General features: G+C 36.5%; 4 protein-coding genes, 1 long non-coding RNA gene and 1 pseudogene across 16 annotated transcripts; 3 read left to right on the top strand and 3 right to left on the bottom strand.

Moving 5' to 3' along the window:
• The first annotated feature begins 14060 nt into the window (after positions 1-14060).
• On the top strand, positions 14061-14606 carry LOC110886365. The gene has a single exon (XM_022134153.1). The coding sequence runs from the start codon at positions 14061-14063 to the stop codon at positions 14604-14606; it is 546 nt and encodes a 181-aa protein (XP_021989845.1).
• An 8400-nt stretch (positions 14607-23006) lies between these two features.
• LOC118484179 lies at positions 23007-25558 on the bottom strand (annotated as a pseudogene).
• An 888-nt stretch (positions 25559-26446) lies between these two features.
• LOC110911205 (probable F-box protein At2g36090) lies at positions 26447-27692 on the bottom strand. Its single transcript, XM_022155810.2, has one exon. The coding sequence runs from the start codon at positions 27640-27642 to the stop codon at positions 26521-26523; it is 1122 nt and encodes a 373-aa protein (XP_022011502.1). The 5' UTR covers positions 27643-27692; the 3' UTR covers positions 26447-26520.
• Positions 27693-36431: 8739 nt separating this feature from the next.
• Positions 36432-42528, bottom strand: LOC110911199. The gene is made up of 3 exons (XR_002576894.2): positions 41777-42528; positions 40791-40875; positions 36432-36582 (listed from the first exon to the last, which is right to left on the bottom strand). It is a non-coding gene; the product is annotated as an uncharacterized LOC110911199 (long non-coding RNA).
• Positions 37155-40380, top strand: LOC110911164. Of its 12 annotated transcripts, none has more exons than XR_002576891.2 (8): positions 37155-37482; positions 38115-38258; positions 38343-38425; positions 38515-38574; positions 38659-38718; positions 39341-39413; positions 40000-40081; positions 40161-40380. XR_002576891.2 is itself a non-coding variant. In XM_035980071.1 (7 exons), the coding sequence occupies exons 3-7, from the start codon at positions 38138-38140 to the stop codon at positions 40050-40052; spliced, it is 390 nt and encodes a 129-aa protein (XP_035835964.1). In that variant the 5' UTR covers positions 37155-37482; positions 37734-37839; positions 38115-38137; the 3' UTR covers positions 40053-40380. The 12 variants fall into 12 exon arrangements, 5 of the variants coding, with proteins under 5 accessions (XP_035835964.1, XP_022011452.1, XP_022011460.1 ...); XR_002576893.2 differs by having other exon boundaries at positions 40000-40073; XR_004872860.1 differs by having other exon boundaries at positions 39341-39409; positions 40000-40098.
• Positions 42529-69162: 26634 nt separating the features above from the next.
• LOC110886357 (secoisolariciresinol dehydrogenase) lies at positions 69163-70218 on the top strand. The gene is made up of 2 exons (XM_035980072.1): positions 69163-69182; positions 69426-70218. The coding sequence occupies exons 1-2, from the start codon at positions 69163-69165 to the stop codon at positions 70216-70218; spliced, it is 813 nt and encodes a 270-aa protein (XP_035835965.1).
• The last annotated feature ends 1871 nt before the right edge of the window (positions 70219-72089 follow it).

The raw sequence follows: 72089 nt of genomic DNA on the forward strand, positions 1-72089 counted from the left end.
GAGACACCTGAGATGATCTTGTAACCACTCTAGACTATCTTGGCATCATCTTGGACCTCAAGGTTCACTATATAAGAGCTTGAAGTTGTGAACACTTTACATGCTCACTTGCAACTTTGGTTCAAGACTTCTCTGGGGCTTTTCTGGACAACATCAAGTTCTCATTGAATCCCTAATCCTTCTTAGGACTCTTGTAAGTGTCCTTAACCCTCTCTAATTACTTTTAGCTTAGTTATTTAGCTAAAAGTCAAACCATCGTAATTAAGGTTTGACTTTGGGATTAGTCTATAATTACTCACTAATATCCCGAATTAAAAATACCTATAAGTAGGTAATTATGTGGATAACAAACCCTCAAAAGGATATTTCCAGAATCCCACTCTAACTATGCTAATTGTCGAGTCAAAGCTTATTATAAAAAGTCAACAGAAAGGTTAATTGCGAATTAATGCATAATTAGCAATGTAGGTTACATGCAACCTGTTTGATCAGTAAAGTAACTTGGTAATTAATATAAGAACATGTTCCAACATGTTCAACTCGACAACTTTCAGTTTAGGCTCGGTTTGGAACCGAATGTCGCAAAGTTTGACTTCTGCTTTGACTTTCAGTTCTGACCCGTTTAAGCCAAGATTAGGATTGCCTTAGAGCTTCTTTTGAACCTATTTAAATGTTAGTATAACTCTCTGAGATTATACAACTTGGTTCATTGGATATCCTATTCACATGCATGTTTCCGTTAATCGCTTATATGTTGACCATTATGCCCATTTGACCTTAAAACGTGATTTTTGAAAATGTAAAAGGTTAAGCACCTTAGCTACTGATTTATAAACTTGCACCCAAAATTTGAAGTCAGTTTGAGGTCTAGATTAAGAGTTATGCTCAATAGCGTAATTAAGGGCTTCTTTGATAATTAAATAGCGTAAATTATGTATAGCCTATCAAAACCCAAATTTTTATACCAAAATTTTTACCCACTGTTATAAAATAATATTTTGGGATTTTTGGTGATTTTTATTTATTTTTAGGCTGAGCATAACTTAGTGTTCTAAGATTAATTCGGTTTATGCCGGTTTTGCCCTTTTTAGCCATAAAATGAGTTTTACAAACCCTTTTGACCTCAAACCAATTTCTACTGATTTCTTATGATAAATAAATTATTTTGGGCCTTCTGGAATATTAAAAATATCAGCTTTTTACAGAAAACCCGGAAATGACTCCAAATCGCCTTTTTAGGCATTTTTTAACGCATAGGTGTGCACTAGAACCTTATTAAGCTTAAGGGGTTGAACCTACTGATGTAATTAGTGAAATTTTATATTTTAAACAGTAGGCAAATGTTTTGAACTCAGAATTCCAGAATTGATCTTTTAGGCACATGTGAAATTACCAAAATGCCCCTACGGTGCATAGTAAGGTTAAAGATAATAAATTTCACATAAATTTGATACCCTACTGTTATAACTTAGTGAATTAAATATATTTACTAATTAAATCAGACCTGTAACTCAGGTTATCATTTTAACCCTTTTACACCTTATAAAATGACCAAAACGCCCTTTTGAGGCATAGTTTTGGTTTATAATCATTTGGGGCATAATGGAAGGTATCATTCTGATATCACAACATATTTTAAGCATATTGACTTCAGAAACTTGTATTTGACTCTTATGGTTACTCGTTACGCATTATACGCGTTCGGATCGGCTTATGTTACTAGTTTGGCCATTTTAGCCGAAACGGGTAAAACCATATCTTTTTGGTCTCAAAATTCAGAATGTGATTATATTACCCATATAAAACAAGTGTGCAAGCTTGTTGGGTCAAAACCACATTCTAAAACGGTCTTCGCCTTATTGTGCGTTTAAAACCGTAATCTTTATATAAAAGTAACCGGTCTAAGCTTAAGACCCGTTAGGATTCTAATAGGTTATTAAAACCTTAATTTCCAGATCTAGGAGCCCAGTAAAAGCTACGTGCACTCGTTATATTGGTTTATACTTTGCTCAGGTAAATACGTTTAACTTATTTTCCCTATACGGGCTTGGGGTACGGTATATAAAATACCGCTTGGTCGGGGAATTGACCTTAACCGGTCTTGGTTATGTGCAGTCAAATTAACCCGTTTGAAAATGCTGTTTTGTTTGTTTAACGCCTTTGGGGGCTTAATGACCATGTCCCGGATATCCTTGGCATCATTCGAAGAATGGCCACGACCTTAGCACTCGGGTGTAGGCGTACACCCGTAGTGTTGTACAACATGTATAATCGTCGGTACGAGAGAATTCTCGCGGAGGAATTATATTAAGTGGTGTGTCTATTAATCTTTAACCCGGCACGACCCGGGCTACCGAACGCAGAACGAACATGTAATTCTTTTACAAGCTTATTAAGCAAATAATTATCCCAAGTTATAAAAAGTTTTATGCCATGAGCATTTAAATCAATTTTAAACATTTTCAAAATGAGTCAGTTAAATTGTATTTACCAGTGTAAACTGACGTATTTTCCAAAAAGACTAAGTGCAGGTACTACGCGTAATAGGCTGGTCACTCCTTAAGCATCCATAGAAGTCTCGCAAGCTTAGGATGCATGAAGTCTGTTGAAATGAAGTTTCCTGTTTATTTGATTCTGCCTGTGGATTCTATTTCGACATTTTGTGATACTCCAATATTACAATAATTTAAGTTGAAATGAATCTATCTTTGCTTCCGCTGTGCATTATAATTTGTGTTGTTTGACTATGATGATATCAACTACGTCACGTTAATCCCCCACCGGGCCCACCGGTGACACGTGGAAATTAGGGGTGTGACAGGTTGGTATCAGAGCCAACACTGAGTGAATTAAACACTAGCCTTTTGTGTTTAGTCTCAGTGCACGAATTGCACATTCTTCGAGTTCTGAGTCTAGACAAAGAACATAGGACAAACTCTGTTTTGTTTTATTTTTGGGACTTATTATTATGTTGTTGTTGTTATCTAAAACTTGTATGCAGGTCAACATGCCACCAAGATTTGTTCGCGGTCGAGGCAAAGCACCAGTCACGGGTCACGATCACGAAGCCGGGCCTTCGCACCGGCGTACCCCGTCCATCACCATGAGCACTAGTCCACAAGAGCCGTGGAGGCTCTATGTTGAACCCGGGAGACGGTCAGTTTCCCTAAGCTCTTCACCTTCTTACCAGCACTCCTTTGGGCCCCAATCGGAAAACGAGCCCAACGAACAACCACCCTCTTTCATACCGTTACAGAGATCTAACTCGCACCATTCCTTTGGTGACCCAACCCCAGTTTTTCAAAGCCGATTCAACCCGGCCAACATTTTTCCAGAACCCGGGGGTTTTAAACCACTCGGATCGGAAGACCACTTCTCTGGGGATAATGACATGGACGAGGATACTGATCCAATGGAGCCTGCTACAGGAACGCCGAACCACCCCATAGAAATCTCGGATGGGTCATCTTTCCACGGATCACCATACCGCGGTCCGGATAGTTATCAAGAGAGGTTCAAGCAGTGGGACTGGTACTCCACGCCTTCTGAACATTCGTCCCCGTATCAGCAACAGCAGCAGCAAGATCCTTCTGAGGATCAACGATTCGTGGCAGTCACCCCGCCACCACCACCACCAGTGGAACAGTAGCCGCCTCCGGAGCCTCCGAGGCGGAGGAGGTCGAACGCATGGATGTCCGTGCGAGGGGGTGTCCGTATCAGCACACCCCAACCATCAAGTGGCAGCCATTATCCGCCACTTCAGGAGGAAGAGGAAGAACCACAAATGGGGGGTCCATCAAACCCCATACCAGAAGTCAACTCAGTGCCTGTGGCACCTCCGCCGGGTTTTGACAACCCAATTCCTACTTTTTCTGCGGCATACAACCCGTTTGAAATGTCGGGCCACAACAGCTTTAACTATGCCAACGTGGACCCATATCAGGAGGCTTGGGATTACAATGCTCGACACCCTGAAGGGCCTTATGGTGGTCCTTGGACTACCGGGTACCCTCCGTATGTGTTCCAGCAGCCACCACCTCCTCAGGCGTTGTACCAGCCACCGCAGCCACAGCTTATTCCCCCGGAGCGTCAGCAGGAGGTTCTTGATAGGTTGAACCAGGTCGAACAAGAAGTTCGAGAAGACCGCAGAGAGCGGCAAGGCTTCTTCAAGGGTCTGTCAGACTTGCTAAAGGGGAAGTCCAAGAGGAGGGGTCACTGAAGACCTTGTTGTTTGTTGCTTAGTTGTAATCAGTCCCTGCGTGGACTTGTTGTTTCTGTATTCAGCTCCTGCACGAGCTTGTCTCTTTGTATTCTGCCCCTGTGTGGGCATGTCTTTCAGTTAACCCCTGCGTGGGTTTGTTTTGTTATTTTGTTTATTGTTAGTTGTATTTCGCCCCTGCGTGGGCATGTTATTTGTAGAAGTCCCGTTTAGGGCAAGTATGGTACTATTGAGTCTTTATTTAATGAAATGTTGCATTTAAATTTTCATGATTATTGCTATAAATCAGTATATGAATAAACTTAAAATAAAAAGGTAAAAATGAACATAACATTTCATAAATTAAAGAAGACCTACCATTAATATAAATGGCAAAATCTAAAAAGGGACAAGACCTAGCCACATGTCATTTTAAGACAAGGCCAAGATGGTATCTCCATAATTAGATTCAGGTCCATAATTAACGTCTCAACTTAGGATTGATCTGCGTTATAAAGAAATCTAAGGGGTAAGACCTAGCCACGTGTCGTCGCAGACATGACCAAGATGGTAGAATCTGTCTAGAAGATTCCAAATTCTGTTAACATCTGTAAGTATGTTAACATACTGGGCAAATTGTGACACAGTAAAAGTCACATGAGCCATCATTGAAAATTGGGTTAATTTAAAATTCCCTGTAAGTAAATGTCCATTCCTTGAGAATGAAGTGCCTACGGGTAATAATTAATGTCCTAGGGACTAAGAGACAGTTTGAGTCTGCAACTCACTATCTAGAATAGGGTAGTGAACTATGATTCAGACCCTAATACCTTGATTCTATAAGAATCCGGGTTATAAACTAACACTGTCCTCGTGACTAAGTTATATGTTAATTCTTAACTATAATATAGGATTATAATACAAATCCTGAATTAATATTTGATTAATAAATTAACCTGCAATGGCTATTTAAAACCATGGTTAATAAGATACATAAAATACTGTATTAGCTATTAAATAAAACCTTGCCCATTATTGTTTATATGTAGCAATTGAAGCTACACGGCGGGGTCGGATGAAGTGAATAGTCGTCCGGTGGAGAACCACGATAATGCAAAGATACAGTTAACTGGCGCGGAGTTGAAAGCACTGGTGGATGATGCGGTTACAAAGGCATTAGAAAGACAGTACAGTGAGTACAGTGGGACCCACAGTAGAACCCTGTCTACACCGCATAATAAGTCTAAGACTCATTCCGAGGCTCACAGCAAGCCACCTTCTGTCCAACCCAAGTCTAAAAAGGAGGAATCCAAGAAGGAGGAATCCAAGAAGGAGGATGATAGACACTCTTCGAATGAAAATGATAATCATTCCAAGAAGATTGTGCTTTATGATGCCCCACGTGCCAAGGGTTGCACGTATAAATACTTTGTGTCTTGTAAACCCTGGGATTTCACTGGGGAGAAGGGGGCAGTGGATTGTATGACTTGGCTTGATGAGATGGAGACAGTAGTGGATATAAGTGGCTGTGCTGAAAGAGATATTGTGAAGTTTGTGACACAATCCTTCAAAGGTGATGCACTTCAATGGTGGAAATCACTGATTCAAGCCACCGGGAAGATACCGCTATACAACATGTCTTGGGAACAATTTGTTGCCCTAATCAAGGAGAATTACTGTCCCCAGCACGAGGTGGAAGGAATAGAGTCTGATTTCCTGTCTCTGGTAATGAAGAACCTGGACTGCCAGGCTTACCTCACAACCTTCAATACCTTGTCAAGGCTAGTTCCCTGCCTTGTAACACCTAAACCAAAAAGGATAGCCCGTTTCATTGGGGGTCTGGCCCCAGAAATTAAAGCAAGCGTCAAGGCCTCTCGGCCCACTACTTTTCGATCAGTGGCTGACATATCTCTGTCCCTTACAAAAGACGCAGTTAGACAGAGATCACTGAGGGCCGCAGATGCCGAGAAACGAAAACGCGAAGATGATGGTTCGCGACGCTCAGATAAAAAGCGAAAGGGCAATAACGACCACAAGAAAGGGTCGGGATCCAAGAAGGGAGATCATCAGTCGGGTGAAAAGCCTAGGTGCAAAGTTTGTAAAAAGCACCATTTCGGGAAATGCAGGCAGGAGTCTAGATCCCAATCTCAGCAGAAACTATGTGGGATTTGCAAGTCCCCGGATCATAAGGCATTAGACTGCAAGAAGCTTAAGGATGCCACCTGCTACAATTGTAATGAGAAGGGACATATTAGACCCAACTGCCCGAAGCTTGCCAAGAAAACAGAAGAAGGAAAGAAGACTAATGCAAGGGTCTTCCGCATGGATGCAAAGGAAGCCATTCAGGACGATAATGTCATAACATGTACTTTTCTCATTAATGATGTCTACGCAAGGGTATTATTTGACTCTGGGGCGGATAGGTCCTTTGTAGATAATAAGTTCTATGAACTGTTGAAATTACCTGTTAAAGTTTTAAGTATGAAGTATGAAGTGGAATTAGCTGATGGAACAATAGAAACAGTTTCGACTGTGTTAGATGGATGTGTCCTATCCATTAGGAACCACTCTTTTCCTTTGTCCTTGTTACCTTTTAAGCTAGCAGGCTTTGATGTTGTAATAGGAATGGATTGGTTATCGCGTAACCAAGCCCAGATAGTGTGCAACATGAAGCAAGTAGTAATCAAGACCCCATCTGGTGAGCCGCTCACTATTCAGGGAGATACTCAACACGGAATGCCAGAGCGTGTGGCCATGCTTAAGGCGTCCGGATGCACGAGTAGGGGTTGTGTCATTTATGTGGCAAGAGTAACCATTGACGAGAAGAAGCCCAGGATCGAAGACATACCAGTCATTTCTGACTATCCCGAGGTTTTTCCGGAGGAACTACCTGGGTTGCCACCAGATAGGCAGGTGGAATTTAGGATTGACATCATCCCCGGAGCTGCACCAGTAGCCAGAGCACCATATAGATTAGCACCAACAGAGATGAAGGAATTAAGGACACAGCTAGATGATTTACTAGCTAAAGGTTTTATTAGACCTAGTTCATCTCCATGGGGAGCGCCAATTCTGTTCGTTAAAAAGAAGGACGGATCAATGCGTCTATGCATTGATTACCGAGAGCTAAACAAGGTTACTATCAAGAACAGATATCCTTTGCCTAGAATCGATGATCTATTCGACCAGCTACAGGGAGCGAGTTACCTTTCTAAGATAGATCTCAGGTCAGGCTATCATCAATTGAAGGTTAAGGAGGAGGATGTACATAAGACCGCGTTTAGGACTCGTTATGGTCACTATGAGTTCCTAGTGATGCCTTTTGGGCTCACTAACGCACCTGCCGCATTCATGGATCTCATGAATCGCGTATGCAAGCCTTATTTAGATAAATTTGTCATCGTCTTCATTGACGACATCCTCATCTATTCAAAGAACCAAGCTGACCATGAGAGGCATCTTCGGTGCATTCTTAAGCTGCTCCATCAAGAAAAGCTCTATGCCAAGTTTTCAAAGTGTGAATTTTGGCTTCGCGAAGTCCAGTTCCTTGGACACGTTGTGAGTGAACGTGGACTTCAAGTGGATCCCGCAAAGATAGAAGCTATCATGAACTGGCAGGAGCCAAAGACACCTTCAGAGATTCGTAGCTTCCTAGGTTTGGCTGGATACTATAGGCGTTTTATTGAAAACTTCTCAAGAATTGCTGCACCCTTAACTTCGTTAACGCGTAAGAACATTAAGTTCAATTGGGGGCCTAAGCAGCAAGAATCTTTTGATATCTTGAAGCAGAAGTTAAGTAACGCACCAGTGCTAACTCTACCTGAAGGCATTGAAGAATTTGTAGTATATTGTGATGCATCACACACCGGAATGGGTTGTGTGTTAATGCAAAAGGGCAAGGTCATAGCCTACGCTTCACGTCAACTAAAGGTGCACGAGAAGAATTACACCACCCATGACTTGGAGTTGGGTGCCGTTGTATTTGCACTAAAGCTTTGGAGGCATTATTTGTATGGGACGAAGTGTGTAATCTATTCCGACCATAAGAGCCTTCAACACCTGTTCAATCAGAAGGATTTGAACATGAGGCAGCGACGATGGATGGAAACCTTGAACGATTATGATTGTGAAATAAGGTACCATCCAGGCAAGGCCAATGTAGTCGCAGATGCTTTGAGCAGGAAGGAAAGAGTGAAGCCGATAAGGATCAATGCCAAGAGCATTGAAATTAAGAGTAGTTTGAACGAAAGGTTGTTAGCTGCACAAAAGGAAGCTGTGTTGGAAGCTAACTATCCTGAGGAGAAATTAGGAGTAACTGAAGAACAGTAGTCCTACGACAAAGACGGAATGTTGAGATTAAATGGACGAATATGGGTTCCTGTATATGGAGGACTTCGTGATGTTATCCTCAAGGAAGCCCACAGTTCCAAGTATTCCGTCCATCCTGGAGCTGATAAGATGTACCAGGATTTAAAGGCGAATTATTGGTGGATAGGCTTGAAAAAGTCTATAGCTGCTTATGTAGCTAAATGCTTGACGTGTGCTAAAGTCAAAGCTGAACATCAGAAGCCGTCAGGTTTACTGCAACAGCCTGAAATTCCCACTTGGAAATGGGAAATGGTGACGATGGACTTCATCACCAAATTGCCTAAGACACCGAAGGGAAATGATACTATATGGGTCATAGTTGATAGACTGACTAAGTCAGCACACTTCCTGCCCATTAGAGAGACCTTCAGCTCTGACATGCTAGCCCAATTGTACGTAGATAAGATTGTGGCCTTGCATGGTGTACCAGTATCTATTATCTCAGATCGAGATACTAGATACACATCTCATTTCTGGAAGAGTTTCCAACAGTCTCTGGGCACTCAATTGAATTTCAGTACGGCTTACCATCCTCAGACGGACGGGCAGAGTGAGCGTACTATTCAGACGTTGGAAGACATGCTGCGTGCATGTGTAATCGATCTAGGATGTAGTTGGGACAGGCATTTACCGTTGGTTGAGTTCTCCTACAATAATAGCTACCATACTAGCATTAAGGCTGCGCCTTTTGAGGCACTATATGGTAGAAAGTGCAGAACGCCCATTTGCTGGGCAGAAGTGGGAGATACGCAATTATCAGGTCCTGACTTAGTCTTCGAGACAACGGACAAGATTGTCCAAATTCGCGACCGCCTGAAAGCTGCTCGAGATAGGCAGAAGAGCTATGCGGATGAAAGGCGAAAGCCTCTCAAGTTTGAGGTTGGCGATAAGGTTTTGCTCAAAGTATCACCTTGGAAGGGGGTGATGCGATTTGGCAAGAAAGGTAAGTTAAGCCCAAGGTATATAGGACCATTCGAGATCATCGAATGTGTAGGATCAGTGGCTTATAAGTTAAACTTACCTGAGGAGCTCGATGGTATTCATAATGTATTCCACGTCTGCTATCTGAAGAAATGTCTAGCTGACGAGTCGCTAGTCATACCACACACGGATGTGCATATAGACGAGAGCTTAAAATTTGTGGAAAAACCTGTCTCGATTGAAGATCGACAGGTGAAAAAGCTTCGAAGAAAGCTTGTACCTATTGTCAAGGTAAAGTGGGACGCCCGCAGAGGTCCTGAATATACATGGGAGTTAGAGTCCAAAATGCAGGAAAAATACCCTCATTTGTTTCCTTAAATCTCGAGGTCGAGATTTCTTTTAAGGGGGTGAGGATGTAACACCTCGGAAATTCCTGTCCAATAAAATAAAGACACGTGTCATGAGGGACAAAACGTGTCAGGGAAACCGGATTAAAAATAAAGATGTATGGTAGGATTTTAAATGCAAGGGCGTCATGTTATTTTAAAATACCTCTGAACGACCCAAGGGCGACATGTTATTAAAATACCTTTGAGCGACCCAAATTTATAAATCCCAAGATCCTTAAATCGTTGATAAACATCTTATATATATATATATATATGTATTAACCGGTCGTTTCTAAAGTTCCATCTTTTATATGGAATTTGGATTATTGGGAATGTTGTTACTAAAATGCTGAGTAAAATTCTTGTGTAAAAGAAATTAATAATAGTTAACTAACATGACCAACTCTTGTGAGAATCCAAGACTTAGAAATATCCGTCACTTTAAAAGATTACAAGATGCCAAGGTTGTAGAAACATGTAAGGGACATACAAGCATGCAATGGCTGAGCCACTAGGTCCCACAACTGAGAAAGTTAGCATGTAATTCGGAATCCACGAGGTTGCATTGTCAAGACTTGAAGTTTGTGAAATTTTTGTTTTCTGACCACCGGTTATGGACCGCAAGGCCCTAGTCTTACGGTCCGTAAGGAGGGTACCTGGGCGATTTCAGCAAGGGTCGGTTACGGACCGTAACTGTTTCATCATACGGTCCGCAAGAGGAGCTTACGGACCGCAAGGCCTTAAGCTTACGGTCCGTAAGGCAGTCGCTGGCAGCAGAAAATGGACAGCTGCCTGTTCAGCCTGTTACACCGACTTAAATGAGTGGTTTTCGAAACCAAGGACTTGCTAGGCAGTATATAGCATCATAGAGACACCTGGGATGATCTTGTAACCACTCTAGACTATCTTGGCATCATCTTGGACCTCAAGGTTCACTATATAAGAGCTTGAAGTTGTGAACACTTTACATGCTCACTTGCAACTTTGGTTCAAGACTTCTCTGGGGCTTTTCTGGACAACATCAAGTTCTCATTGAATCCCTAATCCTTCTTAGGACTCTTGTAAGTGTCCTTAACCCTCTCTAGTTACTTTTAGCTTAGTTATTTAGCTAAAAGTCAAACCATCGTAATTAAGGTTTGACTTTGGGATTAGTCTATAATTACTCACTAATATCCCAAATTAAAAATACCTATAAGTAGGTAATTATGTGGGTAACAAACCCTCAAAAGGGTATTTCCAGAATCCCACTCTAACTATGCTAATTGTCGAGTCAAAGCTTATTATAAAAAGTCAACAGAAAGGTTAATTGCGAATTAATGCATAATTAGCAATGTAGGTTACATGCAACCTGTTTGATCAGTAAAGTAACTTGGTAATTAATATAAGAACATGTTCCAACATGTTCTACTCAACAATTTTCAGTTTAGGCTCGGTTTGGAACCGAAAGTCGCAAAGTTTGACTTCTGCTTTGACTTTCAGTTCTGACCCGTTTAAGCCAAGATTAGGATTGCCTTAGAGATTCTTTTGAACCTATTTACATGTTAGTATAACTCTCTGAGATTATACAACTTGGTTCATTGGATATCCTATTCACATGCATGTTTCCGTTAATCGCTTATATGTTGACCATTATGCCCATTTGACCTTAAAACGTGATTTTTGAAAATGTAAAAGGGTAAGCACCTTAGCTACTGATTTATAAACTTGCACCCAAAATTTGAAGTCAGTTTGAGGTCTAGATTAAGAGTTATGCTCAATAGCGTAATTAAGGGCTTCTTTGATAATTAAATAGCGTAAATTATGTATAGCCTATCAAAACCCAAATTTTTATACCAACTTTTTACCCACTGTTATAAAATAATATTTTGGGATTTTTGGTGATTTTTATTTATGTTTAGGCTGAGCATAACTTAGTGTTCTAAGATTAATTCGGTTTATGCCGGTTTTGCCCTTTTTAGCCATAAAATGAGTTTTACAAATCCTTTTGACCTCAAACCAATTTCTACAGATTTGTTATGATAAATAAATTATTTTGGGCCTTCTGGAATATTAAAAATATCAGCTTTTTACAGAAAACCCGGAAATGACTCCAAATCGCCTTTTTAGGCATTTTTAACGCATAGGTGTGCACTAGAACCTTATTAAGCTTAAGGGGTTGAACCTACTGATGTAATTAGTGAAATTTTATATTTTAAACAGTAGGCAAATGTTTTGAACTCAGAATTCCAGAATTGATCTTTTAGGCACATGTGAAATTACCAAAATGCCCCTACGGTGCATAGTAAGGTTAAAGATAATAAATTTCACATAAATTTGATACCCTACTGTTATAACTTAGTAAATTAAATATATTTACTAATTAAATCAGACCTGTAACTCAGGTTATCATTTTAACCCTTTTACACCTTATAAAATGACCAAAACGCCCTTTTGAGGCATAGTTTTGGTTTATAATTATTTGGGGCATAATGGAAGGTATCATTCTGATATCACAACATATTTTAAGCATATTGACTTCAGAAACTTGTATTTGACTCTTATGGTTACTCGTTACGCATTATACGCGTTCGGATCGGCTTATGTGACTAGTTTGGCCATTTTAGCCGAAACGGGTAAAACCATATCTTTTTGATCTCAAAATTCAGAATGTGATTATATTACCCATATAAAACAACTGTGCAAGCTTGTTGGGTCAAAACCACATTCTAAAACGGTCTTCGCCTTATTGTGCGTTTAAAACCGTAATCTTTATATAAAACTAACCGGTCTAAGCTTAAGACCCGTTAGGATTCTAATAGGTTATTAAAACCTTAATTTCCAGATCTAGGAGCCCAGTAAAAGCTATGTGCACTCGTTATATTGGTTTATACTTTGCTCAGGTAAATACGTTTAACTTATTTTCCCTATACAGGCTTGGGGTACGGTATATAAAATACCGCTTGGTCGGAGAATTGACCTTAACCGGTCTTGGTTATGTGCAGTCAAATTAACCCGTTTGAAAATGCTGTTTTGTTTGTTTAACGCCTTTGGGGGCTTAATGACCATGTCCCGATATCCTTGGCATCATTCAAAGAATGGCCACGACCTTAGCACTCGGGTGTAGGCGTACACCCGTAGTGTTGTACAACATGTATAATCGTCGGTACGAGAGAAGTCTCGCGGCGGAATTATATTAAGTGGTGTGTCTATTAATCTTTAACCCGGCACGACCCGGGCTACCGAACGCAGAACGAACATGTAATTCTTTTACAAGATTATTAAGCAAATAATTATCCCAAGTTATATAAAGTTTTATGCCATGAGCATTTAAATCAATTTTAAACATTTTCAAAATGAGTCAGTTAAATTGTATTTACCAGTGTAAACTGATGTATTTTCCAAAAAGACTAAGTGCAGGTACTACGCGTAATAGGCTGGTCACTCCTTAATCATCCATAGAAGTCTCGCAAGCTTAGGATGCATGAAGTCTGTTGAAATGAAGTTTCCTGTTTATTTGATTCTGCCTGTGGATTCTATTTCGACATTTTGTGATACTCGAGTATTACAATAATTTAAGTTGAAATGAATCTATCTTTGCTTCCGCTGTGCATTATAATTTGTGTTGTTTGACTATGATGATATCAACTACGTCACGTTAATCCCCCACCGGGCCCACCGGTGACACGTGGAAATTAGGGGTGTGACAGTTTTGGAGGTGTCTAGGATCACTCCAGCTGTCCTAGTGGTATAGAAAAACCAGCAACATGCTCATAGTATCGATTTGCAGGTTATAGAGTCGGTTAAAGATGGAAACCTGCAGCTGTCCATATTTTTCTGCCCAGATACAGGCCTTACGGACCATATGACTGACCCCTTACGGTCCGTATCCGATGTTGAATTGTATCGCCCAGGTAGCTGTCTTACGGACCGTAAGCCTTGGCCCTTGCGGTCCGTAAGAGGTTGATCAGAAACATAATTTCTTTTGATCTTGACACCTTTAATCCTTCAACTTTTATAACCATTGCTAATTATTTCCCAAGAGTTTGTTTCAACAATATAAGTCTCGGACTTAGTAAAAGGTCACTCAGAGACATAAATTAGCATGTTGACACTTTTAGTCCCTTCGGAATAATTCCGTTACCTGGTTAAGGTTTAGGACACGTGTCTTTGAATAAGTGGACACAATTTTTACGAGGTGTTACATAATGGACACTCTCTACTCGGCAAGAGCCTCGGTCTTGGTAAATGGGTCTCCTACTATTGAGTTCGATTGCTCGCGGGGTCTCCGTCAAGGGGACCCTTTGTCTCCTTTCCTCTTTGTGATAGCCATGGAAGCCCTCACGGGTATAATGAAAAAAGCTGTATCGGATAGGATATTTAAAGGGGTCCGATGTACAAACGAAGGCCCTATTCTCTCACACTTCATATACGCCGATGACGTTATTTTTATTGGCGAATGGTCGAGTCACAATGATTTAAATCTTCGCAGAATTTTGACGTGTTTTTACTTGACATCCGTATTAAAAATGTATCTCTCCAAGTGTAGCATCTTTGGGGTGGGGGTGGGGGATCAACGGGTACAAGATATGGCGACTTCATTACATTGTAAACGTGGTTCTTTACCATTTAAACATTTGGGTTTGGTGGTTGGGGCGAACATGAACCTTGTCAAAAATTGGAAGCCGGTCGTTGAAGCGTTTAGGAGCCGTTTAGCACTTTGGAAGGCGAAGCAATTGTCTTATGGGGGTTGAATCACCTTACTAAAACCGGTTCTAAATGCTCTACCTACGTACTTCTTCTCGTTATACAAGGCCCCAGTCCAAGTCTTGGACCAATTGGATAGAATTAGAAGGGTATTCTTTTGGGGAGGATCCGAGGAAGCCGCGAAAATGAGTTGGATGGCGCGGGAAAAAGTCACCGCCCCAGTCGAATATGGTGGCCAAGGCTTCGAGTCTCTCCGTGATGCTAATCTCGCCATGTTATCGAAGTGGTGGTGGAGGTTTAAAACAGAAAAGAGTTGGTTATGGAAAAGGGTAGTTTGGGCATTACATCATAGTTCGAGATCTTGGGCGGCTATTCCCGCTAAAGGTACGATTGCCGGGCCTTGGAAGCATATAGTTAGTATTCATGACAACCTTAATCAATTGGGCATTAATTTGAATGATTCTTTTTGGTGTGAAGTGGCTGTAGGAAATAAAGCAGCTTTTTGGTTGGACTTTTGGGTTGGAAATAAACCACTGTACAACACTTTTCCAATGCTTTTTGCTCTAGAATCGAATAAACTTTGTATGGTGGAGGACCGGGTCTCTTGGGTGGATGACGGGCTGATCGCAAACTGGAATTGGGCCAGACCAATGCTATCTACAGAGGAGAATGCGGAGCTGCAGAATCTCACAGCAATGTTGCGAAATTTTACTCCGAGCAACGGTTCAGATACTTGGATATGTGGATTACACCCAGCTGGTACATTTTCTGTCCAAAACATTAAATTCGTTTTGAGCAACTATAATAGATATGAGCCAAAATATGTGTTTAGTTGGAATAATTGGGTTCCGAAAAAAGTCGGGATAGTGGCGTGGAGGGCAGAAAAGGAAAGGTTACCTACAAAATCAGCTCTAGCGGCTCGCAACATAAATGTGGATTCTATGGAATGTGTTTTTTTATGGAGAATATGCTGAGACAAGTGAACATATTTTTTGTGTCATGCCAATTTTCACAAACGATTTGGCAGTGTGTCGCACAGTGGGTTAATATCCCTCCAATTTTGGCTTTTGGTTTTAGAGACATTCTAGATCTACATTGTTATATGCCAGTTACCAGAAAAAAAAAGTGATTTATGCCATTGTACAAGTTGTTATCTGGTGTATTTGGAAGACGCGAAATAATGCAGTTTTTAACCAAGTAAATCCGGAGATAACGAAGGTCGTGGAGGAGGCTAAATCGCTTAGTTTCTTATGGGTCAAGAATCGGCCGAAAGAGCATGGGTGGAGTTGGAACGACTGGAGAACTTTTAACATTCTGATGTAATTTTTTGTATGGCTTCGGCCTCCGTTGTTGCATTCGGGTTTGCTTCCCATTGTGTATATGTGGTGTCTAGCTCTTTGCTAGTTTCTAATAATATTCCGTTTTTGTTGACCGTTAAAAAAAAGAATTTGGATTTAGCAAAGATATTATAACTAGAAGAAACTAACATGGATAACACATATGTTATAAATGAGGTGATGAATTTTGGATATACAAGTGATTAATGCATACTTATAAATGATTTCCGAATTGATGTCATTACTACCTCTCTCTATATCTATATATAATCTAAAATTTAGTTACATGTTCTATTTTAAAATCAACATTTATGATGTTTTAAATGCAATACTTAAAATAATATTGATTAAATTATATATATCTATAATCTATACTATCTATACTATATTATAAAGCATTTCCTCAAGGGCTTCTTAAAAATTAAGAGATACAAGTAGAAATCCTTAATATACAACACACAATGCGTATATTAATCATGTTTTAGGGGTAAATTTGTCATTCAACATGGATATTCAATTAATATCTTAATTCTAACCAATTATAATTAATCTATATCTATCTATATTATTATTATATTATAAAGCATTTCCTCAAGGGCTTCTTAAAAATTAAGAGGTACAAGTAGAAATCCTTAATATACAACACAGAATGCGTATATTAATCATGTTTTAGAGGTAAATTTGTCATTCAACATGGATATTCAATTGATATCTTAATTCTAACCAATTATAATTAATAGAAATGGATCTCTAGGGACTATAATTAATTGAATGCATTATAAAGCATTTCCTCAAGGGCTTCTTAAAAATTAAGAGGTACAAGTAGAAATCCTTAATATACAACACAGAATGCGTATATTAATCATGTTTTAGAGGTAAATTTGTCATTCAACATGGATATTCAATTGATATCTTAATTCTAACCAATTATAATTAATAGAAATGGATCTCTAGGGACTATAATTAATTGAATGCCGTGATTGAAGTTAAATCAACTATACAAATAAAATTAGTTTGAAGAATAACAATTACTTTTGATTCCAACAAAATTTAAGCAATTTGCAATTGCTATGCTATGCTTATGGTATAACATTTTAATAAAAATGTTAGGAGACAAAATAGTATTTCTATATTATTATTACTAAAAAATAATAATTAAATGAAAATTTAGTTACGATTTAATTTGGGAAATGCTATAACATTTTAATAAAAATATTAGGAGACAAAATTGTATTTCTATATTATTATTATTATGAAAAAATAATAATTAAATGAAAATTTAGTTACGATTTAATTTGGTGGTGAATATAAAGTTCATCAATAACTCACTAAATATTATTTATCTAGGCATTCATTTGTTTACTCATGCATTTCAAAGGTCTCTCCTACTTAACACTATACAAACCAAAAAGCTTGGTAACTGATTTCGAAATTAAAACCCATAATCATGCAATTGAAGTTTACAATTTAATTTGATGGTGAATATAAATTCATCAATAACTCATTAAATATTATTTATCTAGACATTTATTTTTCACTCATGCATTTCAAAGGTCAGTCCTACTTATCACTATACAAACCAAAAAGCTTCGTAACCGATTTCGAATTTAAAACCCATAATCATGAAATTCAAGTTTGATAGTTATAACATATATAATAACCCAATTTCACTCACCCACACGACACAGGGCACACCCATAAATTGTTTCCCCACACTCTATTTTTCTCCAACGCACCCGCACAACCTCTACTAACCACCGATCGACCACCACCGATCCTGTCGAATTTTCCCACCACCAACCACCGCTTCTGCTTTGTTAATCAGTTCGAGTATATATCATTTTGCAGCAGATGTTTAGGATTTTTTTAATCTTATCGGAACGAAACAGCAAGCATCGTCGTCAACCTTAGTAGCTGATATTGGTGTGGAGTTTTTCTTAAAGTTAAACAAATTATATGCCACCCTACCTACCTGAAAGGTGGAATTATTGTCTATTAGCTCATCTTTAGTGTGTTGTTGCACACAAGGTTTCATTTCTTTCTATGTTATGTTTTGTGATATGATTTTGATTTCATTTTCTTATAAATATTAAAATTCCATGATTATGTGTTATGTGTTTCCAAAATTTTATCAGAGAGTTGGTTATATTGTCTCTTGATCTTTTGCAGTAGAAAGAAAAAAGTTAAGAAAAGGTTGAAGAAGAAGATGCAGCCTTCATATAATCCATTTTCCAAGTTAGTACGACTTTTAAGTAAGACGCTGACTACACAAAACAGGCCCTATGCGGAAAGCCGTTACGATAATCCTAGAAGAATGACCACTTCCAATAGAGCACCATTAAACAACACCAGGCGCTACAAAAAGAGGGGATAGTTACCAACTATATTTTACTAATGATCTGTTGAAGGCTTTACGTGTGGGAAGTGTATAACTGAGTGCATCGTCTACTATATATATATATATATATACATATATATATGTACACACCTTATATATGGTTTTTTGATCATTTTAAGGTTTGAATTATGTTCCCACCCGTATTATCGGCTCCGCCGCAACGCGCGGGTTCCCCAGTATATATTAAAAAGGAGAAGTGATGTACAAGATGGTAATTTTGCCACGCATATCAATTTTAAAGCAACATGTACAAGATGTTTAAAGCCAATTAAAAAGGAAGTTCTATAAAATTTTAAGACAACTCAGGGTTAAAATGGAGAAATCGTCCTCCCACGTTTAATTCCCAGAAACCCAATCGTCAAACTTCAAGTGTAGAAGAGGATGACTTAATTTCATTCACCTCTTCACTTTCTTTCTTTATATCTCCCAAAACTCAAAACCCTTGATAGCAACCGGATCAAAACAACGTACACCACACACACAATGGCGACTACAGCGTCTGCCGTCCGATCAATTTTCTGGTCATCATCCCTCCGTAGCGCAGCGGTGCGTGCATCCTCTCAAGCCAAAAACTCAAGCCAAACATTTCCTTTCTTTCTTTCCCAGCCCTACTTACGATCCAAGTTAAAGTTCTGCCTAACATTTACTTTCTTTCTTTTCCAGCCCTACTTAAGAAGGTTCTGATTCAGATGGTTCTGTGGGTAGCGCTCCAGGTGAAAGGTATATATTTAGCCTATAAGCATATACGTTTTAGACATCATATCCATTTGTGTTGTGTTTAAGTAAATGTTAAAAATTGAATATTTGTCACTATGTCAATACTTGAACTAAGTCACATTCTATCAAGTTTTTAGTACAAAATATTGGAATATCAACTACTAATATATACATCATCCAAGTTAAAGTTCTGCCTAACATTTCCTTTTTTTGTTTCCCAGCCCTACTTATGAAGGTTCTTATTCAGATGGTTCTGTGGGTAGCGCTCCAGGTGAAAGGTATATATTTAGCCTATAAGCATATAAATATTTATTTATTTTTTCAAATAAGGTAGGTAGTAATATTAGGTTTGACATATATTATTTTATTTAAAATCGTGAAAAAAATTAATGGTCAATTCCCTTACATTACTTCATATCTTTTTCATAATTTCCTAACTATGGACGCATGTATACAACTTAGTAGTTTATGCACCGATACCAATATATGCCTCCTTTGAACCCAATTGAGTAGCCTTATTAGTTATAATTTCAATTTTCAAAGCTTGGTTAACAGCTTATCTGGACTTGAATTATAGGCCAGGTAATAATGTACAAATGGGCCTAATATATTCATCTGAATACATTAATCGACATCTCTTAAGAATGAACCAACACCGACATTTTTCAGCAAGATATGATATTTTAACTCATCCAATGAAGAAACTCTTAACAGACTTGTGAATAAGCTTAAAAATCACCTCAAGAGGTTTTTGATTCACTGAAAAATCAAACAGTTGATTTAGTGTTCACTGCTCATCCAACTCAGGCTATTAGGAGATCTTTGCTTCAAAAACATGGAAGGTATGTTCTATAATGCTTTAAATAAGTCTTACTTTCATTAAAAGAGTTGTGGGTAGGCCTATAAGCGAACCGATACGGTTGTTCTTAATAAACGAATGAACATGAACAATTTTTTTTTTGTTCATTAATTAAATGAACAAACATGAACACATGCTTCGTTAGTTTATGTGTGTTCATTTACCTTCATTTATCTATGTTTAAGTTCGTTTAATATTCATTTCAAGTTTTTAGGCAGTTACAATTTAGTCTGGTTTTATTTAATTTATTGTTGCATATTGTAATATGATTTAAGGTTTTCATATGGTAGTGAGTTCTCTCAATGATTTTTATGGATTAGTCATGTATGGAGAGTCATGCGTGCACATATGTTAAGATATTTAATTTGACTAACTCATAGTCGTTGCTTATGTTTACTTGCTTAAACCTGTTGTAGACAAGAAACTACTAAGGGGAAGGGCGACTACATGGGCATGCATTAGCGGCAGAAGATTTCGTGAATTATTGAATAAAACCGGAAGCTTTATGAACTCCTTTAAGTTTTTTTTTTTTCTGTAATGTATGTTTTTAGACTTGGCATACATGTTTGTTTTTAAACACATTCCGCAAACAAAGTTTCCTGTGCTATGCACGCCTTAAATTTTGTGTGGCCGGCATATGGTACAAGCTCTTATGACGTTTTGTATGGCTTCTCTTACATTGTCTTTTGGCTAATTACCTTTTATCCATGCATAAACATTTTTCCCGAACGCACCACAAAATGAAGGACACTAACTGTTGGTCATGCCGTGCATCGCACGGGCCTACCCTCTAGTATATGCTAAAAAAATTAGTCGAAATGAAAGAATACTCAAACCTAAAATAAACTCAGCAACAAGAATCTAACACGAATTACGATTTAACTTTTGTGATATGAAATTTGGTGAAAATATTAAAAAAGAATTGCTTGTATACATCAAAACAATTTTTAAAATAAGTTAAACATCACAGTGATAAATCATTGTTCAATAAATGATTAGAGATATGTCAATTGTATTAACGTTTATACTTATCTTCTCTATTGATAACAAAACAAAATGATTAGAGATATGTCAATTGTATAAACGTTTATATTTATCTCATCAATTAATAACAAAACTATCATATGTTACATTTTCTTAACATTCTCATCTCTTAATTTTAAAATAATACTTAATCTATGCTTACAATGTGGTGTGAAACATGTGCAATATGTTTATCGTGAAACACGTGAAATGCAAGAAAACTAATAATTTCCATTTTCAAACTAATAATTTCCATTTTCCTATTATTTTATCTATTTTATTAAATAGAAAAAATAAATTTTAATAATTCATACTATGACCTGTTGAGATTGATGAAATTCATATTTGGAATGTGACTTATGACACATAACTTTCGCTTCTATTGCCAAGAGCAATATCACTTTAGCGGAGTAGTAATTTCCTCTACTACTAACTTTCATTTATGTAGATTCAAAACATATTACAACATCCTGATTAAGATTAACAAAACAGTTAACGGTCCATTAGGAGCACACTAATTTACTATTATGTTAGAGTGATATTTTCATTGACAACGGATGTAAAAGTTATAAGTGATGTTGGTTACAATGTCGATATCAATTTTCATCATCTAATAAATAACAGTTTGAACTATCAAAATACAATTTATGTAAGAGCGTTTTCATGAACATGTAAGCACATGTCATGTTTATTATCTTCCTCGATTGTAGGCATACCACATATTTTGTTTGGTATTTGATCAACTAATAGTTAACATCATTGTCAACATGAAGTCTTAGGTGTGGGTTAGTTTTTCTTGAGCATAAACTTTGAACCAAAACAAAATTATAAGTGATATTAAATCCATGTTAAATATCCTGTAAATTATGTCAATGAGTTTCTAAACGTCTTTTATTTACTCTAGTGTAAACACTATTATTTGTTTACTTTTCACCGTTTATATATGAATTATAATCTTAAGATATATATTGGTGTATTCGTATGATATATATATATATATATATATATATTTTGTAACAATTTACCCTAATATTTAAGTTCTATGTTACAACTATTAATAACGTATTATGCTAAATGTACCCCTACATTCTCTTTTTATATGTTTCACTTCGCCATCAACATGTCATAGTAGTAAGGGTGCACATAATGAAAGCATGAGTAGGCGGGGCGAAGATGGAGTAGGTTGAGGTGGAAGGTGATGGGGATGAAATGGGTCAACATCGGGATCATCCTAATTTAGAAAAGCTAGAAAGAAAAAAAATCTGACGTGCGAGATAGAGAAGCACGAAGGGAGAGCATGTGTGCCCTAATTCTCGTCTACTTTCACGCTAAAATACAAAAAGTAAAAAACAATGAAAATGAAAGAAAGAAAACCTTGATTCGACCGGGTATGATGACAATTCAAAGGGTAATAGTGTATGTCAAGTTGCCAACTTTTGACAATTAATGCAACTTATCAATTAATGGGTGTCACTAATTTGCCTCCATATATGCTTACTAGCTTATATCCCGTGTGACACACGGGTTCAAAAAATAAAATTTAAAACACATTAATAAATATGATGTATGATTTTTTAAAAAATAGAAAAAAACATGTAACCAGGTAATTTAAAATAATAATATTTTGTTCTTTTTAGTTCAATTTTTAATTTTATGAACACAAGTTTCAATTTAATAAGTTGTTCAGGAAATATAAGTCAACATCTTCATTTTTTAAAATGTCCTATGAAATGTTTGTTTAAAGTATAAACTAATAGAAATTGATGTAAATCTAAAACAAAATAATAAAAATAAGTAAATAAATAACAAACTAAATAATTTGACATGAAAGATGTACAAAAAAAAATATAAACATACATTACAAATTTCTAAAAACTTCTTTGTATACAACATTTGATGTTGCATTTGAAAGATTACCATCACTATCTAGAATAACAACTTTGAGGCCATCTCATCTTGTAACTCTTGATAATGCAACATACAAGTGACCATTGAGTAAAACTGTTCTGGATTGTTATAAATGGGTTGCTTCCATAACCGGAGTATACGGACCTTCACAGTGTAATCACGACGAACCAAATCCAAGTCCTTCAAATAGGTGATGTTACTGTACCATAAAATATATATTTAGTATTAATTATAAAATATGATATGAATGTGTAAATTATGATATGCAAAGTTATTAGAGATGTACCTGTGCTCCATGAGTTGAGAGTTTGACAGGTAAAATGCAAGAATGTAATTCTGGATGTTGAAATATGAGAGTGGTGGTAGTCTTTATAAATAGTCGGTGATGAAAAAAACAACAAATCTATTTGAGGGTATATGAAAGTATACAGAAAAGGGTAAGTTTCTTGGTTAGGTAGTTAGATAACTAAAATGTGAAACAATTTGAAATGTATAATCTGTCTTTATAGTTGACCAACATTATCTATTTCAAAACTGGTCTAAAAAGTATTGTTGCAGAAAGTAAGGATCCATTTATGTGTAAGGTCAAATAAAGAGAGAGACCTTTGAGAAGGTCAAAGTAAGGATACAGGGTTTGTTTTGTTTTACAGCTTTTTTTACTTTAGGAATGCTGAAAAGTAAAAAAAGTGAACAGTTTTGTTTGGAAAGAGGTTTATTACTTTGTTGATGCAAAGTCAAAAAGAAAGCCACCAGGGGCATCAATAGCTGCCGAAATTACACACCATTTATATAATTTAAAAACTATATGAACTAAAAAGAACAAAACATCGTTATTTTTTATATATAAAAATAATCATCTTCACAAAAAATTCTTACGAATAGGGTCAGCTTTCAAATCTCTCTTTACCAAATAATCATGTATATAAACATCTAACCTGTTAATGAAACCAGAAACAACAAATTTAAAGACTAAACCAGCCAAACAGTTACACAAAATGTAAACATTTGATGAAGAGACTTAAGGAAAAAAATAATTAAAACAAAAAATTAGAAATTTATTTCTTTGAACCATGTGTTTTCCTTCAAAATGCAGCAATGGTGAAGCTACCAAGTAAACATAACTTACCAAATAAACCATTTTTAAGTAAACAGAAAGGCAAATATATGCAAAAGCCCTAGAACAACAAAAGGGGCAAAAACAAAGAGGGGAAGATAAAACTGCTAAAAATATTCAGAAAAGAACAATTAAATAGTTATTTATTATGTATAGATCTAGTCATTATTGTTTTCAATTTATTAAGTTTTATGTTTATAATTTTATCACCATAGTTATGTCATAACAACTAATCAAGAAAGAACTTGTTGTTGACTCTCGTTTAATATATATGTAACCTTAACTATCCCATTTGAGTATCTACTAAAAAGATGTCCCCTTGTAGTAAATGAGAAAGTCCACAGCTCCACTGGCATTGTATTATGCCTCCAAAAGTTGTATGTGGACACAAGATATTCACTGTTAATGAAATGATGAGTTAAGTTTTGCAGTCAAACAAACTACTTGACTCAAAAGTAATATAAATATTTCTAGGTATAAATTAGTACCAATTATCATTCTATAACATTTCTTAAAGATCTTTAACCTTGCTACTATACCAATTTGAAACACTTGTAAGATCAATATCAGATTTGATGATGAAAAGTAATAAGCTTGACCACACAAGTCAAAGGTTACATCTTGAAGTTAAATTGAGGATACTCCTTATATTACCTGGAGTGTATCATCTGACCCATAAATGCTTTTGACAATATTCTTCCAACAAATATACCAATGAATAAGATCACCCAAGCTACCTTTTACATTCTGCAAAGAATGAAAGTATTATCAATAATAACACCAAATTCAACCTTGACTTTTTGCTTGATTTATTTCGCAAGGTTTAAGAAAATGCTAAGAGTCAATCAGTTCATCAAATGATACCTTTGGAAATGATTCTAAGAATGATTTAGGAACATCTATATCAGCTAAAGCAATGTTGCTAATAGCCATTGCAGTAAATCTATTAGAGTCAACAGTGGCATACTTTATCCAAGCTGAAAGTTGATCAACACAAACTCAAATGATGTGCTCGAATGATAAGGAACTACAGAATTTTCAACAATACTATAGATACACATTTAAATCATCTATGAGGCAAATATAAATTTAAGGTTTTATAGCACATGGTTGAAGAACTAAAGATCAAAAGATGGATAGGAATCACAACTAAAATAAAAGTTGTTAACAAATGATACCGACATTTTCAAGATCTGGGCCAGCAACAACATTATGCCCAAGCTTAATCCCCAGTAAATATTTCACATTTTCCTGTTAATCAACAAAAAAATAAAACTTTCAGACAAATCAAAACTTTCAGATGAAAAATACAATCTTGAAAATAATCTTGAAAATTGGGGGAAACAAAAACAATTACATTGGTTCGATTGATGGCATCTGTGAGTTTTTCACCACAAGGCAATATTTCTTCAAACACCCACATCTTCACTTCATCTAAAGATTCAAGATCAAACATAATTTTTCACGAACACATTAAAAAATAAGAAATGCAAATAAATCCAATATCAACAAACCATGAAAAGATGAGAGCTTTAACGTGTTAGAGCAATGAGTTTGGAAGCAACACTGCCCCAAATACCACTTCCGACGATTGTGACTTTGAATTTTGGTGGGTGTTCATAATTGTTGTTAACAGGGGCCATGGATGAAAATAACACTACACACAAATTCAGAGTTAGAACCTAACCTAAACCTAATAAACATCCAATCACCAACCGGTTAACTTCAAATTTAGCGAAAACATTCCGATTATACATAATTCAACATAAACGCGTGCAATTAGAACAAAATTAGGTCAAAAAACTGCAATAGATACCTGAAATTTGAAGTTTCCGGTGACGAATGAAGTTAGATGCTCTGCTGAATCACAAACTTCACCTAATGATTCTTTTCTTTGAAAAGCGTCTCACTTGCCATCATCTAAATTAGGGTTTTGGAAAATGAACGACATACATGAATCCTACAATTTCCAAATAGACTACACAATCTGTGATGTATAAATTAGGGTTTCAAAAATCTACAATATTGTGAACTTACATGAAGAACAGGATCAGGAGGTAGTCGGCGACAGCAGGTCGACTTTTGGATTGTGTGAAAACCCCATATAAATCGAAGTCAATCAACATAAATCGAACCTCCAAATAGCTAGTACATTGCGATGAAGGTGATCAGTAGAGAAAAAGGAAGATCTCTGATGTAGGAGAAGCATCTTACAAAGGAGAGAGAGGTAAGATAGAGAAACGGCTGAAGGAGAAATGATTAGGGTTAGGAAGAATATATGGAGGAAAAAAAAACCGGGTTCAGGACGTGGATAGGCTGAATGATGAACACGTTAGTAAATAAAATGAGAGGTTGACACGTGTCTAAGGTAAATGTGAAGGGGACAAGTGTCCCAACCTTAGTTCTTTTATTATATATAGAGATTTTGCTTTTTTAGTGCAACATATAATGATTGTTTTTAGATCTTTCATTTATCTAAATTGATATTTTGCTTATCTATAACTAAAATAAACTTTTCAAACAAGAACATCTTAAATTTACTTGTCCCAAAAGGAAGATAAACTATCCATACTTAAAAATACAATACAACTATTATCTTTTCCATTTAATCTCTTTTTAATATAAACTTTTTAACAATCAAAACAAAAAATAAACCAATAGAAACACACAACCAAAAAACCAAACACAAAACATCTAGTGTCCCTTCTACCCTTGACTTTCTCTCTGTACTCTCTCTCCTCTCTCTACTCTCTCTCTTCATCTCCTCGTACCTCCTATGTCTCCTCCTCCCTTCCTCCACTTTATTCACACCATTTCCCCTTTTACCCTCCATAACCCTATGTAAAATCCCCAAACTACCCCTCCCATCTAAACATTTTCCATCCATACCCTCAATCTCCATCACCACCTCCCTCAACTGCATATTCCCATTTTCCGACACACCGGAAACCACCACTATCCGGCACTCCACCGCCGCCACGTCATCTCCGGCGAGAATTGACCCGAACCGGAGCTGCACCTCGCCGGACAGCCAGTGGCGGTTCACCGAGACCGGTTTAATAGACGAAAGATTAACCGATCGTTTATTAAACCGGTCGATTAATATCCAACTTAATGTAACATCTTCCATCATTGCCGGACACGTGGCATCACCGGAGAGAATCACCGGTGTTGTGAATACGTTCTTCGGGTTAATTAAATCGATTCTGAATGGAGAGAATTGGAACCAGTCACCGGTAGTGGTTGTTGTTTCGGTTTTTGTGAAAATTGGGATGTTCCGGTAGTGGATATCGACGGTGGAGATTAATTCCGGTGCCGGAGATGACGATGGTGGGGGTGGGGGGAGGGTGGTGGGGTCTGGGGTGGGTAGAGGGAAGGATTGGGAGAAGAAAGAGTAGTATCCGGTTCGGGTTCGGTTATCGGAGAAAGTCGAAATGATGTCGGCGATATAATCGGTGGCGGTGGAGGGCCATGTTGAGTGGCAGATGGTGGACCAAAGGTGGTGGTGGTTGTGAGTGGTGGAGAATAGGGTGGAGGCGCATGTGGCGGAAGCTAAACTTGGGCCGTCGAGGCGAGTTAGAATTTGAGTATCGAGTATATCCGCGGGTACCGATGAGAGTCCGCTGGTGGTGGACGATGGTGGTATATGGGTATCGGGTATGACTGCGGGTATTAATGATAGTCCGCTGGGTGCGGATGATGGAGGGTGTGTGGTGGTGTGTGACATTTTTGGTTTTAGTGGTTTTGAATTTTAATGATGTCGATGAAAGTGAGAATTGGAGTTATATATAGTTGTTTGATGGTTTTGAAGTAGTTAATTCAATTGGCACGTTGTAGATGAAGGATACAATTTGAAATTTTAATTTATATATTTACAAATCTTCTATCTACTATAATAAAAGAAACCAACTATTAGACATGTGTCATTCATTCAAGGTATCCTCAAATCTACAGTTATTTTATATTAACTAAATAATTAAATAATAAATTAATATTAAATTTTATCATACTTTAATAAAATATAATCCTAAAATCTAAATTGTTAATTTAATATATTTTTTAAAACAAATACCTCTCTTCCCTACTTATCTTATATTAAAGAAATAGTAAATTACAAGTTTTGTCCTGTATGTTTGTCCCAAATTTCAGGCGCTGTCCTTTACTTTTAAAATTGATGACTTTTGTCCTTAACGTTTTAAAATATTGCATGTTACGTCCTTTAGGCCAAACCCAGTTAAATTTTTTGGTTAAATCTGGTCACTCAAGGGCATTTTAGTCTTTTTATCCCATTTATTTAATTGTATTTAAAAAATAAAAGAAAATAATTTAAAATATTATTATTATTTTAACTATATATATAACCTCCATCACCAGCACCCTTCACCACCACCAGCACCCTTCACCACCACATCCACCTCCACCTCCACTGCTACTTGCATCAAAACCCCCCCAAAAATCAAAAATCTAAATACCAATTCAAGATATTCCATCTCTTCCTGTGTATGCAACCGTTCCTCTTCCTCCTCTTCTTCCTCATATTCACCACCCTCATCTTCATATTCACCAACATCATCTTCATAATCTTCATATTCCTACATTAATGTGACCATAAACAACAAAGCAGACTTATAAATTAAACCCCTAAAATACCAAAAAATTATATATGCATAACTTGAAACCCAAAGTTGCTTACATCTAAATTAGATTCTGCCATTGCACTGTTGAATCTTCAATCTTCAAATATCCCAGCCAACACTTGACATGATTGACAGGCCTTTCAAATACAATAAACTAAATTAAGGTTAAATTGCTAAAGTTAGGGGAAAGTCAAATTGATAGCGTAAACCTAAAAAATGAATATGGAAACATCAATTCAACCTTACAAAAAAAAAAAAAAATCATGAACCCTAACCCTAAACTTCCAAACTTTTTTTACCCCATTTATTTAAATGTTATCCTAATTTATTAAATATATAACATTTTTTATTATTTGTTTTACAAAATTATATTTATTCAACTCGGGGTTTTTAAAAATTTAACTTTCATTATTATTTACTATACAAAGTTACATTTATATAACCCGTGTAATACTCAAAGTTTTTAAAGATATAACTTTTTATCATCTGCTATGTAAAATTAGATTTATTCAACATGTGTAATACACGTGGTTTTTAAAAATATAATTTTTTTATTATTTGGTAGATTTTTCAACCCGACTATACACGGGTTGTTTAAAGATACAACGTTTTTAGCATTTACTATACAAAATTACATTTATTTAATCTGTGTAATACACATGGTTTTTAAAGATATAACTCTTTTTTAGATATTCAACATATGTAATATACGGGGTTTTTAAGGATTTAATTTTTTATCATTTGGTAGATTTATTCAACCCGATTATACACGAGTTTTTTAAAGATACGACATTTTTAGTATTTAATATACAAAATTACATTTATTTAATCTGTGTAATACACATGGTTTTTAAAAATATAATTTTTTTTATTATTTGATATATAAAATTACATTTATTTAACCTATGCAATATACGAGTTTCATAAAGATATAACTTTTTATTATTTAATATATAAAATTATATTTATTCAACCCGTGTTATACACGGGGTTTTAACCTAGTCTATACTATATAATAAAAGAAACCTGTTTTGGGACACTTGTCATTCTCTCGTTTAATAATATACTAATAATAATATTTAAACTAATCTAATACAAATAATAATAATATTTAATCTAATCTAATACAATTTCTTATTATTAATTTAATAACCTATTGTTAAACTAAAACTTCAATAGAATCTTAAATCCTAGCTAAACAAGTTTCGAAAAATTCATAATAATATTAATATGTTAGACTAAATATATTATTGATATATATATATAATATATTATTGATATATATAACTAAAATTATTAAATAATATTAATAATAGGTTTAGAATCAAATACAAAGATTCAAAAAATAAGAAATCGTACAAAGGGTATCAAATAGACTCTGATTGACCTCATTCAACCGACATTAGAGCCATCTTATTGAACTCTGCAACATTAATTAATATGTACGAGTTGATGGGTTACATTTATATTAACTCATTTATGTCAATATGGTATGTAAATGTCTCTGTTTTTGTTTTACATTTACAAGAAATATCTATACTATATAGTTTAAATTGTTCAACCTGTGTAACACACGGGGAACTAGCCTAGTATAATATATATATAAAGAAGAGGGAATTTACAAAAGTAATATCTATTAAGAAGAGGGAAAACATTAAAACAAAATCTAATAAAATAGTAAATCTTACAAATAATCAAGTTATTGATGAATAAATACTGGCATTTTAAGTTTTTTTGGGTAACGAATATGCTAGTTAATGTTATTACTAAAATACTAGTGCTAATTTCCGCGAACTTTACGGGTTTGACAAAATAAGATGTTTTCGAGGTATTGACAAAAAAACATTATACGTTTATGATGTGCATACGAAATTCTCCAAAAGAAATTATTATAGAACTCTCAGGTCTATAAAGTAGATAAAACAACTAACGTACTATTAATATAAATAAAACGAATAAATACCTTATAACCCGACATGAGCTATATTAAATTTCAATAAAAACAAATTAGTAGAATATTATAACAATTTGTAGCCTTAAAATATACATTTTAAAACCACTGAAACTGGCACAACTTCATATGAAGTGTTAATAAATATTTAATTTCTGAAAAAAATAAAATACCTCATTTTCTACAATATGATTATGACAAACTTACAAAGAGCAATTTGATATACTATTTACAACCTTGAATCACTTCATACCCAATTGTTGTACATATACAATCTTAGAACCATTATAACGTCAAACCCTCTCGATGTAGTATATACAACTTTATAACATATTGCTATGAGGCGCACGAGTCATGAACACAAAACTGTAAGGCATGAATACATTCTTAGTAGATATAAAGTTTATGCGCGCTACTCACTATATACAGATTTAGAATCATGAAATGTATAAATCCATGGTCTCTCCTATGGCCAGTGTATAATACTCCAACCCCTTCGCTTCGTATAACCTACTATAAGCATCCTACCACGGAATTATAATCTTCCAACCCTTTCGCTTCGTATAACCTACCATAACGCCTCGTATTTCCGTATTCCTATATTTAGAAGTTTGTATTAGCATTCTTTTTTTAGAAACCTTACATTCGTATTTCAATTTCAGTCTCACAATACGTGGCGTTAATCTTAAATGGAATTAATGTTTTATACTTATCATGTTAATATCCACACTTGTTCGTTATCCAAACAATCATCCAATACGCGTTTATAAGTGAAACCGAGCCCCATTATACTTTTGGAACGTCACTTATACGTACATCACACTTGCATCATACTTTGGTACCCTTACCATGCTTGAAAAGTAGCAAAAACACAAGTTTGTAACTGAAATATCAAACAAACCAAAGTTTAGGGGCCAAATGTAAGGACCTGCAAAAATGTCCCAAATCGACTCGTAAGTGAAACCCGGACCCCTGAAACCCTAATGTGCATGAAAAATCAAGAAATCAAGAAAATTGGATTTCGCGCGGGCCGCGTAAGCCATAAGGTAAGGCTACGCGGGCCGCGACAACTTGAAAGTCTCCGGATAAGCTTAAGGGACACGTGTCGTCCACATGTCAAGACCACCAATGACTCAGCAAACCCTACTGCCGCCTTTATGGCCCTCGCGGGCCGCGTAAGATCTTATTAAGGTTTACGCGGGCCGCGTAAAACCTAAAATGTTGCTATAAGTAGCCTGTGCATGGGACTTGCTTCTGTGTTCGAAATCTCAGTCTCAAAACGTTCATATTTTGCTGAAAACAAGTTTTTCGGTGTCAAGACGCTGCTACGAATCCAGGGTATTAACTCGATCATTGCTACGTTTCAAACTGCTCAATTCTTTTCTTTCCTTCGGCTTTTATTATGGCAAATAGTAGCTCGAGATTATACCTTCTAAATCCCGAAACTCTGCCTGTATTAGGGTAATAGCTCTAATCACTGGTACGATACTTTATCCGATCGATTAAAACCGATCCAATGGATGTTTAAGTGCTGCCAATATCTGGCTATACTTTGTCATTCATTGTGAGGGTTTCGATCTCGTGATTATCGTTAAAGTTGAATTGAGATAATACACTAATACGAGTTCCATTGTGTCTAGAAATTAGAACTCATAATCAGGAAGCTGTTAAACTAGTATATCAACTTAGCTATTAAGATAATTTAGCGGTTAAGAAAACTTAATAGCTACGGAAACTTAACAGGAAAGGAAACTTAGCAGTTAAGTAAGCTAAGTAAGTTAATTAATTATCAGCTAGTTACGTTATCTAATTAATCGGCTAAGTAAATTACTTGATTAAACCGTTAAGGAAAATTAATCAGTTAAGTAAGATTAATTAATCAGTTAAGTAAAATTAATTAAGCTAAGCAAGATTAATTAAGTTAATCAAGATTAATTAAGATTAATTAAGCTAAGTAAGTTATTTAGTTAAATGGTTAAGTAAACTTAATAGTTAAGAAAAAACTAAATAAATAAAAGGAAACTTAATAATTAATGAAACTTCCTAGCTAAGAAAGGAATCTGCCTTATCTATAAATAGGAGCCTTGGATTTCATTCTTCCTTGCTCATTTCTTTTCTTCTTCTCTCTATACGTTGGTGTTCTAACCAATAATCACCGATGTGATATTCTGTCCGATCGATTCAGGAACCAACTAACGAATGCCAAAGTGTTGTACTTTGTGAATTTCGTTAAACGAATGCCAAAGTGCTGTACTTTGTGAATTTCGTTGAACGAATGCCAAAGTGCTGTCTAAACAAGACTATACTTTGTAAATGTCGTTAAGGTTCTGATCTCGTGACAATCGTTAGGTTTGATTTGGTATAACACTAATACGTATTCCACTCTGTTAAACTAAATGTTTAACCACTCGAAACTCTACCCCTACACTTACAATCAAAATGGATGCTTAATCATCAGAAGATTCAGAACTATAAAGTAAATGCTTGTTTAATCAAGACTATATGCTAACAAGGTGAGTCATTCTCTTTTTATTAACAGTGTTTTACAATACTCCAATTATTTTCAAAGTTATAATTACAGGGATTAAGTCGTGGTTATCTTGAATCACTGGCAAGTGGGGTATTGTGCACATTACTAATTTCTCACGGTTAGGTTCAAACCTAACAGTGATAATCATCACTACTTGGGTGAAAGGACCCAGTAGTGGTATGACCATCGTCACCAGGGTGTGACACGGGGCTAGATAAAAATAAGATAGTAGCCATTGTAATCTCTCTTATGCTATAATTTATAACAATGTGTCGTTTTGTACAAAAATGTATGAACTCACACGTATTTCCTGCTGACCAAACCTTTTTAAAACGCGTTTCAGGTAATTACAGTAGATTGGAATAAGAGTGATGATACGACACCAAAAGGCTTAAAGAAGTGGCTTATTTTGTCAATTGAATTAAATTAAGCAAACATGGTTTCATATATTCGGATGTATCCCTTATTGAAGCTACCTTTGTAAAACATGGGTTTTATCCCGTCTATTTAACAAATAAAATCTGGTGTTTTCTAAACTCTGATATTTTTCCTAAGTCACGGTCCTGATGAACATTTCCGCTGCAATGATTTTAAAATAACCACCGGTACTACTTGACTGCTCGCGGCTCCCGTCCAACGTGTGGTCGGGGGTCGTGACACCAAAATGACAGAAAACACACTTTTGTGGAAAATGAGCATGTGGTGCCCGGTGGGCAACTAAGGGTATCCTCCCCGCGGGACGCGAGGAGCCCTAATCCGCATAAGCATGTTTCCTTCATACGGGTTGGTCCATTTTCTCACCTCTTTTCCTCACCAATCAACATCCAAACTCCATTAAACACTAACCCTAAACCTCTACTATATAACCAAGCTTCCATAAACTTGTGTTCACTTTTCCAAACCCTCTAAACAATCTCTAAACTCTTCAAATTCGCGGCTTATCAAGTTAATGGCAAATTACTTTCAAGTGTATAAGTGAGTTCTACACTCACTTTCTTCATCTTTTCTCAATGTTTTCTAATTGTTCTTGTTTCTAAACTCTTTGGACAACCACTAGGGATGTTAATCAAGGTTCACCAAGGTGTAACCAAGTTGTACATAACCATTTTGAGGTCCAGCCTTTTGTTTTCAAGTTATCTTTTATTAACTTTACATGAACTTATCAAAACTTGGGATATCTTGTACATACCTTGTTTCTAACTAAACCTATGGTTATGGGGCTTGAGTATGGTTGATTCTCATGAGTTTAGAGGTCTAAACACCTCCTAAACTTTCTGTTTTAACAAGGTTTACCTACAAGTGTTGAGACCATCCAAGTTCATCATCTTCGATGTGGTGGAACTTGTGTTTTGGTAAAGTGTGAACCATGGAAGCTTTGGCTCTCTAACCTTGTTACACTACCTCACTTGTTGATTTACCATATTCATACCGCTAAACCTCAAACAATTTCCAACAAAGGGATAAGGCTACATCACGTTCCCAAACACTTTCCATGTTTGGGATGCACGCATCTAGCTAGCTCACTTGGTTGTTTGAAGGTTTAGTAGGTTTAAGTTCTTATTATTTTCACATTCGTGACCAACTGAAATTATCAACAAAGTTGATGATTTTGTACTTTGGTGAATTATATAATGAGGTTTAATAGATGCTAATCATCCTACCTCCTTGCATGACCATTTTCACGGCACCTTATGTTATAATTTACTATGACATATAACGTGCCCTTTAAATTCCGAATCTAAAAAATTAATCAAACCTGCAACTCACACACCTCCGTTTCCCATCTTAGGGTAACTTCGGTGTTCTCAACTCAAGACACGTCAAACTCACGTACGCGGGAATTACTACGCAAACCGTGAGTATACTCGATCCCATTTACCGTTTTACACACTTTGGGTTCAACATGTACACAAATATATACAAATCACATACTCACGATTAAACTCGTTTATGCAAATACTCTATCCGTTACAAACATGATAATTGTGACATTCTCGTTACTACATGCCATGCTTAAACTTGTGTTCTATATGCTCATTAACTTTGCAAGCCCACCTTAACAATTATAGCGCTATAGGATTAACGCACCACCTGTATTCTTGTGGTATTGTTAAGTAAACTATTTTACGGCCTTGTTGTTTCGACGATAAGGATACGCACGATTGCGGTATACTTTGGTTTGACATATAATTAACACATGCTAGTATAAACAATGTATGCAAATTACCATGTTGGATATAAGACAACTTTTAGTCACAATTATGCTATATGTTCAAACTTGTATACTCGCCAACTTTTGTTAATTATATTTTAATACATGTTACAGGAAACTAGTGATGACGCTTGAAGAAATATATTTAGGATGGATTTAGAAACACACTTAAATTCTTATTTGTAAATATATTGTTGTATTTGTTTAAATTGAAATTGTTGTACTTTCACATTTCAAGACAATGTAATCCTCTTTTAGTATGAAATGAAACATAATTTATTTAAATATTGTCACATTTCTACGTTATGAAGTCTCGAGCAATCATGTTTTCGTCTCACTTCAATATTTCCGTCATCGATTGGGGTGTGATACCTCTTACGTCATGCGAGAGGATTTCCCATTCCCTATTGTGCGACGCGACAGGGTGAAATTCCTGGATTTTTGTTTCATTTAGTTCTTTGATCAACCATGAACGTTTTGGAGCTCAGTTTTCTTCCAAATTAGCTTGTTTTTTTGCCCGTTTCAACTTCTTTTCTCTCCGAAGACCTGTAAATCACAAACTGCTAAGTAATATACAAAATCTATGTAAAACGACACAATTTGGACACAAAACTGTACAAACTATACACAGAACTAGCTGTATTTTGCAATACATCAATTGCATTTGCAATTCAAGTCATGGTGTTTTACATCTGAAAGAACTGTATTAACATTCAAGGTGTGGTGTTTTAAACATCAGAAAACATTGTATTGTGATTCATGACATAGTGTTTTAACGTCTGGAATGATTGTATTGTTGTTCAAGTCATGGTGTTTTAACATAACCGATTCGATGCCCTTTTCTACCATTGCCATCATTAAAGTAGGACCTTGATTAGAACCTTGATTCTCTAATTGGTTTAGATTGGCTTCTTAAGGCTGACCAGGTCTTGTGCATTCCCAAGCAAAGTGCCCGTAGGAGTTGCAATTAAAGCACCTAATTGTTGACTTGTAATGTCACTTACCTTGGTTACCTTCTCGTCCAAGTTTTTCATTGGCTTGATTGTAGTTAGTTTGATCGTTTCTACCTTTTCCACGACCATAATGTCACACCCCAACCAATGGCGGAAACATCGGGATGAGACGAAGTGTGAAGATTGCTGGAGACTTCATAACACTATTAGTGGCAATATTTAATTCAACCGATTTCATTTCATAAATAAATTGTCAAAACATACAAGGAAATTCAAGTGACAACATAACATAACAAAATTGATACAACGATTTAAACTTAAGGCGTCTAAATGAGTATCTAGGCATCTTCGATATCCATTTTCATAGTGTCATCAATCATTAACCTGTAACATGTTTAAAATACAATTCAATGCAAAAGCAAAGGCGAGTATACAAGTTTAAGCATAAGTATAAGTATAAAAGTTTAAAACAAATCCACATGGCAACTTAGTCTATACGAGATCAACCTAACGTGGCATGCAATATTTCTAGCCAACCTCTGTTTACGCAAGAAAGTTTAATTAATTCAACATGACCCAAGTTTAAGGGGGGCGGTGCGTTACTCCTATAGCGCTATACATGTCGAAGGAAGGCTCGTGAGAGCTAATGACTAAAACATATCACATAAATATGGTCCACGTAAGCATCAAGTATCATAGCATAGTATTCATGTATAAGGATTGTTTTGTGCATTGCATAAAGAATAAGTTTAAGTGTAGTTTAATAGTAAAACATGTTACACCCCAAAACGTGGTAAACATAAAAAGGGGGTTGCGAATATACACTACTACACAAATGATTAAAAGATGCTAAGGCAAAAGCTATAAGATGCGGTTCACCATCAAAACCGCATCTTATACACTACCTTATACACTAAATAAAAAAATATGGCACCAAAAATTGCGGTTCACTCCACAACCGCACCACTTAACCCTCAATCCCTCAAAATTTCCCCTAATTCGTATTTGCCGCTCCTTATTCCCGGCTTCCCGCCCCTAATTTCCCATCCAACCCTTTATTGTTCTACCACCACCAGACATTCCCCATATTTGCTGATAGGGCAAATTTTAATATATGTTTTTCTCTCCATTGTCGACGGTAGCGACTAGCGACTCTTAATTCGTTCAAGCACTGTAACAACCATCGGTAAGGAATAACCAAAAAGCAAGCAGGCAACAACTGTGACTTTTCAGAACGTTATTTTCATCTGGAGGATGAAAATGGCTTTGACTGCGTTGATAACTGTAAGTCTCATCATAACCCTCTCTGTTTCCCTACAGTTAGTCTCATATTATTTCCATATTTATGTTTTGATTGGTTACCTAGGGTTTTAGTAGTATTTTTTCCGGATTTGTGAACTTGAAGTTTAGTTTAGGTTGCCATGGATGTCGTATTGTATGCCAGGCTCAAGAAGTTGACCAAGGCTAGAATCTTCTACTATACAGTCATGTTAAATCTTTTTGTATTGAGCTCTAGCCCTAGTTTTTCAATGCAGGTAATTATTCAGATCGTTATCAGTGTATAATATTTCCTTGATGTAAGGATACGAGTATAATATACCAGCTTATGTTTGAATCAGAGTCATAGATGAATTTGTATAGGTAATATATACTTTCTTTGGTCATTTGTGACGATTTTATCCCTTTCACCATGAGCTTTTTGAGTACTGTTAATTTCTCTAACATGCTTGTAATATTAATAGTTAAATCTGGTAGGTTATGAACATAAGGGCTTCTGGCGGGTTAAAAAGTTGGGTTATTAAATATGTCTGGTCGTTAACATAAGGGCTTCTATTGGGTTAAATTCTAAATGAGTTGGCCTGGTTGAAAATCTTAGAACATTGATGGCTTATTCTATTTTTCTTGTTTTTTCATAGGCTTTGTTTTATTGAGATTTTTGATGTCAGACGACTTCAGATGCACTATGGAACATCACTTATTAGGTAAGTATAACTGCTTCGTCTTCTCGAGCTTTTTGATGTCAAACTACTTCAGATGCGCTATGCAACATCACTTATCGGGTAAGTATAATTTACTGGTCAGTTCTCTAGATTTTTTGATTTAGACGGCTTGTGAACAATACCACACTTTTTGATTTTTTTCAGAGGTCCATCGACTCCAGCTACTTTTTTGGTTGTATATGCTATTTTTGGGCTCACCTTTCCTGGAATTTATGACAAAGAGAGAGGTGTCTACACACAATCATATGATCAGTTATCCTTCAACACGTAGTGTTTTATTTCCTTCTCATCTTCTGTTTTTTTTTTTAATTTGCAGGGGCTATCATTTGCTTTTCCAATTCCCTCTCAGTATTCTGACTGTTTCCATAATGGGAGGGTATAAGTTTCTCTTGATCATATGTTATTATTATATAATTGTGTAATTATTAATGTTAATCTTTTATATTTTAAATGAAAGCAGAATTGCCATTGGAGTTTCCTGATGGGACAACTCCCGTAACCTGTTGTGTATGTTAAGGAGGTTCGCTGACTTGATTTTAACTACCTTAGTTGTTACATATTTACACATTTGTTACTGATATTTGATTTGAAATCCCCAATTCATGTTAATTGGGTAGGATATTTGACCAATTGGTGTATGGTCATCGTTTTGATGATTGTAGGTGTGGCCATTTAGATCAAGGTTGATAAGTTTTGCACTTTTGCAGGTTGTACGGGTTGGATAACGGGTAAAAATTTGCATAAGTCACTTTCTATTGAAATTAAGTGATCATTTGCAGGTTGTACAGATTGTAGATGGCCATTAAGATTATTTGTGATACTATTTTTATGGGTAACCCATTGTCGTAGTTTATTCTATTATATGTATATTGTATTGATGTGCTTAGCAAGCAATTGATAAATGGTTTGCTTTTATATATGAGAAGTTGGACACATACAACTTTATATGTGCTGTTAACTTTGGTATTTAATTTGCATAAGTCAATTTCTATGGAAATTAAGTGATGAAGCATAATGTTTCCACATGTGTAATGATAGTCTTTTTTCTTATTTGTTAATGCAAACAATTACTCATATAGGCAGACATCTCCAATTTGAACTTTTTAGATCATCTATTAATGCTAAGGTTTATGATTTTTCAGGATTGTCAAAAGGATTTTCAACAAGAAAGATTCATGCTGCTTTGTTCTTGGCAAATCCTATTCATTGGTGTGGGTATTGTTCAGATGCTCTATTTTTATAGAATTTGGTTGCCTAAGTTACTTTAGTTTCTAAGTTTTCTATTGCCATCACTACGAATATGGTTACTTTGGATAATGTCCTTTTGGTAATTGTCTTGTGCTTTTCCCTATTGATTTCATATATAAATTCACAGCATCTAACAACAATGTCTTACTAACATGCATAGCAAGTTGAACGCCAGTATATCCCTTGGGTAGGTTATACAGTAGTGGTTGGTATGAGGGTGTGCGTTTTATTGTTTAGGAAATTGGGATTTTGTAGTTTATGATGATATATGCCTTCATTAAAATGATATTAGGGCTTGAGCTGGAATCTAGCCTTTAACTAGTATCCAGTGCAACTTAACAGATTAGGTTCAAAAGAAATTCTAAATATAAGTGTATGTGTAATCTATAGGTGATGCTTCTTGTATCTACTTTAAAACATGTATGTTTAATTTAATATTCATCAAACCATTATTCTTGAATTCTAGCTAGCTGCTCTGCTCTATAAATTGTATAGTTGTATACTTGTATGTGTAATCAATGGTCCTCAAACCTGTATTCTTGATGTTTTGCAGACGTTGTGTTTTGTTTGGAAAATTCTACAGTTCGGATTCCAGTTATGAATTGAAGACGTCAGTTTGGGTTGAAAGTACATCGGTTCGGGAAGTTATTGCGTATGTACACTTGTGTATACATTTTAAGCTCATTTTATTAATGTAACGTTATATTTTGTTAGGCAATACGGTTTGGTTCCAAGTATGAATAGAAGACGGTACAGGGTTGCAAGTATGAAGACATCGGTTCGGGATGCTATTGTATATCACTTTCATCATCTAAAGATATATATGTATCTATGTTACTTTAAAACTCTTGTAATCTTGTGTTACTTTGAAACCTTTGTGATTTGTATTCTTGTGTTATATTATATTGGTTCTAATTTAATTTTGTTTTTTGTATATTTTGTTTTCATTTTTAGATAATTTGTTGAAAATATATTTTTTTTTGGGAATTTTTAATAAAATTTCATGGAAATTAACAAATTATATCTATATATAATTATTTTACTCTAAAACACCAAGAGATGCGGTTTTAGAACCGCATCTCTTGAGTATATCAAGAAAATATAGTTTTTTTTGTTAATATATCAAAAGATGCGGTTATAGAACCCGCATCTTTTGATTATATTAGGAAAAAGTAGTTTTTTTGTTAATATATTAAAAGATGCGGTTCTAGAACCCCATCTTTTGGACCCGCATTATTTGGCATATAGGCAAAAGATGCCTTGCCATAAGATGCGGGTCTATAACCGCATCTTATAGGAAATTTAACCGCATCTATTAATCAAATTTGTACTAGTGATACTCACAATGGTTGCGTATGGAGATTCCTTGAGATGACGCACAAGTAAGGATTGGAGGGAAAAAAGATTCCGAAAGGATGAAACGTTTAACCTAAATGATTAAAATAACACGCAACGATCTTGTTAATATTTAGGTTAAAGTTTAGTATTTTTGTTTATAAATTAATTATTTAAATGTTAATATTTATCTCATTTTAACATTTAATGTTATAAAAGAATTAAAATGATTTGTTAATTATCTAGGCTATGAATGGAAAAAAAAAAGAATTAAAACAAAAACAATTAATTGTTGGTTTTTATTATAAGTATTAGGTTTGTTTTTAGAAAAACTGAATATGAAAATTGAATCATCGTTTTACTAAAGAAATATATGTGAATATCTACAAAGATTAGAGAAGAAAAATTTTTAATTTAACTTTTGAAAAAAAAAATAAAGTTAATTCTAATTAGTAGACGCGTATGGCAAAATAGCTTATAAAAGGCATTTAGATTATTTTACCAAACACATGCATGCAGTATATGTATATGGATAACCATATCATGCAAGGCAAGTATGTTTAAATTACTATTTCATAAAAGAATGGTGGGGTTAACTTTTGAAAGAGGGTTTCAGTTTAGATACAAAAAAACATATATTTTAATATTATAGTAATAATATTTATATTATTTCTAATTTTAACTTGAAAGTAATAATAAACTCTTTTACAATGAAAATAAAAGGACTTTCATGTTGTCTTCTTCATGTTCCCAAACGACAGAAGCTGTACAAACAAAAATCACCATTCCTAATATAAGTTATAATCATTAATGAAGAGAAGGTTTGAGTCTTTATTTTACTTGAATACAGAACATCATTATCATCTTCATAGTGGAATAATCAAAACTCCTCTGTTAGTGAATTTTTTTTATGAATGATCAATAAGGTTTTGGATCTTTATTTAATTCATGAATAGAAAAGAAATAAAATGGCGGGATTTACGAAAGAAGTATACCGAAAACTGTGGAGTCCCGTCGTGATGTCGGCTCCGAGCTCCGGTGTCGTCTTCGAGTTCGAGACGAAGTGGCGTTCCATTCGTCGCCTCCGATCCTCCGGCAACGTCTCAATCTTTTCTCCGGTGAGAGGTGTCCTTGTTTTCAGCGGCTTGGCTCACTCCGCGGACTTCTTTAAGAGTGGAGAAAAGGATATTTATTAAAGCTTCAGAAAACAACCTTTGTTTCTTATAGAAAAACGAAGTTGTTAAACTTTCCGAATAGAAATGGATCGATAACAGTCATCATCTTCTTCGTTACCGAACAGAGGACGTCGTGATACCGTCGGGAACTTCAGGCGGCTCCGGTGAACTCCGGTTGAGCTCCGATGGTTTGCGGTTTCTCCTGCGAGTGGTTAGCGAAATGGAGAGATGAGAGGTATGCGAATGGTTGTGAGGGTGTGGGATTGTTGTGCAAAATGAGGTTTATGGTAAGGATTGAAAGGCATAAAGGTGCTTGGCTTGCATTTATGATCAGGTTCTCGAAACACAGGAAACGTGTAAAAGATACCGAGTCCCGAGAAGAAGGCATTTTTGTCTAGTATAGTTTTGGCGGCAAATTTGGTTGGTCACTACGTCTTTGTTTGAATAAATAGTCAAAAGCATTCTTTTCTTTCTTCCTTTCTTTTTTTTTTTAATTTTATCAACATATTACTTTTGGTTCAATTGAAAAAATTACGTTCCCCCAACATTTAAGCTAGCACTTTTGAGTTTAAAATTTACTATTATAATTATTATTATTATTTAAACTTTAAGAAAAATATTCAGGTTATTAGATAGTGCATAGAGTAATAAAAATATAAAGCTTAAAACTTGAAGAGGTGGTGACGAAATTTAAACTTGAGGGTTAGAAGAATATTCACTGCCTTTCAACCATAAAATACAAAACACAATACAACCCTTGAAGTGTAGAACTTGCATCCAAAAAAAAGAAACTTTTGTGTCTGGGTATCTTTTTAGTTAACCCAATTTATGACTCCAAAACAGGTCGGATTTTGGGAATCAAATTTGACGGATGTTACACATAACCCCGTCCTCGCCCTAGCCCCGACATCGGGAGTTTTAACTACTCGAACTGCGTCCACAACCTTGATTTCTTCTATATTGTTCACTATTTTCCTCATCTCCAGAATCGGTTTTTGCATACATCAATTTGCTCTCTCTTTCAATGTTTGCCTCTTGACCTTTGATTCTTTCTTCAAACGCTTTGAGTCATCCAACACAATCTTCGAAAGTCATGTTGTTCAAATCTGCAACCTGCTAAATCGTTGCCACAATCATGATAAATCTAGTTGGCATGGCATCGAGTAGTTTCTTGACAACCGTGGCATCCTCAAGTTCATGGCCAAGACTATTGAGCTTGTTCACAAACTCAGATAGTTTACCGACAAACTCTTCAACTGTTTCACTATACTTCATTCTCAAGTTATCTAGCTCTCATTTGAGTGTTTGATACCGAGCTTCTTGCACCCGATCGGCACCCAAAAATCTAAATCGTAGAGACTCTCAAATTTCCTGAGCACTTTGGTGAATTATTATTAAGTATTTTATATTTATTAAGGATAATTGTTAGTCTTAATTATTATGATTTATCTAGGAGTTTATTTATTTATATAAAATGTTTGAGCCGGGTTTGAATTAAAATGAGTCTAGTATAAACAGATGGTTAAATCTATTATAATTTAGTGTGCTTTGGTTGATAATAAAAAGAGTCAAGCGGTGTTCGTTCAAATCGCGTTTATGTGTTCGATCAAAGGACCCGATTGTTCCAACAAAATGGTCGGTTGTTGGTGGTGGTTCAAAATAGTGGTTAAGAACGTCTCAAATTCATAATCTAATTCATTTTACAAATTTACCAATCATATATCATTGCCTCAGGATATAAAAACTGAATTTCAGCATACGTAAACAACCTAACGCATAACATGTTTCAATTCTTTTCAAACGTCATGTGATAATTAAGCAACATCCTACACGTCACACGTGGGGCTAACATGTACTTATTAACGAAAAAGTTGAGATTTTAACATGTCTTGTACACCCTGCATTAACTGTGATACAATACAGTTCAACCTGGAATATAATGTTTTGCTAACCAAACACCCTTTAATGCTTTTTAATTGGTTTGTTAAAATATGATTTAGGGGCTGTTTGGTAGCCTCTTAATAACCATTCAGATGCTACCTCTTAATGGTTTAAAACCTCTGAATGAATAAGAGGTAACCTCAAGTCTGAATGGTTAAGAGGTAACCTCTGAATGATAAATCATCACATGTCACATTCTTCTACCTTATTATTGATAAAATTCTTAATGGTTCCATTAAGAGGTAGCCTCTTAATGACCATTCAGAAGCTACCAAACAGCCCCTTAATTGTTTTGCTAACTAAAAAACTCTTTAATGCTTTAACTATTTATTAATTATGATTTAAATATTGGCAACATCTAGGTGCAAATTTTTTTAAAGGAAAAAAAGAACTAACACATACTTTTATTTCTTTTTCCGAGGCAATTATATATATATATATATATGGGATAGGGATCATGAGTGAACAACATCCTTGTTTGTGAACTGTGTGAACTCATCTTGGCCCTTGATCTAGTTTAAAATATAAGGGTAGAATTATCATTACAATTTAAACTTAATTAGGAATTTAATTTTAATCTAAATTTGAATGTGATTTAGAATATATGTTTACATGTAACTGCCCCACAATCTTGCGATCCATAGCATGTGATCATATATTTGAATTCAAGATTCACCAAAAAAACAAGTTGGCATCCAAATTCTTATTTTTAATCGACAATATCATTCTTCTTTAATAATCTGCATTTATTTAATTCAAATGATTTTTTTTTTCATTTTAGTACTCATATCATGTGTTTTTTTATAATGGTTAGACTATTGATTAATCACATTTATACTGTATAGCCACTTATGTAGTATTACACCTTGTCCAAAACACCAAATTTTGTATGAATACATAAATATAAGATTGAGTGATAACCATATGTATGATGAGGGTTTTAACTTGTCGTGTCTTCTACAAGCCAACATCTCTAACAATAAAGTACACAAACAATACATAAACAAAAAGATACTTAACCAAAACTAAACATTTATAGTTAAATAAATACGCAACCATATAATAAAAAATATAACACCATCTAAAACAAAGTACCAGCAAGATAAACAAAAGTCTAACAACTTTTAAGCCAAAAAACCAACATTTTCTAAACCAGTTTCATGTACCAAAATAGAAAAATAAATCTAGGTAACAAAAGACTTCTTAGCCTTATCATATTCTTCTGCTCCTGCCATTATTCTATCATTGATGTCCCTAGCCACATAACATATTTTTTCCGTAGTAGCGTCCACTTCGCTTCACTTCGTCATAGCCAGTGTTACATAACACATATTCTGTGACAACCCTCACTAAACCAGGTATCCGTACGACTTAATTAACTATTAATTGTTGCTTAATTACTGTGCTTAACTGAAAATACTGATGAACTGCTACTTGACTGTTGATACTTGTACACATCTGCATCGTACTTTGATTTCCGTCGCTACATTATTTACTTACTGAACTCTAGTGACAAACATGATGCACAAAAGCACAGTAGCATTTGAACGGATAACCTATTGAACATGCTGATAAAGCCAGCATCAGGCAGACATTGCCTCTAAGGGCCTGTATGAGCCAGAAATATTTTACTACACCCATAGTGTGTGTAGGGATACAAGGGTTGTAGAACTGCGTCTCTAGGAATAAGATATAATGATTGGATGTGCCTAAAACGTACTCTAAGCACAAAACACAGCACTTTTATCAACATACTAGCTTCTAGCTAACTAATAAAGTGCCAAAACATGAGGAAATATTCCTGACACTTTGCAGAATAAATTGTGTCGCTAAAAATATTATTTACGACGCTTAAAAGATTACTTAAGCACTTTAACAGATTACTATCCAACCGAACAACCGGACTATACCCGGAACATGAAAATATTGCCAAAAGTATTATTGGTCTTTTTCTGAGCCAGTTAGGGTCCCTGATTACCCTAACACCCGTTTTATAACGTATCATACAACTAACGGAGTTAACCCCTAAAGTTAACCTACTTAACGTAACTAAACACTAACTACACCATTGGAATCGAACCATAGGACCCCCCCTGGGCCGGTTTGGTCCCCTTGTAACTAGATAGTACACTTTTGATTATTAAATTGATCCATGTCTCAAATCTAGATGACATAAAACCCGTTGGACGATGAACATGATTTTGGTCTATAAATACCCCACCTTATCACAAGAGATTTCTCACACTTCACAACTCAACACACACACTCCCTCTTGCTCCTCCCACTCTCGGCCGAAGACCCCCCACCCCCATCCATCCATTTTCGAGTCTTGTTCAATCCATTCCAAGCATATACAAGCCTTTCGGGTCACGTATTAGGAGCCTCGGAGCAAACGGAAGCGGAAGGACCTCATTATCTCGCTTTTATCCACCTCTTTTCGCCTAGATTCTTCCCTAGCCCCGAGCTATAGGTATAATGTTTAAAACTCACTCTCGATCATATCTAAAGTGGTTAATATGATTTATAACGGTTAAAACGCGGAAACCCATCTTTTGAATCTTTAAAGTTCACTAAAACTTGAATTTTGTTGGATAAAAGATCATAACTTGTGTAAAAGTTGTAGTGATTGAATATGTTGATTATTGAGGCCCGATCTACGATGTGGTGGCTCTGATCATCGTTTAACCCGACTTTGTTAAGATCATAGATCTTGACATAAGCTTGTTTCTATCGGTACAAGGGTTAAAAGGTGAAACTCTACCACACGAAAGACATGAACTTGTGTAAAAGTATTTTGACTTGTAAAATAGTATTTAAAACTAGCGGATCTACGCATGTACAAGTGGTATATTCGTAGAACCAAGTGTCGAGAAAATCATGTTTTATAAAAGTCGTATGACACACTAACAAATGTGATTTTTACAAACTACAAGTGTATAAACACTTGTGAAACGAAAGATCCGCCAAAGTAACAATTTTTATAAAAGTTGTCGGGAAGTTGTAAAGAATGATTTATTCTAAAAACGGGGTTTTTACAAGATTAAACTATTTTACACATAGATCCACCAAATATAAGGAGATCTACACTATAGTTTTCGGAAAAACTACAAGTTCATGTAATAATGCGATTTACTTACTAGTCGGCAAGTTTGGTGTGTTGAAACTAGTTTGATGTGTCGGAAATTGATTGGTTGATTTAAAGAAGTGTTGAAATGATTTTGTAAAAGAAAATGATACGCTTGAAAGCGTGGCCACCTCCAGTTACAGGGGAAACTCTGGCGAAATTTTTCTAAAAATATAACACTTAGAATTATTTACAAGTGTTAAACTATTTTTGAGATGTTTTCAAAATATATTTCGCCATGACTTTATTTATTAAATAATCGGAGGTGGGATTTTCACAAAAACTAAACGTGATAAATATTTATTCGATAAATATATTTTTCACCACACTGTTTATGATTATTTTGTGAAAATATATAAATATTATTTTTAGAGTAAAAATAATATTTACAAACGTTGACGAACCCAAAATAATACAAACGCTTACACGACAAACGTATAAGTTACAACGGTAATTATTATTACCACTTAATCGTTAAAACGTAACTTACGCTTTATACGGAAATACTCATGAATGCGTATTTTGTCAACGTATTATTTTGGAAAGTATTAAGTGAAGAGAAAATATAATATTTTTGAGGAAAATATTTATATTTTGGAATAAGAAGTAAAAATATATTAAGTGGGACTTAATGAGAAGATACAAATACACATGTATTAAATCCCCCATCCTTTGGAAGGAAATTAAATACCAAGTATATACAAGGAACGGTTGTCTAACTGTTTCCCAAAACTTAAACTATAAAGCTAAGGCACGACCATCCGTCCAATAGAATTAGCACATGTAGGTCGTTGCACAGCTGCCTGATATTCGGAGTACTTGGTATAGCGACGCACTGACTGTGAGTTCATGTCCCCCTTTTCTCTTAACTGTTTTCAGTTTTCTAAACTGCGGGGGTGAAATACATGTTACAATGGTTATGATTACTTTATACATGGTATGGTTAGCGTAAGGAGGGTTACTTTTAGATCATGTGAATGGGTAGGCGGAAACTTGAGGTCATTAATCCTCAGGGTAGGACCGAGGGGCAGGAGCGGTAGATCTATTTGGGTGTAGCGAGCCCAGTCTCAGGTCCAGCATAACGGACCTTGGGATGACTTTGTTCCTGACGCATAAATTTGCTAGGTTTGAGCCTTCCTACTTTGATTTCACACATATCAATGGCCTTGCAAACCGTTGGTGATCTCTTTTTCCTTATTTGCTACATACCAGGATTTTTGATAAATACAATGGTTTATTTACTCACTTTCGCATGAACTCGCTCAACATTATTGTTGATTTTTCAACTTACATGTATTTCAGGGAATTAAAGATCTGGCACGGTATGGCATGTTTTCCGCTGCATTAGTCACCAAGGTCATCCAGGGTTTGGGGAATGTGACTCTTTCCTGGACAAGTCACAGTCCTCGAATCATGTTATGTTATGTTATGTTTAGGGTTGTAATGTTTGTGGGACAAGTTTATGGTTGAAAAGGGTGTTAACCCGTTAAGACAATGTTTTGATATTTTATTTTAATGGATGATCTTGCATATTTTTAATTCATATAGCTTTGTTATGATTAAGCTATGGTATTAAGAAGTCACACCAAATTAACCACGCTTCCGCAAAGCCAGGGTGTGACAGCTTGGTATCAGAGCTCTGATCATAGCGAACTAGGATTCCTTCTTGAGTCTAGACTATGATCACTAGGGCTCTCACGAAAACATTTTTACTGCATACTACTTAAGTCCAGATCCAAAACCTTTTTATAAACAAATGTTGAGCGCATTTTATTTATTATTTTTAGGCTCAGTCTGGGAGGCTGAGGCTCGGTCTGAGAGACTGAGGCTCGGTCTGGGAGGCCGAGGCTCGATCGAATGGGTCGAGGTAGTTGTCTAGTGGGACTAGGGAGTCAGTCTGGGAGGCTGGGAGAATTTGCTAGTGGGACTAGGGAGTTAGTCTGGGAGGCTGGGAGAATTGACTAGTGGGACTAGGGAGTCAGTCTGAGAGACTGGGAGGCTAGTGGGACTAGGAAGAGCAGTCTGGGAGGCTGGGAGAATTGGCTAGTGGGACTAGGGAGTCAGTCTGGGAGGCTGGGAGAATTGGCTAGTGGGACTAGGAAGGACAGTCTGGGAGGCTGGGAGGCTAGTGGGACTAGGAGGATTATGTGATTATTATTTGGTAACTTATGTGATTACCTAATTTACTGATTATTTGTGCATATTTGTGTTTGTGTTACAGACACATGGACTCACCAGGCACGGGTGATTCGGATACCACCGGACCTTTACCCATAGTATCTGACGACATTATATCCTCAGAGCACGAGGTGCATACCTCCGATTACACGAGCACTGATGACGATGACTTCCAGCCCTTCGCTCTGCCCGACGGCGCTGATGAGCCTATTGATGACCCTCCTGCTGAGTACTTACCCTTAGTTGTGATTCCGGCTCCTATTCCTTTAGCCGTCTATCCCGCATATGACTTGCTACTCGACGCCAAGGCTGACGGCGATATCGATTTGTTTGAGGACGAGCCTTTTGAGGATGAGATTCCGGATGCAGCCCTTCTTCCCGCTGGCAATCTTCTGATGATCGCTGACGCCCCTGCTGAGGATTCACCCGCACATTCACCGGTCCCAGACTCCTTTGAGTCTGTGTCATCCGCACCTTCTCACGAGGTGAGCGCACAGCATTTTGCACACGATTCGGATCCTGACCAGGCATCCTCAGCAGCACCTATTCCGAGCTTTGCATTTGAGCATGACGACATAGAGGATTCTGATCCCATTTTCCCTCCGGGGTTCGACCCGGATCACGACATTGAGTTTATCCCGATGGACCAGCTCATGGAGGACCCCGCTGATCCCGTTGACCCTATTGATCCTGAGTTCGACTTTGATATGGCTTTTGATGACCATGAGCCTGCCTTGGCTCCTGAGCAGGCAGCTGCTCTAGATCCTATGCATGAGCATGACCTGGTACATGCTGGCGTTCCTGTTGAGCCCATTATAGCTGACCCGCCTGTTGGCGATTTTCCTGTTGATGATGTTCCTTTGTTAGTTGGTGATCATGTTGTTGCTATCGATCCTGTTGTTGATCCACCTTTTGTTGCTGATATACCGGTCGACCATCCTGTTGCACCAGTTGACCCTGTCATTGTTCCTCCATTTGATCCCATTCCGCTCGAGCCTGAGCACGCACTTTTTGCTGACCACATGGATCCACCCGATGAGGATGCTCAGCACGGTTGGATACCTGCTGACGAGGATGTTCCACCTTTGCCCCCTCAGATCCCTGTTACACGATCTGTTGATTTCACTTTTCAGGTTCCTCAGTTTGTACCTCCAGCGAGGCCTGGAGAGGGTTCTTCAGCCCATCCTTTTGGGCACGTACCGATGTCTATTCCCTTCATGCCCCAGATGTCATCTGTTCCACCCTCTACTTCACCATTTCATGTGGCACCATTTGACCGCACCAGTGAGCCCTTGCTTTCGCCGACGCCATCAGCCATGCCACCTACTGACCCATACCATTCATTTCATATTAGACACACTATAGAGGACGTTTTGATGTCCTTCGTTCATCAGCATGAGTCGCACCAGCAGCGTCTCCAGGAGCTCGAGAGAGCTCAGCTGCCACCGTGTTCATGCCATGGTCAGATACACTCCCCTCTTCAGCCAGGTCGATCATTACCCCCAGATTTTGCTGCTCGTCTCTTTACCCTAGAGCAGCAGGTTGCTTCTGTTATTCGCACTCAGCAGGCTATGGAGGAGGATTGGCTTCTGTTACGCCGCTTGCTTTACCCTCACTTTCCCCCTCCTCCCCCGCCATCCGCTTAGAGCTCATCAGTGTTGTATAGGTAGACGTTGGTGAGACGACAGCGATTGTGACTGCACAGCATTTTGGAGACCATCTGATGATACTGACTTTTGTTGACACTTATTTGATGTACTTGATGTATTTGACACTGACATGATATAGTTTTTGGACAGGGGTGATGTAGCCCCTAATTGATTGATGATTGTATGACACAGTGATGTACTGATACACTTACTACATTGTGGTCTCGATATATATGGCAATCGCAGTATTCTCACCATATCTGATTCACTTGATTGCTTATTTATATTTTTGTGACATGGAATGTTGGGACATGGGATGTTGTGTATATAATATTTGTGACATGGGATGTTGTGTGTATAATAATCGTAACATGGGATGTTGTGTGTGATATATCGATAACATGAGATGTTATGTGCTATTACTATTACTATATACGTATGCTTACTATGGCCTGACCGACGTATACATCTTTAGAAGATGCCGCCAAGACGTCAACCTCAGCCAATGCCCACTACTCAGGACGAACTACAGCAAGTCATTGCTGCTGCTATTGCTCAATATGCTGCCTCTCAAGGAGGAATGAGTGGAAGCAACTCTGGCAACACGGGCAACAACAACAACCCACCTCATGGGTGCACCTACAGACAGTTCTTGGACTGCAAGCCCGTAAACTTCGATGGCACAGGTGGTGCTGTTGCTTTCGTCCGCTGGGCTGAGAAAACCGAGTCCGTACTTCGCATGAGCAAATGCGCGTTGGATCAACAAGTCACTTACATCTCAGGGCTATTTTTGGATGGAGCCCTATCATGGTGGAATCTACAAGTCCAAACACTGGGCAAAGCTGCTGCTTACGCACTGACATGGACCGAGCTGAAGGAACTCATGCGCAAGAAGTACTGTTCTCGCGCCGAAATTCAGAGATTGGAGACCGAGTTCTGGCATCTAAAAATGGAAGGTCCTAAGATAGCAGAGTATGTTCAGAGGTTCCACGACTTGTCGCATGTGGTACCCTACATGGTTACGCCTGAGTTCAAGAGGATTGAACGCTTCATTTGGGGATTGGCTCCTCAAATAATCAGCATGGTGACCTCCTCCAAACCTGCAACTATCACAGAAGCCATTGATTTGAGTGTGGCTCTCACCGAAGAGGCAATTCGGTTGAACAAGTTTGATGAAACTGAGCCCAAGAAAAAGGAGACTCATGTGGAGTCATCTGGAGGAAACAAGAGAAAGTTTTCGAATTTCAAGCAGGGCACCGGGATGGTGGTTAAGAAAGGGGAATCGAATGCGCCAGCTCAAGATACAGCTGGTGGGAGGAAGAAAAGTAAGGGATATATGGGTGCACAACCCAAGTGCAACTCATGCCAACGACATCACTCTGGTCGTTGTGGGTTAAAGGTTTGTGAAGCATGTGGGAAGGCTGGCCACCTGAAGGAGACTTGTTGGGCCACTGCTGGCCGGGGAGGCCAAGGAGGATATGGGAATAGGAACAACCGTGGTGGTGCTGGGAACCGCCCACAAGGAAACCAGGGAGGTGATGGAAACCGTGCCAATCATGCTAACCAAGCGGGCGCCATGAATCGAAATCAGGGAAACAACCAAGCGGGAAACAATGGTGGGAACGGGCAGAGGCCCGGATGTTTAACTGCGGTGATGTTGGGCATTACAAAAGGAATTGCCCAGAATTAAACCAAGCACGCGGAAGAGTTTTCAACATAGAAGCAAGGGAAGCGCGCCAGGATCCCAATGTTGTCACTGGTACGTTCCCTGTAAACCAACGCTATGCATCCGTTTTGTTTGATACTGGTGCCGATTACAGCTTCGTATCGTTAGAATTTAAGAATATGCTTGGTTTAGCCGCTAGTAAATTAGATATTCCATACTCGATCGAATTAGCGAATGGGAAGTTAGTAGAGGCTAACGAGGTGATTCGAGGTTCCGTAATCGAATTGGGAGAGCGTGAGTTCGCTCTGGATCTACTACCAGTCCAGTTGGGAAGCTTCGACGTGGTAGTAGGGATGGATTGGTTATCGAGTAACAAGGCCGAGATAGTTTGTCACGAGAAGATTATTCGTATCCCGACCGATGATGGTGAGACCATTGTTGTTCATGGGGAGAAGCGTGAGACGCCGTTAAGGATGATTAGCTGCCTGAAAGCGAGAAAGTGTTTGCAGAAAGGATGTGTTGCTTTTCTAGCACACATTGTGGATAAAAAGGCTGCTGAGCCGAAGATCGAAGACATCCCTGTCGTAAGGGAATATCCAGAAGTCTTTCCTGAAGACTTGCCTGGATTGCCGCCTCAAAGGCAAGCGGAGTTTCGCATTGACTTAGTTCCAGGCGCCGCGCCTGTGGCTAAGGCACCCTACAGACTTGCTCCGTCTGAGATGCAAGAACTGTCGACGCAACTTCAAGAGTTGTTAGACAAGGGATTTATCCGACCAAGCTTCTCGCCTTGGGGAGCTCCAGTTTTGTTTGTGAAGAAGAAGGACGGTAGTTTCCGTATGTGTATTGACTACAGGGAGTTGAACAAGCTGACGATCAAGAATAGGTATCCCCTGCCAAGAATCGATGATCTATTTGACCAACTTCAAGGTTCAAGCTTCTATTCAAAGATCGATCTTCGATCTGGATACCATCAGCTACGGATACAGGAGGAAAGTATCCCGAAGACAGCCTTCAGAACTCGATATTGACACTACGAGTTTCTCGTTATGCCGTTTGGTTTGACAAACGCGCCTGCAGTGTTCATGGATTTGATGAATCGGGTTTGCAAACCGTACTTGGATAAGTTCGTGATTGTATTCATCGATGATATTTTGATTTATTCAAAGACGAAGGCTGAGCACGAGCAGCATCTTAGAGCCATTCTGGAGCTGCTAAAGAAAGAACAGTTGTACGCCAAATTCTCTAAGTGCGAGTTTTGGCTAAGAGAAGTGCAATTCCTTGGGCACGTGGTGAACGGAGATGGAATCCACGTGGATCCCACCAAGATCGAGGCGATCAAAGATTGGGAAACGCCAAAGACGCCAACCGAGATTCGGCAATTCTTGGGTTTGGCTGGCTATTATTGAAGGTTCATCGAGAACTTTTCAAAGCTCGCTCAACCATTGACACTCCTCACGCAGAAGGATAAGAAGTTTGATTGGGGAATCAAACAGGATGAAGCATTCCAGATATTGAAAGATAAGCTTTGTAACGCGCCAATCTTAGCTCTACCGGAAGGTACAGATGATTTTGTGGTATACTGCGACGCATTGCGTCAAGGATTGGGTTGTGTGTTGATGCAACGTCAAAAGGTTATTGCCTACGCGTCACGCCAACTGAAGGTACACGAAAAGAACTATACCACGCACGATTTGGAGCTTGGCGCAGTGGTTTTCGCTTTGAAGATCTGGAGACACTACCTTTATGGTACGAAGTGTACGATCTTCACAGATCACAAGAGCCTCCAACATATATTCAACCAGAAGGAGTTGAACATGAGGCAAAGACGATGGGTAGAACTGTTGAATGATTACGACTGCGAGATTAAGTATCACCCAGGGAAGGCAAATGTGGTCGCCGATGCCCTAAGTCGTAAGGAGAGGATCAAGCCCATAAGGGTTAGGGCTTTGGAGATGATCATTCAGACCGACCTTTCCTCGCGCGTTCGTGCAGCACAACAAGAAGCTCTCAAGGAAAGAAACCTTGCAGAAGAGTATCTCCGTGGGATGGAGAAGATACTGGTACCAAACAAGGAAGGAACGTTATGTTTTGAGAACAGGATTTGGGTTCCTTTGTTTGGTGGTTTAAGGAAGGTTATTTTCGATGAAGCTCACAAATCACAGTACTCTATCCACCATGGAGCGGATAAGATGTACCAGGATCTTAAAGATTACTATTGGTGGCCTAGGATGAAAGGCGATGTTGCAGTTTATGTGAGCAAGTGCTTGACATGTGCCAAGGTTAAGGCAGAATACCAGAAGCCTCCAGGACTTCTGCAGCAGCCAGAGATTCCCAAGTGGAAGTGGGAACAAATCTCCATGGATTTTATTACGAAGTTGCCAAGAACGCCAAGAGGCCATGACACTATTTGGGTAATAGTGGACCGTTTAACGAAGTCAGCACACTTCCTACCTATCCGAGAGAAGGATAATACGAGCAAACTGGCCGAAATTTACATGAGAGAGATTGTTACACGCCATGGAGTACCTCTCTCGATTATCTCTGATAGAGACGGAAGGTTCGTGTCAAGGATATGGCAATCTTTCCAGGAAGCTTTTGGCTCCAAGTTGAATCTGAGCACTGCGTTTCACCCACAGACCGACGGTCAAAGCGAGCGGACGATTCAGACGTTGGAAGACATGCTGAGAGCATGTGTGATGGATTTGGGCGGTAGCTGGGATAAGCATTTGCCTTTGGTTGAGTTTTCATATAACAACAGCTACCACACCAGTATTGGTGCCGCGCCGTTTGAAGATTTATATGGGCGCAAGTGCAGATCGCCGCTTTGTTGGGCTGACGCAGGTGATAGACAATTGGTTGGTCCTGAAATGGTACAGGAAACCACAGATAAGATCGCACAGATACGGGACCGCATCAGTGCGGCTCGTGACCGGCAGAAAGCCTACGCAGATCGAAGCAGGAAACCTTTAGAGTTTGAGGTTGGTGAGATGGTTTTGTTGAAGGTATCACCCTGGAAGGGTGTGGCACGCTTTGGGAAACGTGGAAAGTTAAACCCGAGGTACATTGGACCGTTCAAGATCTTGGAGAGAATCGGGTTAGTAGCGTACAAGTTGGACCTACCTGCCGAACTAAATGGTGTTCACGATACATTCCATGTATCCAATCTGAAGAAAAGTCCAACACAAGATAACGTTGCCATTCCTACCGACGAAATTCATGTTGATGACACGCTCCACTTCGTTGAAGAACCTGTCGAGGTCACGGATTGGAAAGTGAACAAGACCCGCCGGAGCAGTGTCAAGCTCGTTAAAGTTCGTTGGAATGCTAGACATGGTCCTGAATTCACCTGGGAGCGTGAGGACCGAATGAAAGAGAAATACCCCCACTTATTTCCTGAGAACCCTGCTTCTACAAGCAGAACTTAAAATTTCGGGACGAAATTTTTCTAACGGGGGGAGAATGTGACAACCCTCACTAAACCAGGTATCCGTACGACTTAATTAACTATTAATTGTTGCTTAATTACTGTGCTTAACTGAAAATACTGATGAACTGCTACTTGACTGTTGATACTTGTACACATCTGCATCGTACTTTGATTTCCGTCACTACATTATTTACTTACTGAACTCTAGTGACAAACATGATGCACAAAAGCACAGTAGCATTTGAACGGATAACCTATTGAACATGCTGATAAAGCCAGCATCAGGCAGACATTGCCTCTAAGGGCCTGTATGAGCCAGAAATATTTTACTACACCCATAGTGTGTGTAGGGATACAAGGGTTGTAGAACTGCGTCTCTAGGAATAAGATATAATGATTGGATGTGCCTAAAACGTACTCTAAGCACGAAACACAGCACTTTTATCAACATACTAGCTTCTAGCTAACTAATAAAGTGCCAAAACATGAGGAAATATTCCTGACACTTTGTAGAATAAATTGTGTCGCTAAAAATATTATTTACGACGCTTAAAAGATTACTTAAGCACTTTAACGGATTACTATCCAACCGAACAACCGGACTATACCCGGAACATGAAAATATTGCCAAAAGTATTATTGGTCTTTTTCTGAGCCAGTTAGGGTCCCTGATTACCCTAACACCCGTTTTATAACGTATCATACAACTAACGGAGTTAACCCCTAAAGTTAACCTACTTAACGTAACTAAACACTAACTACACCATTGGAATCGAACCATAGGACCCCCCCTTGGGCCGGTTTGGTCCCCTTGTAACTAGATAGTACACTTTTGATTATTAAATTGATCCATGTCTCAAATCTAGATGACATAAAACCCGTTGGACGATGAACTTGATTTTGGTCTATAAATACCCCACCTTATCACAAGAGATTTCTCACACTTCACAACTCAACACACACACACTCCCTCTTGCTCCTCCCACTCTCGGCCGAAGACCCCCCACCCCCATCCATCCATTTTCCAGTCTTGTTCAATCCATTCCAAGCATATACAAGCCTTTCGGGTCACGTATTAGGAGCCTCGGAGCAAACGGAAGCGGAAGGACCTCATTATCTCGCTTTTATCCACCTTTTTTCGCCTAGATTCTTCCCTAGCCCCGAGCTAGAGGTATAATGTTTAAAACTCACTCTCGATCATATCTAAAGTGGTTAATATGATTTATAACGGTTAAAACGCGGAAACCCATCTTTTGAATCTTTAAAGTTCACTAAAACTTGAATTTTGTTGGATAAAAGATCATAACTTGTGTAAAAGTTGTAGTGATTGAATATGTTGATTATTGAGGCCCGATCTACGATGTGGTGGCTCTGATCATCATTTAACCCGACTTTGTTAAGATCATAGATCTTGACATAAGCTTGTTTCTATCGGTACAAGGGTTAAAAGGTGAAACTCTACCACACGAAAGACATGAACTTGTGTAAAAGTATTTTGACTTGTAAAATAGTATTTAAAACTAGCGGATCTACGCATGTACAAGTGGTATATTCGTAGAACCAAGTGTCGAGAAAATCATGTTTTATAAAAGTCGTATGACACACTAACAAATGTGATTTTTACAAACTACAAGTGTATAAACACTTGTGAAACGAAAGATCCGCCAAAGTAACAGTTTTTATAAAAGTTGTCGGGAAGTTGTAAAGAATGATTTATTCTAAAAACGGGGTTTTTACAAGATTAAACTATTTTACACATAGATCCACCAAATATAAGGAGATCTACACTATAGTTTTCGGAAAAACTACAAGTTCATGTAATAATGCGATTTACTTACTAGTCGGCAAGTTTGGTGTGTTGAAACTAGTTTGATGTGTCGGAAATTGATTGGCTGATTTAAAGAAGTGTTGAAATGATTTTGTAAAAGAAAATGATACGCTTGAAAGCGTGGCCACCTCCAGTTACAGGGGAAACTCTGGCGAAATTTTTCTAAAAATATAACACTTAGAATTATTTACAAGTGTTAAACTATTTTTGAGATGTTTTCAAAATATATTTCGCCATGACTTTATTTATTAAATAATCGGAGGTGGGATTTTCATAAAAACTAAACGTGATAAATATTTATTCGATAAATATATTTTTCACCACACTGTTTATGATTATTTTGTGAAAATATATAAATATTATTTTTAGAGTAAAAATAATATTTACAAACGTTGACGAACCCAAAATAATACAAACGCTTACACGACAAACGTATAAGTTACAACGGTAATTATTATTACCACTTAATCGTTAAAACGTAACTTACGCTTTATACGGAAATACTCATGAACGCGTATTTTGTCAACGTATTATTTTGGAAATTATTAAGTGAAGAGAAAATATAATATTTTTGAGGAAAATATTTATATTTTGGAATAAGAAGTAAAAATATATTAAGTGGGACTTAATGAGAAGATACAAATACACATGTATTAAATCCCCCATCCTTGGGAAGGAAATTAAATACCAAGTATATACAAGGAACGGTTGTCTAACTGTTTCCCAAAACTTAAACTATAAAGCTAAGGCACGGCCATCCGTCTAATAGAATTAGCACATGTAGGTCGTTGCACAGCTGCCTGATATTCGGAGTACTTGGTATAGCGACGCACTGACTGTGAGTTCATGTCCCCCTTTTCTCTTAACTGTTTTCAGTTTTCTAAACTGCGGGGGTGAAATACATGTTACAATGGTTATGATTACTTTATACATGGTATGGTTAGCGTAAGGAGGGTTACTTTTAGATCATGTGAATGGGTAGACGGAAACTTGAGGTCATTAATCCTCAGGGTAGGACCGAGGGGCAGGAGTGGTAGATCTATTTGGGTGTAGCGAGCCCAGTCTCAGGTCCAGCATAACGGACCTTGGGATGACTTTGTTCCTGACGCATAAATTTGCTAGGTTTGAGCCTTCCTACTTTCATTTCACACATATCAATGGCCTTGCAAACCGTTGGTGATCTCTTTTTCCTTATTTGCTACATACCAGGATTTTTGATAAATACAATGGTTTATTTACTCACTTTCGCATGAACTCGCTCAACATTATTGTTGATTTTTCAACTTACATGTATTTCAGGGAATTAAAGATCTGGCACGGTATGGCATGTTTTCCGCTGCATTAGTCACCAAGGTCATCCAGGGTTTGGGGAATGTGACTCTTTCCTGGACAAGTCACAGTCCTCGAATCATGTTATGTTATGTTATGTTATGTTTAGGGTTGTAATGTTTGTGGGACAAGTTTATGGTTGAAAAGGGTGTTAACCCGTTAAGACAATGTTTTGATATTTTATTTTAATGGATGATCTTGCATATTTTTAATTCATATAGCTTTGTTATGATTAAGCTATGGTATTAAGAAGTCACACCAAATTAACCACGCTTCCGCAAAGCCAGGGTGTGACATATTCCTCCTACATTACATGTTACCCAAAACCGACATATGTGTGCGAAATATTCATTCACTTGTATAACGAAATGTATTTAACCTAATACTCAGAAAGCAATCTGTATGGCAGAAAAGGCAGAGTTGTGTTCATCACGTTCTCTTAACCTCCTCATAATTTAGCATAGAAGCAAAAAATTGACAATCGCAAGACCAATAAGCATACTAGGTTGTAGATCTTTCGTATACAAATGCAGCAACCCGGTTCCAACTTCAGTTTCAAACATCACTTTCCTGCATATACACAGATGTACAACATCTTTTATCTTCGTGTACTAAAAGACACACTAGTGTATAACAGTACGTACACAGATGTACAACAGTATGTACACTTGTGTACAACACTACGCACACTTGTATACAACAGTACATACCCCTGTATACAGCATTATGTACAGATCTTCAGCCTGAACGCACAAAAACAACAAAAACAATGTATATTTTAACAGAATTTTCACATTTATAATCTACAATTACACTTACAAAACAACGAGAATGAATGTTAATAGTGGCAGTGGTTCGGTTACCGGTTCGGATTCCGCAAGTAGAGTTAAATTAGAGGAGCCGGGTAGTAGGTCTAGGAATAATAGTAAAGTGGCAATCTTTCGGGACCGTGAAGTTGAGCGAAAGGATCCTGATTATGATAGGAGCTATGATAGGTGTGTTTTTATCTCCTACATTTACACATCAATGGGCCGGTTTGGTAACAAATTGAAATGGGTTTTCGGTCAAAAGTTTTAAATATGAAACAGATGGGTTGGGCTGAACTACCAACACTTTTTCATATGTACATTATGCAATACACGTGTGTACAGTATGCAATACACGTGTGTACCTTGTGTAACAAAAACATACATATGTGTACCAAGGAAATACACATGTGTACACCAGACTATACTGAAGTATGATTAAAAATATAATATCAAAAAGATATAAACTACACTACAAATAAAATCCCAAAAAGTGCACATTCTACTTAACATATCAAGTCAACATGCAATACGTGTTAAAAAAATAATGTTTCTTACGCATTTGTAGATGCAACCTCGTTTAGTTCTTTTTCAACCCGCTCGTCTTTTCCGTTTTTTCTTTGGTTTCGCAACCCTATAAAAAACAACAATTTGAAATTAGGCAATTATTTAACAGCATAGTTGCAAAGACACATTTAACTCTAACCAAGTCGGAAAAGTTTATATTATGCATATGGCACTTACTTGTGCCTCTACCTATCCAGATTATCAATTATGAAAATACACATGTGTATACTCATCTGAATCACGAAACTAATACCCAAAATAACTTAAAACACAACCCTAAGATAACAATGTTCATAGCAGCTTAAAATTAACCCTATAATTACCATCATGCCATTGAATAAAAATATCAAGATTATGTAAATCAAGGGTCCAGATCAGTTCACAAGTTTCACTCTCAACCTATTGTTCACTCTAGAACCCTACCCTATATATATATATTATATATATATATAGGGGGCCGCTAGAATGAGAACCACCTCGAGTTGTAAGAACCGCGAGAACTACTTGATCCGGGGTGAGGTGGACCAATTTTTTTTTTTCAAAAACGTAGATGCATGTATTATAAACACATTCGTAAAAAAAAATTAAAAAAAAATGCCGTGCGTGTAGTTTTTTACACCACAAGTTTGTGGTTTACGAGTTCCGTAAATTTAGGTAAAACACTTTTTTATGTGTTTTCTGGCCATTGCGTTTTACAAATAAGACATTTCTATGTGTTTTCTGGCCATTGCGTTTTACAAATAAGTCATTTCTTTGTGTTTTTGGTGCATTGCGTTTTAGAAAAATGTCATTTTTTAGGTTTTTTTTCATTGCGTTTTACGTGGTTTTTCTATTGCGTTTTACGCAACTGGGTTTAATTTTTTTTTTTAAATATAGCAATAGTATACTCGTTTTAAAGATAAAAAAACGCTCGTTTTTTTGATGCAATTTTTATAAAAAAATAATGTCGTATGAAAGAGTTATTAACGTTTAAAAAATGGGGGGAATTGGAGGAGAGAAAAACTATTGGCTTGGATTGACTAGAATGACCTTGAACAAACTCACGCGCCTCTTTTCTTCCTTTCAATTTCCCTGATTTAATCTTAGCCCTTGATTAACTTAATGGATGGTTAAGATCACTTCCTATCCTTCCTAGCCAAATAAACTTCCTATTGTATCTCCACCCTATACACTTATACTTTACCTATAAATGGTTAAGCGAGTAAAACTATAAATGCTTAATACCATAAATTAAGTGTCATCAGTTTGGACCGGTTCGGTCCAAACCTAAGGGTGGCCGAATTAACCTGGCATGGATTAGAAAAAAGAACCTGACCCAAATCTAATATATGACTTGTGTAAGTCGGTTAGAGACAGGTATGCGACTGTTTGGTTCTTCACAAAAACGGCAAAGATGCTTCGATCGTTTCTTCACATTGCGACTCATAATTGTCATCATACGACGAAAATCATCATCCTCCGACATTTGAACGTCTCATCTTCTTCGAAAATCCTTCTGATTATTGAATATGGTTGAAACATGAACTTGATTATTATTGATTATTGAATACATACCTGAACACGTTGTGTTGTGAACTTGATTATTTAAAACTTGATTTGTAAGTACATTATGTTTTCAAGAATTATAAACAACTGATTATTATTCAAACTTTGATTTATGAGCAATTCATGAACTTCCTTTTTAACATTATGTTTGAAGATATCATATTTAATATTACTGAAGCCCAAAATACATTCCTTCAAAATTCTGGCCCAAATACACATAATAAAAACCCAATTGCAAAAAAGCCTATAAAATAAATACGGGCTCACCTGTATTCGCCTATTAGGTCTGGCCGAACCGAGCCCGGCCGAGTTACTTCAGGTCCAGACATCAGTCCTATTTTTTTTTGTTCGGTCTGATCAAGTCTTGGTCCATTGCACACACTTGGTACACGGCCACCGCCACACCACCAACCGGCAATCGTTGCCACAACTTCCCATCGCCAAGGCGAAAACCGTCAAACCTACCGCCCGTCACCAACATGATCGTTGCTGCAACCACCTATCCTCTCAGACGACATTACCACAATCAACATTCCCGCCACCTTCACCAGCACTATCCTGTCACAACAGCCAAACAGCCAGTCAGCCACTGCCTTTGTTAAATTTTTTGTTTTATTTATTTGTTTTTATTATCTACAAAACGTTAATATATTATAGTGGAAGGTTCAAATGAGAAGAATCAATTTTGTAAGACGAAAAAGAAGAAGAATCAACCAATAAAAATACTTTATTTAGTGTTGTATTTAAATTTATTATAAGAGTACATGAGTAATTTTGTATAGATCATTAGTTTACTAAATTTCACTAGCTTAGCTAACTTTTATAATTCAATTTCAAAACTCCCAATTATACTTGTGTTTACTGTTTACACGTAATAAATTCCATATCATTTAAAAAGTATGCACCTACACAGACACATTCTTACTTCTGCATACAAACCTACACACGTACTATTACACCTACACATTATTTTACCCACACACCTAAACATACACACTATTATACCTACACAATTATAATTCTACCTATACACCTACACAATTGTAAAAACTACATAACAATAATACAATCCAATATATGAACAACATTGGCCTACACCAAGCCAAAAAAAATCCTACACAATCATTTTTGTATTTTTCAAAAAAAAAAAAAAAAAAAAAACTAGTAGAAAGGAGCATTTGATACTATTCCAAGCCCACAAGATTTAACCTTTCCAAAATTAACATGATACTCTTATCTTATTATTTAAATTCTAAAGAATAAAAATTTTACATACTAGTGTGTGATTTTTTTAGTTTTAATAAAAGCAAGGGGTAAATAAGTAATTTCAGATGGATTTAACGAAGAAAACTAACACCCATCTACTCCAGAGACCATTCAAGTAACAAAAAGTAAACAACAGGGAGCACCGGCATAATTTTCAAAAGTTTGGGACTATAAGTGTTACTTTACAAAACCACAAGGACTATCCGGGTATTTTACTCTAAATTTAAACATCGATGTACTTTTGTAAAACATAAGGGTTAATTATTATATATTTATAATCAACAGTAATATAAATATACCATTCCAGTCGATATCTATTTTTCATAGCCAATGATTTTATAGCTAAGTGGTTATAAGTGAAGTCAGAGGGTTTTACACTAGCCATTGTTGCGTGATTTCCTCCTAGAAACAACATTGGAGCCGTTAAGGGACTCGTCTTATAGAGCTTGCTCTATGCGATATTTGAACGCGGGTCGCCGTGAATTTTTAGATTCTACGGTGATGGCGGATGCCAGCTTACTAAAGCTAACCTTCCAAAATAAAAATATCTATGTTTTATGATTTTCATGTGATCTTGAAAAAGAGTGCATATATTGTGCTTTCAAATAGTACTAGTATTCGGACCCGCATTTTGCGGCGGGATTGTTAAGCCGAACCAAAAGTAGACGTAAAAACGTTAAACCACGTACACACGTTGCAGAGTGTTAACTTGCAAAAATTAGACTAAAACGTAAAATATATAAAAGAATAATTAAGTCGACTTAGGACCGTTAATCCGCAAAACAAAATAACGTAAAAACTTTGAACCGAACATGCGTGTTGCAGTGTGTTAACTCGCAAAATTTAGATTGAAACGTAAAACGACAACTTTGTAAAAGATGAAAGTATACGAGAACAAAATTGAAAGTGAAAAAGTGTTGGAGTAAAAACGAAAAATGTTTTATGACAAAGGTGAAAAACACAAAAACTATATGGGTGAAAATTATAAAATAAATGAATTGCAACTCCTACTAACAAACTAAAACTTGGTAAACGTAGGCTGAAATGAAATGCGCTTTAACTAATTGTACTTACAGCTATGATGACTTATATAAAATCGAATAGTAAGTTCACCTCACAAAATCTTCTTATGAATTAACAGAGGGGAAATATCATAAATTAATTTGTTAGACTTTTGTATACACTACTAAAAGAGCTTATAGTCCAATGATATCAAGATGTTATAGTCCAATGATATCAAGATATTATATTAGTATTATTTTCTCAAGTTGTGGACCATTCTTAATGGTCATATAAATGTGAATGTGAATAAAAAGTGTCGCATACTAGGCAACCCCTTAGCGCCACATAAGTAGGTGGGGGTATCCATACGTGTCCCATGAAAGTGGTGTAATGGTGCATTATGAGTGTGAAAATGAGTGAGTTTTGGTCAAAAAAATAGAATAAAAAGTAAACCCTTGAAGTGAAATGGCCCCTCTCTTTGCGGTTGCGCTCACGCTCCTTAGTGCAATGCCCCTCCACACCTTCGTGAACATGGGGTGCAATACCCGACCATGTCTAGGTGGCACCCATACGCTCACTACAGGCAGTCTAAGGGTTCAACTCTCACAAAAAACAGATTGTATAAGTTTTAGGAAAGAGGAATAGATGTAGTTTGTCATTCGAAAAAACAACCCACTACCATAAGATTGTATTTGTTTTTCTTGAACTAGACTAGTAATATAATGCATTTTTTTTATTCAATATAAAAAGTCAAGACGAGAATAAATAATAGAGAAAACCGCCCGAATAGTCCCTGTGGTTTGCTCCGATTTCACCTTTAGTGCCTAAATTTTCAAAATTACAGCTATAGTCCCCAACTTTGGCAAATTTGTTCTCGGATGGTCCCTGACGTGAATAGGGGTTACTTTTCTCAGTTAAAGTGTGTGTGAAATTAACTAAATGCCCTTAATATAAAACAAAATAAATTAAGGTGGGGTCCACATTTTATATTTAAAATAAAGATATTGTTGGTCAAAGTCAACATCCCTGCAACAAACCACCGCCGTCACCACAGCTGCAACAAACCACCATCATCACCACCCACAAACTTGCCGTCGCCCACAAACCACCATCATCCATAAACCACTGCCACCTGCAACCACGGTACACAACACCATCACCCCTGTATCTACCAACAACTCCTAAAAATCCCAAAAACTAAAGAAAACAGAGCATGAATATTTTTCTATTGGTTTTTCAATTGGAGAACAACAAAATGTCGACACAAAGTAACTTTAAATAGTTTGATTTTAGGAAGATAAACAGTTTTCTATATTAATTTATTATATGCAACCAAAAATTGAACATAGTAGATTAAATTTGCGATCTGTTAATCTGATGAAATAAAAATAAAAATAGCTCTGAAAAATGTTGACATCTCAGAAACTCAAGTGTTCACATCAGCAAGTGTTAGAACTACAGTCTAGAAGCAATCATCAAACAATAAAAAAAAAAAATTATAACAAACACAAAACTAAGTAACAACAATCGAACCCTTAAATTTGATTTTTTGGCATCAGAGTATGTTGTCGATAAAGATGAGTCAACCGAGGAGCAACAAGAGCAGATTCAAAGCTAGATGAGATGGGCAGACAAGTTATGGTGGTAACGTGGCGCAGGTTTTACATCCAGTGAAACAGTTGATCGGAGAAGCTATGGTGATGATGTGGGACAGCTGATCGGAGAAGCAGTTGTGGTGGTTCTTAGTGGAGATGGTGAACGGTGGGGTGGGTTGATGATTTGGGTAACATATAGATGGTGAGGGTGAGAGTGAGGGTGGGGGTGGGGGTGGGTTGAGGTGATGAGTGTGGTTGGGGGTGGATTACTAATTTAAATGTTATTTTTTAATAGTAAGGGTATTTAGGTAATTTCATACCCACTTAATTGAAAAAGACTAACCTTCATCCGTATCAGAGACTATTCGCGAACGAAATTGAAAAAGTTGGGGACTATAGTTGTAATTTTAGAAAGTTAGGGACTAAAGATGAAAAAAGACCAAACTACATGGACTATCCTGACATTTAACTCTAAATAATATTGCCAGTTTAAAATTGAAAACAATTAAATCCGTTTAAAACAATGATGTGTCTCCTTCCCGCGTTTTATCTTACCATATATCCCAAATATAAAAAAGACAAAACGAGAATAAATAATATCACCAGTTTAAAATTGAAAACAGTTAAGTCCGTTAAAAACAATGATGCATCTCCTTCCCGCGTTTTATCTTACCGTATATCCCAAGTTTGCCATTATGCTTGATTATAAAAATCTCCATCAACAAAATAGCGACAAAAGTATCACTATTAAAATCTCCACCAGCATCAAACTTGCAACAGATTGTAGCTCAACTGCCCACCCAGTCATGAAATTTATGCGGACTTGTTTGCCACAAATTTGTCGTTACCTTTCTTAAGTTGTGATGACCTGATTACGTCAGCTATTGCTATTGAATGATCGTTATACATACGTTATTTTCAAAAGTGTCACTAAGACGTCATATTGATGCCTCTACCTACATCTTTACAAAAGATATATGTTTTTTTTTTATTATTAAAGTGTTGAAACACCTGTATATGTTAAAGATTTTTTTTACTAAGTTACACTTTTGTTGTAATAGTATGACACATATTCAAGCTCAAGCTTAAGCTAAGCGAGCTTGAATTGTATGTCATGAATCTATACATATAATAAAGTAAACTAATGTGTGACACGTGTCATTCATTGGATGCACTTATTTTTGGGTTTTCCCGCCTTTCTTTCATATTTATTTTCTAATAATTTATCTTCTAATTTGTAGATAATATTAAATAGAAAAACGTTTATCTGATAATTATAACCCTTTTATTGAAATTTGAAAAGGGTTTCACGCTTTTTTGGATTTTATTAAAATTCATGACTACATTATATAATTATAAGTTTGAATATATATGTCAAAATTAAAAATTATTCTTCAAAAATTCAGTAACATCCATACTCTATATATACATTTAGAAAAATGTTAATAATTGCAAATAATACTAAATAGAAAAATGTTAATTGAATACAAAAAAAATATAGGATATCATCAAATGTATATCGATTACTTAAATGAGTATACACATGCATGAGCGGTGATAAGGGTGTGCGGGGAGGACCACCGCACAGGGTCTGTGATTTCGAGGGGCATGTGTTTTTTATAAAAAAAAACCCGATATCTATGTTAATTTTTTTAAAATAGCATACCAAACATGCTCTTAGTGAGCCCAATACCCATTGGCATTAGCTTTAGGGCATGTTTGGCTAAGCTTTCTGAAAAAATTTATTGACTTATTGGATTTTTGAAAAGTCATAATCTACAAAATGATGTTTGACAATATGGGTGTATGTGAGAGGAAAAAACCAATAAGTCAATAAGACACTCCATACTGACTTTTCCAAAACCCCAGTAAGTCTATAAGTTGTTTCAAAAAACATAACCAAACATGCTCTTACTGAGCCCAATACCCATTTTATTTTAAAATTAAATAATAATATTAAAACATTATGAAAGAACATATTTTTTCGAGCTCAAACAGGGTACATGAATCCTTATAGACGACTCTGTACACATGTATGAGATTTTTTTACTACTATTATTATTAGTTTTATTATTTATCAAATATATATAAATGTCTCCGTTTTTGATTTGCATTTACAAGAAATATTTATTATATAGTTTAAATTGTTCAACCCGTGTAACACACGGGGAACTAACCTAGTGGTTTTATAAGATAAACTTGTAATTGATTTGATAGTCATCGGAATTTTTTTATTAATACATATTCGATCTTTGCTCGATGATGGTTGTGTAAGAGATAATAATTCAAACTCAAATTTTTATAAATGTTCTTGAATCTTGACTCATTTTTTATTCAAACTAAAGTTATTAAATTTCTTGATCAAACTCGAAACAAGTTAAAAAGAAAAATCAAAATCAAAATCAGAAGTAAACTCATTTGGAAATTGAAATGATATCAATATGTTACATTGTTACAATTGGTTAATGGTTATAAAATCGAAGAATGATTCCCTCTAGCCATTAGCCCATTAACATTTTGTACGATTCCGTTTATTTATTTATATGTTAAGGTAGTCTAAAGCCGAAAAAAACATGCATATATTACAACATAAAAAGTTTGTTTATAATAAGATTAGATTTAATTACACAAAAGTTATCTTATGTAAAAATAAAATAAAATAAAAGCATGACACATCAATATATTGAGACGTGTTTTACATTGACCAAAATCCATAAAAATGAATATTGGTACCAATGTTGTATGATCGGAATGGGTTAGTATGGTAGCGGTACTCAGTTAGCTTATGATACCAAAAAATACTTTATTTTAAATGCAAGTTCGTTTAAAAAAAAAAACTTTATATCGAAATGTTATTGATTATATCAATACATTAATAGTGCAAAAAATAACATAAAATATCGAGACAGACTAGTATCAAATAATTGAATTAGATGATTGATTGTTAGAAATTCTTGAAGTTCTTGAATTTTCTGAAGTTCTTTGGTTTCGCTCGGTTTTATAGTTTTTTATGTGTTGTATGACTAAAAGTTATTTAACAAACATTTAAATAAAACCTTTTCTATCAAACTATGCAATTTCAAACAAAAAATAAAATCCATAGCATAATGTTTTAATATAAATTGAACTTACAGCCACAATTTTTAAAAATGAATTTCACCACAAAGACGGCAAGTTCATTCCGTGTGCCGCTCAAATCTGGACAATCAATCTCCCCTATATAAGTCGTAAGTATTATGTTTTATATATTGAAGCTAACTCTCTTTTGTGTTATTGAAAGACGATGACAAGCTCTACACTGAGGTTTATTTTTACAATCACTGATTTATTTTCTATTATATAGTTCAACCTTTTATTATAAATGAGTTATTATGATAGCATATGAATATGAATGTAAATAAATAAAGTGACATTGTCTAGAACAATTTACTGAGTATGATGATGATAATGATATCTCTGGGTAGCCACAGTCGTTTTCCTTTATATTTTGCATAATGTATTAAAATACACTCATTTTAATTTTTTCAAAAATGCGTTTGTTTGTAGACTTGAAGGAAAGGTAGCATTGATAACTGGAGCTGCAAGTGGAATTGGAGAGTGTACCGCAAAACTCTTTGCTCAACATGGAGCAAAAATTGTAGTTGCCGACATCCAAGATGAACTTGGTCATGCGGTTTGTGAGACCATAGGTTCAACAAGCTCGATATATGTCCATTGCAATGTAACCAATGAAGACGATGTCAAAAACGCTGTAGATATCGCAGTTGCCACTTATGGGAAGCTTGATATCATGTTTTGTAACGCGGGGATAATGGATCCAAAAAAAGCACGCATAATTGATAATGAAAAATCTGATTTTGAACGTGTATTTAGTATCAATGTCACAGGTGTTTTTCTAAGCATGAAACATGCTGCACGAGTTATGGTCCCTGCAAGAGCGGGGTCAATACTATCTATGGCTAGTATGACTTCAAATATTGGTGGTGGAGCCTCACATGCTTATTGTGGTGCAAAGCATGCTGTAGCGGGCTTGACGAAGAATGTAGCAGTAGAACTTGGACAATTTGGTATTCGAGTCAATTGTTTGTCACCATATGCAATGGTCACAACGTTAACCACAAGTTATACTGGACGTGAGCCAGAAGATCTAGAAAGTGCGTTGAACCACCTTGGCAACCTGAAGGGAGTGACACTTAAGGCAGATGATGTTGCTAAGGCCGCCCTTTTTCTCGCGAGTGATGATGCAAAGTATATTAGTGGACATAACTTATTTATTGATGGTGGATTCAGCATTGTTAATCCATCATTCAACATGTTTAAATATCCGGAGGATCTATAAATCAAGAATATCGTCTTACCAGATAATTTTAATAAGACAAACTTACAAGATCTTGTAAGATTCCATGAGTTTGCAACTTGTTATCGTTCTTTATTTGATTTGAACTTTAGATGATCTCAAGGTTCCATTATTGTAATCTACACATGTATAAGATTTATCGATTATCTTGAACTTATAATCTGATATCAAAACAAATTTATGTCAATTGCGCTTTGTGCTTATACAAAGTTTGCAAAGCTTTTTGAACTTTATAATCAGATATGTTGAACTTATAATCAGATACCGTTTTTTATTTGATTTGCGCTTTGGAGGCCCAATCTCATTCATAAAAGCGAGCAAAGCTCACAATTGACTACTTAAGGAAATATGTGCTAAAAGAAGCTGAATTCACTAGTATATGAAATACTTAATATCAATCATAAGAGATTTATATATAAATCACATCGTTTTTTATTCAAGCTGTGTAATATACGGGTCTATAACGTAGTTTATACTAAAACAAACGTGGTCCCTAAGGTACCTAACCAAATATAAAGTTTCTAACAATAGGGACCTGATTTTTCTTTTCTAGTTTAGGTACTGAACATCTATTAACAAAGGCTGGGACTATCCGGACACCTTGTCCGCCTATTTTCACACTTTTTGAAACCTAGACGCCTCGTATAGCTCTATACGAGGCGTACATGCACTGAATTCGATGGGGTCTCAGAGGGTGTCAGGCATGATGTTTAAGGAACCCTATACGAAGGGTATAGCCCTATACGAGGCGTCCATGCTTGGTTTTTTTTTTTTTTTTTGGCTGAAATGAGGGGTGTTTTGGTGGGTTTTGGTGGGTTTTGGTATGGTTTTTTGGATAGTTTTTGAAGATGTCTTTTTTTGTTGAAATTTTTTTTGGTTTTAAAAAAAGTTTTTTTTTCTTTTTTACACTATAAAAAGTTTTTGTTTTTTAAAAATCAACTATTTTAAAAATCGTTCTTTTTTGGTTTTAAAAAAAGTTTTGTTTTTTTTTTTTTGTTTTTTACACTATAAAAAGTTTTTGTTTTTTTTTAAATCAACTATTTTAAAAATCGGCTCTTTAAATATATTATATCGATTAAATATTATATTGTTTTTAACATTTTACTTTTTTAAATATTATTCTTTCGATTAAAATTTTATTTCTTTCAAATATTGTTTCCGTATTATATTCAGGGAGTTATATTGTTTCCATATTATATTCAAAACATATTTTGTTGCCATATTATCTAAATTTAAGACAACAATCATTAAGTAACCGAATAACTGAAAACAAACATAAATATGACATATATAAGATAACTTTTTACATCCATAACAAAAATATATAAGATAAGTTTGTACATCCATAATAACAATAAAAACAACAACAGGTCTATGCATCCAAATCTGAATCTGAATCCTGATGCTGCTGCTGCGGCTGGTGCTGCTGATGTGGTGCTCGAACCGGTGGAAGCGGTATCGGGGGTAATCCCTCTCTCTCTCGTCTATCCTGCTCCGCCCGTACCAGCCAACCTACCAAATCGTTGAGCCTGTCAAGCTCGGCTCGTACATCCGGATGTAGCGCAGCTCCTGGGGCATGACCTCGAATAACGTGACGTGGAAACTGAGGTGCCCCGGCAGGTGGCGGTGGCTGTGGCACCGCTGCACCGTCTAGATCCTCCGGAGGGTCCTCCACGGGCACTACATCAGCAGGATCTGCAGGAGGATGAACGGGCTCGAAATGCTCTGGTAGGGCCTCCTCTCTCCATACGCCCCCTTCGCGGTTTTTAAACCGCGGGCCAACGGGGAACCTCTTGATAACCCTCATCCCCCACAGCGACTGCATACCCATCCGCGTCGGCATGATTGCCGGC

The sequence above is a fragment of the Helianthus annuus genome, chromosome 11 (assembly GCF_002127325.2).
Source record: "Helianthus annuus cultivar XRQ/B chromosome 11, HanXRQr2.0-SUNRISE, whole genome shotgun sequence".
NCBI classification, from domain to species: domain Eukaryota; kingdom Viridiplantae; phylum Streptophyta; class Magnoliopsida; order Asterales; family Asteraceae; genus Helianthus; species Helianthus annuus.

Bases quoted from the DNA above. Each gene is read 5' to 3' on its own strand.
- LOC110911164 (XM_035980071.1), top strand. From the start codon at position 38,138: ATGTCAGACGACTTCAGATGCACTATGGAACATCACTTATTAGGTAAG. The intron at 38,426-38,514 runs GTGTCTACACAC...TTTAATTTGCAG, and splicing joins AATTTATGACAAAGAGAGAG to GGGCTATCATTTGCTTTTCC. The intron at 39,414-39,999 runs GTATTGTTCAGA...GATGTTTTGCAG, and splicing joins AATCCTATTCATTGGTGTGG to ACGTTGTGTTTTGTTTGGAA.
- LOC110911205 (XM_022155810.2), bottom strand. From the start codon at position 27,642: ATGTCACACACCACCACACACCCTCCATCATCCGCACCCAGCGGACTA.
- LOC110886357 (XM_035980072.1), top strand. From the start codon at position 69,163: ATGACAAGCTCTACACTGAG. The intron at 69,183-69,425 runs GTTTATTTTTAC...GTTTGTTTGTAG, and splicing joins ATGACAAGCTCTACACTGAG to ACTTGAAGGAAAGGTAGCAT.
- LOC110886365 (XM_022134153.1), top strand. From the start codon at position 14,061: ATGGACACTCTCTACTCGGCAAGAGCCTCGGTCTTGGTAAATGGGTCT.